The sequence below is a fragment of the Staurois parvus genome, unplaced genomic scaffold, assembly GCF_062004578.1.
Source record: "Staurois parvus isolate SC_StPar_1 unplaced genomic scaffold, SC_StPar_1.0 ptg000186l, whole genome shotgun sequence".
In the NCBI taxonomy this organism is placed as follows: domain Eukaryota; kingdom Metazoa; phylum Chordata; class Amphibia; order Anura; family Ranidae; genus Staurois; species Staurois parvus.
In genome coordinates, this window is record NW_028317982.1 from 10,364,399 (window position 1) to 10,436,487 (window position 72,089).

The window sequence follows — 72,089 nt, forward strand, 5'->3', positions numbered from 1 at the left end:
TGGGAAATTGAGTTAGAGGGGCTGATTTCATGTATACAGAGGGGGAGGTGCTGTTGAACTTCAGTGCAAGCAAGATATTGCCAGACAGAAACTGTTTCCTAATAATTACATCTTTTTTCCCAAAGAATGCTTCTAAAAGCAAACAGATGGCACAGGTACACAGTGTTCATATTGCATATTTTAGTTAGCCTTTAGGTAATAAAAATAAATAAAGGAATCAAATACCAGAGAAAAAGTATATGAAGAAGTGAAAGATGAGAATTTATACAAAAATTAAAAATGCAATTCTTTTAAATCAACGGAAATACAATGTATAAGCAGATGTAATATTGCTGAAAGATTTTAAATAAGCTTTGGAACATGATGAAATGTGATCAAATATTGAACAACCACTTACAGGATAAGTCCAAGCTTAAGTTTTAAGGCCCTTAATCCCTATAAAATATTCTTGTTTCAAGTGTTCAGAAAAAAGAGGAACTGCACACCATCTGCAAGAATCAAAATTTCTAATGAAAAATGTAGTTTTAGATACAGGTTCCCATACCAGTTGGAGTTTTAGAAAGGTAAAAAAATAAATAATACAAGTTCATTTTTTTCCCTGTAAATGTCAAATATGTTGTCATTTATGTATCCCTTAAAACGATTCAAAATGCAAAAACTAAGCCACCCCAGTTTATCTAAAATTTGTTCTAATTTTAACCATATTTGGGCAGACCACACCCACCTTTATCATTCTTCCTCCTATAGCTCAGGAATCAGACTATAGATGGCCAGTTGTACCCACACAGGTATAAATATATCATTTCTGGAGTTCATCGGAGTTTACAGTATGTAGTGCTTACATCTGTAGAAGCTGCTGGAAATGTGCCCAGGTTCTTCCCCAATGGATTGCCCCTCAGCCAGGCACACAAACACAGTCACTCTGTTCTTCAATAGCTAAGTTAGGGGTGTTGTTTTTGCTGTTTTTATTTTTGGAGAACTTGGATAGGAATGAGGGAATTGAGTGGGATACTCCAAAAACAGAAACTATGTACAAATTGAGGACAATGACCTCTTTTCTGTAAGGCTGAAGCAGAAGTCCTTGCCTATAGCAAACTGTGGACTTGGCTTGTAGCAGAACAGTAAAAACACACAGCCTTCTTTCTTTAGAAAAACAAGAGCAGAGTCCTTTCACTAAATAGACTAAGCTCTTTAGGACACCAGCCATTGCCCCCTTTTGCAAACACACAGCTGGCTCTTTAACACAAGAGGGGTTGGGTGGCAGCAGCCCAAATGTCTCTAAGATCTCTCAGCAGTCTGCACTCACAAAATTTCCAGGGACAGCTAGTTGCCTCCTTCCAACTTGCAAGCAACACTTTCCTCCAGTGATACCAGACCAGATATTCAGAAGCCAGCCCCTCAGTCAGCTCTCAGTAGCTTCAGCATCCAGGCTATCAGGTCAACACCCACCTGAGGCCCCTCAAACAGCAAGTACATGGCAGTGGTGCCTTGGAGGGTAGCCAACCTCCAGGCTGGACTGATCTTATGCAGCAAAAGACCCAATGCTTAGTGTGCTCAGAGAGCATATATACAGTCTCCCAGCATCCTTCAGTGTCCTGTGCCTTTGGATTGGCCAAGACTTTATAACCATTCATGCTGCCATCTGCATAACAGCGCACCTATAAACCAGAAAGTTCTACTGATTTCTGGAAAGCACAAGGAGCTATCAGACTGGCAGCAGCTGTGAACACTGAACAGACCCAACTAATCAATTGCAAATACGCAAGCTAAATTTACCTAACAAAAAAAATAAACCCAGCTCCACTGAACACAGTGAGCCAGCACTAAATATAACTAATCCTAGCACCTATCTAGGACGGTGCTACAAGTATGTAACCTTCTTACACGAAGTGAGGGATTTTGTATAACTAACTAGAATATTCTTGCCTAAAAAATGGGTATAGATATCTGCACATTTTTCCAAAATATCCATGTACCACCTACTGTGGTAATGGATCCTCCATCTATGGTATAGCTCCAACTTGTGCATAAGGATCTAAACCAAAACTGAATAAAATATTGTATAACAGGCTAGTCAATAATAGGAAAAAGAATCTGAGAGTCTTTAATTTAATAAAATGCACTGGAGTCAGTAGAAAAGGTGACAAAAAAGGCAATTTTAGTCAATTTAAGCGCAATTGACTTTAACCCTTTTGCTGCTATCAATGTAAAGCCTGTAGTAGAACAGAACTACTTGAAACTGACCAGCTCAATAAATCTTGCATTGCATTCCCTTCTACATTAAGCTTATGGTTGCACAGGACACCATGAACATAGAGCAGAAAGGACCCCTAGACTGATTAATGAATAGCTGTGTCCAGCAGCTGCTATGGTGAGTGGGGGATCGGTAGATGCATCTCATATTACGTGATCCTTCACTTTTTTGAATGAACACTGGAGTGTTCATTACTGAGCACTCTGGATTTGATTTATAACTGGAGAGATAGTAAAAATGAATGGCATGTGTACAATCTCTTCAATTTGTAAATAAACATGAATGTGCTCTGAGTGTTAGTGAGTACGGAGCTGAAGAGGAGAGTGAGAACCCAGTTTTCTCAATCTATTTCTCTATCTCTAGCTCAAAAGTAACCTATAAGGCGACTGTTCAGATATGTCCCCACTGGTAAAAAGGAAATAAAAACAAAAAGAAAAACCCCCTTCCTTAACAAACATTCTCAAGTTACACACACCTAACACCAGATCTTTTTTCAGCGGGAACATGTGGAAACTCCAATACTGAATGTATGTAATAGCAAGGGGTGCTGAGGTGTGCTGGAGGGTCTTTTGCTGCTGGCTGTGGTAGATCTTATTTACTGCTTTTCTTGTTATTATTATCATTGTTATCAAATTCCATACACAGCTTGGACCAGTGTGTATATACCGTGGACATCCAGCTTGGACCAGTGTGTATATATCGTGGACATCCAGCTTGGACCAGTGTGTATATACCATGGACAACCAGTTTGGACCAGTGTGTGTATACCGTGGACATCCAGCTTGGACCAGTGTGTATATACCGTGGACATCCAGCTTGGACCAGTGTGTATATACCATGGACAACCAGTTTGGACCAGTGTGTGTATACCGTGGACATCCAGCTTGAACCAGTGTGTATATACTATGGACATCCAGCTTGAACCAGTGTGTATATACTGTGGACATCCAGCCTGGACCAGTGTGTATATACGGTGGATATCCAGCTTGGACCAGTGTGTATATACTGTGGACATTCAGCTTGGACCAGTGTGTATATACCATGGACATCCAGCTTGGACCAGTGTGTATATACCATGGACACCCAGCTTCGACCAGTGTGTATATACTGTGGACATCCAGCTTGGACCAGTGTGTATATACCATGGACATCCAGCTTGGACCAGTGTGTATATACCGTGGACATCCAGCTTGGACCAGTGTGTATATACCGTGGACATCCAGCTTGGACCAATGTGTATATGCTGTGGACATCCAGCTTGGACCAGTGTGTATATACCGTGGACATCCAGCCTGGACCAGTGTGTATATACCGTGGACATCCAGCCTGGACCAGTGTGTATATACCGTGGACATCCAGCTTGGACCAGTGTGTATATACCGTGGACATCCAGCTTGGACCAGTGTGTATGTACCATGTACATCCAGCTTGGGCTAGTGTATATATACCGAACCTGTGGGATATATTTAAAGCTGGAGTTCAGTGTAGTAACCTTAACCCAACACTAACTCTGGCATTGACCTAGATAAAACTTTGATCTAGCTACTTTTTCTTTAATTTTAATTAATTTATTTTTTTACAAACTTTTGTTTATATAATTATTTCTCCCTGCAATGAGAGTGAGATACAATTAATCTCTCCCTCTATTCAGAAAGAAAGTAAACACAGGGGCAGGCTACACAGTGACTGATCACTGTGATAGCCAATCAGAGGCTATCACAGTTAACCCGGAACCAGGAGTCCTGAGACCTGATCTTTGGTACAGGACTCGGGCTCTCAGTGAGACCCTGGTCTCTGTGCTGGGAGCATACTGTGCGGTACACTCTAAGCACAAAGACAGTTACGCATAAATAAAGGCCCACATCTGTGAGGCCACATATATGCTTACTGTCAACAGAAAGGGGTTAAATAAAACTTGTTCTGACGTAATACAGTGTGTAGGCTGACCATACTGATCTCTCTTTCTGAAAGTGCTAGTTGCCTTGCAACAGAAATACACTGCCATAGCGGACTTTGTTTTAAGAATGCCAGATTCTTGTCTGTCTTTGGCAGCAGTACATTCTGAATTCTTGTCTGGAACAAAAAGGTGCATAAGGATGTCAGAATGAAGTCAGAACTCCTTATCTGCTGACTTGTTCCAGGTCATTACATTAGAAGTTATTGAAGACCTCAGTTCAGCATGACAGCCATTCCACTAGCATTTTCAGAAGGAAAATTCAGCATGGCAGTCAGACACCTAGGATTTAGATATTAGCAAAGGCAGCCTCCATATTCTCTCACAGCAGGTTTCCTTTAAATACTCTTTGGACCCAAAAGAAGACAATACTGCCCCAAGCATTTAACAATCCTATTACCTCAACTCACTAGACTAATCCCATTTAGGGATTGGTCAGGTCATTACTACAGATGAGCAAATTTCTGAAAAGTTTGATTAGTTGTGCTTAACTAAATCTCCTATGTTCAGAATTCCTAAAGCAGAAGTTCCATTAAGGTTAATAGAAATCCAAACCAGGCTCCAAGTGATGCAAATTTGTGATAAATGGTTTGGGAAGCTCCTGGAAGCCCTGCTTTTCAAAATGATGGAATAAAATACAGCCTGATCAATGTCTCACAAACATTTTACCAGGAATACTAAGATAGAAGGGAGGGACCTGGTAGCACTTGCAGTCAAGCTAAGGTTGCTCTGGCAATAGCAAGTATAAGGCTGAATCAGCCTTTAAATCCAATATAACACTGAAAATCGTATTTGTCTATCCAAAGCCATGAAATTCAAAATAAACTATAGTTGTTATATATTCATAACTCGGACTGTTCATTTTTCTCTAGACAAATCAGTGTCTGGCAGATATTATTGCATGTTGAGTTTAAAACACAGCATTCTGAATGATCTGGGCCGTATTGACCAAATAAAATCCATAAATATACTAAGTAGGTAGGCCTTGTTATAAGATTCCTTCAATAATTTTACTTTAAACTGCAAGTGATTTACAGCACATTCACAGATATATCTAAAACTTTCAAAAGAATCTCAGTAACCTTTAAGGTCTTTTTAATAATCTTGGCTTGACGGACCCTTTCTTTTAGTGTTCCATTTTTGTGTATATCAGCCTTTCAGCTGAATCATTTCTTATTGTAGTGTCAGCAATATTAATATATGAAAGAATGCCTTTTATTGAACTTTGGGTTTGTCGTTTATCATCTGCCGAGATGCCAAAAAGAGTCATCTTTCTTTATTAAGTACATAATTACCCTGTTCATCTGCTGTCCTTTATTTTAACTACAGTTATGTTCGCTCTGAAGTGGAGACATTTGGCAAGTATCTGCACCTTGGGATAATATATTGCATGAGTGTAATTTTCAAAGCGATCCATTGAAGAGTAAAATTCCCACTCGTTCACCAGAAGTTGGCAAGGAAATTTTAAGCTGACAGATAACTGTTTATATGAAATCTTAATTTTATATCCCTTCTTGTGCTCATCTGCCATTTGTGAAATAAAATTATATACTGTATAATATTTCCATTTCATGACAATCCTAAGTCAGAGCCCTGTTTGGGGAGAAAAAGTCGTCAGAGATGGAGATGAGGACTTTGCTTTTATTTTTGTCAAAAATTTGAAATTTGATTTGGTGACAGTGCTGTTTTTTTTAGATTATGAACTTACCACACTATTTACATGCATGGAGAGTGTATATAAAACCTTAACAATGAACTTCTCCTATTTATTCCATTTCAGTCTATTTAATAAAACATTGAAAACATTTTCCAGATAAGTGCAAATGAAAAAAATCTGCTATACATATCAGAAATTCCATACTTCCTGTGTCAAAGTGGAGGTAAACTCTTTCTAGAAAATTTCCTCCATATAAAAGTACAGTATACATACATTACATCCATAATAGTAAAGGCCTCCAAAGCTTTCACCTTTATGAGCTACAGTATCTCTGTTATCAAAGCAGGCGACATATACCTGTGCATGCTCAGTGTGTCCTTCAATTTAGTCATCCTTCATTTGCCGAAATCTTGCCTTGGTAGGATGATGTCATCGCTCTGGCATTGGTGTTAACTTTCGCAATATGATGTGACCTTCCAGCAATTCCATATAACTAACAACTGTGCATGCACAGAATGTTTGCTGAGGTGCATTGTCAGCAGAAGAGGGGATGGAGAAAGTAGGTGATGAGACACATAAAAAATGGCAGCTAGGGGGAGCTAGCTAATTATTTTTTTTTTAGAAAAAGGCTGAGTAGCAATCTGGGTGATAGTCAGAGAGTCAAATTTGGGTCATGGCTGAGAGGTTCTGCAGACCAGCTGATGCCTCCCCTGATCTAGAGACTTGGAGAAGTCTCTACAACAAGGAGGTTTGGTATGGGGTCAGGACAGCCTTTAAGAGTGTCTGAGCCTGCTCAGCAGTAAGAGAGTTCGTCTGGAAGATGGAGAGAGTGGAAGAGCTGTAGAAGCCTGGGAAGGGGCCCAAAGGGAAGGGGCCTACCTACAGGCTGGGACCTGGACAGAAGGATTGCTCAGCCTCATCTGTCCCCGCAGGGAGGACTACTTGTGGAGTCAGGAAAGGAAGCAGCCCAGCAGAAGGCCTGAAGGCAGCCACCTACTTAAAACCAGCTCACAGGAAAGATACAGGAGTGAGTAATCATATACCCCTTGGGCCAGCTAAGGGGAAAAAGCATTCTGGTGGGAAACCTGATTAGCTCATTACCTGGGACTGTTTATATTAGAGGGGCAGACACTGGATCCCCTTGACCATGGATTCCTCCAGACAGCTGGGTAAAGAAGAGGATTTATCTGGGGTCTGGTGTGGTACACCAGCAGAGGCTGGAAAACTCTTCCATAAGAGTTTTGCTGTGTAAAGACTTGTACATAATTGCCAGGAAGTTGTCCTCAGTTTACTGTTCCTTGGGCATCCCATGCATCCCTTAACCCCATCTAAGTTCAATACCTCTAATAAAACTTTAAAAAACAAGCTAAAGGACTGTTTACTTTCTCTGGAATGCAGGTCTGTAGAAAATGTGTGTTGCCTGGCTGTGTAGGACTATAGGGGGACCCAAAACTTCAAAAACTTTTGAGGGGGTAGTGCTACAAATGGTTCAGTCAGAGCAAGGGTAGTGTGGTATTCATTACAATATGCAGTAAACATACAAGTGTTTATGTATTTTCCTGCTGTTAGACATTTGAAGAAATTTACCAATGAAATTTTGAGTTATTTATCTGATGAATGGAAGAGTTTACTTACACTTTTGGTGTCCTCCTAGATTTTGTCTTGTGCTACACAATGATTGGCCCTTTTTTGTGGAGATCTGAGTGTAGGAGTTGTAGAAAATGAGAATGGGCAAGGCTGCTTTGTGCTGAGTGCATATCTTTCGGGTCTAAAAGGTATTCTGTATTTGCAAGGTCTTTAAAGGGAAAAATAGGCCGATGTGCATGCACTGCAGATTTGTACTGCATAGGTTATGAGATCTTCTTGAAAAGGCATCTAGCTAGGTGGTAAACAGGCATACAGTCAATGGTAGGAACACAGGGAATCTCTATGGCAGACCACACCCAATGTGGCAGGCAGTGGTGAGCAGGGGCAGACTGACCATTTGGAAACTCAGACACTGCCCGAGGGCCGGGGGTCAGTAGGGGGCCCCATGATATGCCCCTGGTACCTTTTTCATAGGCTTTTTTGAGTTTGGGCAAGGACACAGGGGTCCCATGATCTCCTATTGCCCGGGGGTCCCATGAGTTGTCAGTCCGCCCCTGGTGGTGAGGTATTACCTGTGGCAGGAGCAGGGTCAGACTGATGTAGCAAGACTAGAGAAGCGAACGATCCCTGAATATCATTCTTTCATGGGCCTTGCTGATTGATTCTGAATCTCTCTGATACCCCGTAGTATTTCTGGCAATATATCGGCTCTCTGTTATTTCAAGGTTGTGATTGAGGTCCTTTGTCTCGATGTCCTGTACTGCTTGGAGCAAGCTACGCTTGGCACTCTGATACGCCTGCAACTGTCCCCAGCTCGCTTCTCTGCCAGGGTTGCGCGTATCTCTCATGTCCTGGGAGTCTTGAGTAAAGGTGACTTACCTACCCTCCTATTCCTCCACACCTCCTAACCATCCGACCCTTCCCCAACCCCCATCCCCCCCCCTTTTTTTCTTTTTCTTCTTCTCCTCTCTTCCCTTCTTTTTCATGCTTATTCTTAAATTCTTAATCCCCATTTCCCTGCTTTCTTACTCAGAGTTTAGCTTTCATTCTCCCCTTTCTATTTTGGTACACTTCTCTACTCATATGAGCCCTACTCCCTATCTGCAATCCAGCTGCGCATATGTTTTACTTTTACATATCTCCTTTCCCGAACCCTTTACCCACGTGCTGGCAACCTGTAGTGGGTTACCTCAGTTTCACCAAAAGTACAAGGCCATATCCTACAAGCCCTTGCACCCCCCCTTCACACCTACTGTATACATTTACAATGCATACCTTTTACTCACTGGCCCTGCTCTTTGCTGCTGCTCCGTAACTGAGGTTATATATCATCGACCCTGCCAGTGCTGTGATGCCAATATGCTGAATAAGGGCTTGAGACCAGATATGCTTTAATGTTCCTGCGTTTGCATGTTCTCATTTTTCCCCTGTTTTCTTTTCCCTGGGATGACTTACGTCTGATTCTTTGTCTATGTATTGCTATGTATCTTTTTGTTCGCTGTATGTGCATTACCTCCTATTGTATTTCCAACTGATACCTTGTATTACCTGTACTTATTGTATGCTCTGAGTTTATTAATAAACTTTATGTAAATAAAAAAAAAAGACTAGAGAAGCATAGTCAGAATCTGAGCCAGGGCCTTACACTGAGGATCAAGCAGGAGGTAAGGTGGAAGCCGAGGTCATGCACAGAAATCAGGAGGAGCAAGCAGAGGAGTGGTCAAAAGGGCTAGCCAGAGTTGTACATAATTGGTCATCTGGGAATCTTTTGTCACTACTTCCTTCCTTAAATAAGGCATTTGGTATCAGTTTCGGAAGTGGGCATGCATGGGTGTGTGCCAATGCATGCATTTCTGCACAAACGGCCACAGCCATCCAGGATACTGGTGGACGTGTCAGACCTTTGTCTTTGCACATGCCCATCTTTGCTTCTGAACAAATAGCCATTTCACACAGATACTTACATGTGGACTTAATACACCTGCTTTCTAAAGCCTGTATTATCCAGCCTCCTCTTCTTCTTCATAATATACTGCATCACCAGTGAAATTCAAGTTTTCATTGGTGGCTGTGAGAAATATTTTACTAACAGGATTTCTGTAAATCAGAATAACCAACAGTTAGTGCATATGTTAGGGAATTACTTGTAAGCATTACAAACAGATACGTAAAGGGGGTTCCCAGATTACTAAACTGTCGACCAAAGGAATGGGGTTGATTGGTGTACTACAGAAGAGCCTGGATGAAAAACAAAAATGTATGTGTCCCCTTGCCCCAACCTTATAACTATTCCTAACCAGGGGCGGACTGACCATTTGGAAACTCGGGCACTGCCTGAGGGCCCAGGGTCAGTAGGGGGCCCCATGAGATGCCCCTGGTACCTTTTTTATAGGCTTTTTTGAGTTTGGGCAAGGACAAAGGGGCCCCGTGATCCCCTATTGCCTGGGGGCCCCATGAGTTGTCAGTCCGCCCCTGTTCCTAACATTAAAGCTGTGCACGCATTAAGTGAATTGTGGCCTGTTCCTAATGAAATTCGAGCTGTTGGTGGCCTTGTCAGCAACTAGTGTTGTATGTTCAATCTGAAAAATGAAGGACCTGGGTAAAAAATTGTCAAACGAACAGCAGCTGCATCCAATCAGAAACAACCAAAGTTTTGGGTATTTTGAAGGCCCAGGTCCTGGCTGCCAGAATACAATAGCCAGCAGGGGAGATTCCTCTATCTAAGCTATTTAGCATGAATGGAGTCTATACGATCAACTCCAATTTGGTCCTTAAAATCAACCTTTGACATTTAACATATCTTCCAACACTTACATAACTCAACCCCAGAAATCTGGATACAGCTGGGAAGGGTTAAGGCCACTGTCAGTTTTTTCTTTTTTTGGCACTGCTGTCTTGTAGATACCAAATATATAGGGGGATATATTTCCTTGACTCTTGTCACTGGAACAAATGTCTACACTGGATGATACCCCTTTATTTCTATTCCGATGACTCAAAAATTGGATTTCCCTCACTTTTCAGTCTCAGTGGCAATGATCACCAGTACAAACAGAGAGAGTGAAAGGGCAAAGTCAGCAATTAAAAACTGATCCCTCACCATTCAGGCTAGGATAACTTTTAAAACAAATCCTGTAACCTTTTGCCCTAAACTTAGATGTGGCTGTAAGTAAACCCTTAATCTTTTACCTAAGCTGACTTAACCCCTAAAAGTCTACACTTACCACATTGGTGCCAATATATAAAAGAACTGTTGTCAACACCTTACAGTTCCAAGATTCTGCTACCAAGAACTACAATTCTAGGAAAAACGTTACAGGGATAGAGCTATAAGCTCAATTGGTGATAACAAGAATAAAACTAAAGAAAAAACAAAATGTTTGCTCTTAGCAGCCAGTCACATTCCTTTTTGAAAGGAGAAGTCTGATTGGCTGTGAAAGATTATAGTTGCAGTTTTTCCTTCAGTTTTTATAAATATCTATATAAGTCACTGTGTAGGAAGAGGCATTTTTCTGTTTCTCATATTTTTGTCCATTCCAGTTATAGCTGGCTTTTCATGTTGGTTCCCATTGCACTTTCCCATGTTCTCAGCTTCTTTGTTTGCTTTTTATTTCTTATTTTTCTTGGATTTCTGACACTGGTATCTGTAAAATCTTTATTTCCAGCTTTAGCACCAAACACTTATATTTCTGTTCGTGTTTTGGACATATAATTTACTGAAACCTTGGCATAATTGAGTACTTTACTGTTCCACTGTTTTTTAGGAAACCACTGGCAACATTATCTATACTTAGACATAACTTACAAGTGTGCCTATTTGCTAAACACTGAAAATGTCATTGGTTTGCTATATGAAATGACCACTTTAGGACATTGTCAGCTCCAGGCCCCATGTCAGAGTCTAGGAGCTGTCCTTCCTCTTATGTTGACATGTATACATTTTATTCTCCTTTCTTTTAGAAATCTTCTGTAAGCGTCCAGTCACACTAGATAAGCACATGTTGCTGTAGAACACCATAACAATTAGCATGATACAATCTACCATGTTGTGCCATTCATTTGGAATTAATTCAAAATGCATGGCATCCCTCAACCTCCTGCACCTTAAAGTGTAATTCCACTTTTGCAGCCAAATTGGGATAACACCTACAGTGGGGATCGAAAGTTTGGGCACCCCAGCTAAAAATTTGTATTAATGTGCATAAAGAAGCCAAGGAAAGATGGAAAAATCTCCAAAAGGCATCAAATTACAGATTAGACATTCTTATAATATGTCAACAAAAGTTAGATTTTATTTCCATCATTTACACTTTCAAAATAACAGAAAACAAAAAAATGGCGTCTGCAAAAGCTTGGGCACCCTGCAGAGTTAATATCTTGTATTGCCCCCTTTGGCAAGTATCACAGCTTGTAAACGCTTTTTGTAGCCAGCCAAGAGTCTTTCAATTCTTGTTTGAGGTATCTTTGCCCATTCTTCCTTACAAAAGTCTTCCAGTTCTTTGAGATTTCTGGGCTGTCTGTCATGCACTGCTCTTTTAAGGTCTATCCATAGATTTTCAATTATGTTGAGGTCAGGAGATTGTGAAGGCCATGGCAAAACCTTCAGTTTACGCCTCTTGATGTAATCCCCCGTGGATTTTGAGGTGTGTTTAGGATCATTATCCATTTGTAGAAGCCATCCTCTCTTTAACTTCAGCTTTTTCACAGATACAGTTACCATCCAAAATTTGCTGAAATTTTATTGAATCCATTTTTCCTTCTACTCGTGAGATGTTCCCTGTGCCACTGGCTTCAACACAACCCCAAAGCATGATTGATCCAACCTCATGCTTAACAGTTGGACAGAGGTTCTTTTCATTAAATTCTGTGCCCCTTCTTCTTCAAACGTACCTTTGCTCATTCCGGCCAAAAGGTTCAATTTTAACCTCATCGGTCCACAGAACTTGTTTCCAAAATGCATCAGGCTTGTCTATATGTTCATTTGCAAAGTTCAAACAATGATTTTTGTGCTGAGGACGTAAAAGAGGTTTTCTTCTGATGACTCTTCCTGGAAGACCATATTTGTACAAGTATCTCTTTATAGTGGAATAGTGTACCACAACTCCAGTGTCTGCCAGATCTTTCTGGAGGGATCGTGCAGTCAAACGTGGGTTTTGAATTGTTTTTCTCACAATCCTGCGAGCTGTTCTGTCTGATATTTTTCTTGGTCTTCCAGATCTTGCTTTAACTTCCACTGTTCCTGATGACTGCCATTTCTTAATTACATTCTGAACAGAGGATATTGACATCTGAAAACGCTTTGCTATCTTCTTATAGCCTTCTCCAGCTTTGTTAGCGTCAACTATTTTCAGTTTCAGTTTTCTAGACAACTGCTTAGAAGAACCCATGGTGCTGATTGTTGAGGCAAGGTCAGATGAGTCTGGGCATTTAAAACCTTTGAGATTGAAATCACCTGGTCTTCCCAGACGATGATTGCGAACAATCCATGACACTGGCAGGTCTCAGCTTGGCAAAGGGGGCAGTGCATGCTATAAATTCTGCAGGGTGCCCAAACTTTTGCAGACGCCATTTTTTTGTTTTCTGTTATTTTGAAAGTGTAAATGATGGAAATAAAATCTAACTTTTGTTGACATATTATAAGAATGTCTAATCTGTAATTTGATGCCTTTTGGAGATTTTTCCATCTTTCCTTGGCTTCTTTATGCACATTAATACAAATTTTTGGTTGGGGTGCCCAAACTTTCAATCCCCACTGTACTTATATTGGGATAACACTACAACTATGTTTGTTACATGTCCCTATTCACATAGAATAACTTTAAAAATTGCAGCTTATCTTTTTTGATGCTATATTGTGAGCCCTCCAGCAAGAAAAAATCCAAGGTAATTTTCTTTGTCTATGAGGGAGCTAGGAAGCTGTGTTTGCCATAACTTGCCCTGTCTATACTGTGCAGGCAGGCCTTCATTATAAATTGTAACTAGATTTTAACACTGGCTGTCTTAACAAAGGGTTAATGGTGTAGAGGCTGGGCTTATTGCATCGTATGTTAATGAGGACAGACCTGGAGTGGGCACACTTTAACATTGTACAAAAAACTTTCCAGTCAGCCATGACACCTCCTCCCTAAACATGCTATGTGAATGGAAACACATAACAAACATATAGTGGATTTTTCTAAAATTTGAATGCAAAGCTAGAAATAGGCTTTAAACCTCTACTCTAACTCTAGCAAAGCATGAAAAATTCCATATTCCAGTATGAATTAAAAAAAAGCTCTACCTGCAATATTCATCTCCACTTTGATGTCGTCTTCATATGGCCAACATTATTCGACCCACTTCCTATGAGTCCAGAACATCAATGGCCTATCCCCTCCCCTGAACTCACAGGAGAGTGTTGCAGAGAACAACTGGAAGAAAAAGAAGGTGAAGTGGACCTTAAAAAAAGGTAGACATACATATTTTTTAAAAGGTGCAGGGATACTCTGGGGAAGAGTGACACAAAATAGGGGTGTTATGTGTCTTTTTAAATTAATAGGCCCTACAATACACATTGATGTATCACAAAATGTACAACAAACGTTAATACATCATACAGGTGTAAACTAACACCATTTATAGGCTAACCTGAGTATATGGGTTAACATGCACTATTGTGGTGGTTGCATTATTTTTTCAGGCTTTTTTCCTTTATTTTCACCTGGTGATCCGGCAAGAAACCCACTTCCTGTCATAGGGTGTCTCCAATATGGATGGAAGAGCAACAGAGAAACCTTTGGACAGCAGCATTGTCAATCTGGGGATAGGATAGTGTTAGTTACACTAGCAGATTCAGATGGACTTCACTAACAAATTAAAAGAGAAGTATGGGATGGATTTAAAAAAAAAAAATCATACTTACCTCGGTGAATGCAGCAACAACTCAGCGATCACAAGACCACTGATCACGGAGTTCTCACCGCTGTTCTGAGCAGAGAGCGGTGACTGTCAGTCATCATTGTCAGCTTGGCCCCCCCAGCGCTCACTGGAGCATTGGGGTGTGGAGGGGAAGGGAGTGGCTGGCTCAGGCTCTCAGCAGATCGCTGAGTGGCTGAGTCAGGTGCTGCTGCTGCAGACTTTGGGGTGGATCCCGACTTTAAAGTCGACATCTTTCTCCAGACTGGACCAGCTGAGTGACGTCAGCTGACAGCAGACTTCAGTCCACTATCAGCTGAAAGGAAGTCACAGGACTGCAGAACTTACTGCTGTCCTGCGATCCACAGAAGTACAGCCATAAGAGCTTTGGCTGTACTTCTCCTTTAAAGCTGGATTTTAGCTAACACTCTAAGCAGTTACAGCAACAGTTTTTTCTTCTTTTGGAATAAAGGTTGTACATAAATGAATAAAAGCTGACCACTGTAAGCACCCCTGTCAGTGGTAAATGGTTTGTCTCAACCCTTTAACTGCTACGTTGTCTGTGCATCTTGGTCTGTTAAAGTAAACTGAAAAATTCCAGAATTACTGGCTGGATCAGCAGTTTGAAATAAAGGGAAAAGGGCTAAAAAAAAACTAATGCAGCCACCACATTAGTGGATAGGTAAGCTGCATTATATTACATTTTTTGGTTTAATGTAATTTGAAACTTGTGTGCAATGGTTCTGTGGGCTATAAAGATTTTTTTGTTGTTGTTGTTTTGGAATGGTCACTAAAACTTAAGAAAAATAGATTTTTTCTTTAGCCACTGGTAATTTTTAGCATCAGATCCTAATCTGTATGTTTGAATGGTGCACAGTACCACTTCTCAGGTCCTGTATTTTAGCTGTAGTTCTCAGTATCTGATCTTCTACCTGTAGGAATGCCAAACAAATGGCCTTGCAGTGATGAATTTATTTGGAGGATCCAAGCACACTGGGCTTAAAAAAAGCCAGTTTCCTTAGCAGAAAAAAATGCTCATATAGAGCTTTTTTGTACATCCATTAAGGCACATTTAGGAGCTTTTAACTCTTTTTTCTGCCAGTAAACTCCTCTCAGTCCAGAAGGATTTGTTCTGCCTCTAAACTGTGAGCTTAAAATATGCGTCTAAACATCCTAATGTGAATGGACTCATAGGAAAACACTGAACTGCTTCTACAGGCGAAATGAAAAACTCCTGTAGAAGCAATGTTTTTTAAGCCCAGTGTGCATGGACCCTAACAGTTCAGGTTTGCAAATGTATCTATTCTGCTTCATAACCACAATCTGTTAACCAACAAATCTTTGCAAAATCATTTGAAAAAAAATTATACGCTTGGCACCCACTAGGTAGAGGACACTTGTTTGCAGACACCTCCCATATTAAATTTAAATACAAAGTATGGTAGATTGATTGGTTGCTGTGGGTTAAACCTTTGCAGAAAGTAATTCTTTTTTACGCTACATTCCTAAAAAAAAACCTGTATGTTTTCTCACTGGGCAAGCATCTGTTTTGTTGCCAATGCCATGGACTACATCTCAACTATTCTTATCCATCAGTCTATTCAAGTTTATAAAAATATGCATCACTCAAGTTAGAAGATTAATAACAACATTAAGCAGCCACCATGGAATGTTTTATATCTGTCTTTCATGTTATCTTTGTTTTTGGGGAGACTCAGCCAACATTACATAAACTCCTGTCACTTTAACAAGTGAATACACGTTCCTGATATTCATGATGATATCAGGAAGCTCATGGTACCAACATAAGCAACTAAGGTCAGATCACACCAGCACCAATACTGGACACTCAGTACAGTACATATGAAGATAAAACATAGTTGTTAACTGCCCCTTATTTGCATGGACAATTTTGAGAACTGGAGACTTGTTCCTGTCTTTAAATAGTGTTCCTAATTGTGCACCTGGTTTTCAGGATGACCTGCTAACTATTGTACATTAAATATATTTCCAGGAATAATCTCAGCACAAACAAATTACCATTATGTGTTTTTTAAAAACAATTTTCTCAAGGGGGACTAAGGGGAAATCACTGACGTATAGAGTGCCAGCACCTCAAGGTTTACCCTAGAATGATGGGTCATTCTGACAGGAAAAACTTAGAAACTTCTGGGTAGATTTAAAGCTAGCTGATAAGAACACCCCCACACATTCCAACTGGCCCATCAGTACAATGAGAAACTCACTGGCCAGAAGTTTCCTATAGTATTAAACTGGCATCAGAAGTGTTTGTCTGCTCTTCCCAGTATGTCAAGCCAAAAACTTGTTTTTAGTTTTTGATAAAGTTCAATTTATAGCTAAGACAGACAAAATGAACATCTGGTTGGGGTTCTAGCTTTCTCTTCTCTGCTAAAGAAATACATTTTTATTTCTGTCTGTAATGCTGTTGGAGAGTTCCCTTAACCTATACCTGTCTGGTATAACATTGTTAGCAGGATAGAATGTAAAGGTATGTAACAAGGAGTTACTGCTATCTTGGATTTGTCCCACCCACCTGCCCTGGAAGGCCTACCCCTGGCCTATAATGAGGGAGGAGCTTCTATGTACCGAGAGGAGAGAAAGGGTTATTTCCTCCCATGGGGTACTGAAGCAGGCACAGCACCCCTCCTTATCACCTGAAACTGGAACATTGTATAAGTGCTGACCACATGTTTGGAACTTTAACCTCATAAGGCTGAATTGATTGCCACCAGAGCTTGGAGAACTTTGCTGCCATAACAATGGAACTGTAAATTGCTAGCTTTGATAGATTAGCATGTGTAACTAAGTTATGGCACAATAAAGAGCTAAAAGAGACAGAAAAATTGTCTCTTATTAATGTGTGTTGAAGGCATGTTAAATAGAAGTAATTGCTATATGTCTGCAAGAATCTGACCAATAGCAGTAAGTCCTGCAATATGCTGGAGTCAGTGGCTTCTTGTGTGGAACATATGCTCAGCCAATACCTGGGGAATCCACTAAAAGCAGCCAGTTTGGGATAGGAGTGGTAGTAGTCAGCTATGGCAGGCCAAGAAAGATTCCTCTGGTGTACAGGTCGCGTTCCCCGGCCACTGCATCACAGTACCCAAGATATGACGGCTTGGGAAATGAACCAGAAAAGATCCTGTGACCCTAGGTCCCCACTTCAAGGAACTGGTTTAACATCTTCGATGCTAGGGTGCCTTCTAACAGGTAAATTTCTTTAATGTAGCCCTGTATGGCAGCAAAAACTTGACAGAGAATCTAACTCTTTACTACGCTATCCAAATCTAAAAAAAAAAAAAACGTTCTGGCTGGACATACACTTTAATAAGCAACTTTGGTCTCTCTGTCTTTTAGGATCCTTAGGTACCCTGCTGTCAGAATATCCACATAAACTGACATCTTTGCTCATCAGAAACAATGCCCCTGTAGCCATTGCATCATTAACTGCATGGACTGCTTCTAGTGTTCATTCACAGCTTGTAATTTGGCAGTTTCTTGCTGTGTAATGACTCTTTTCTTTTTTTTTTTTTTTTCTACAAACTAAGCATTACTTTCAATCTTCAATCCTTAAATGTAGATTAAGAATTATGTCAATCATTATTGTTAAAATATACCTGAAACAGCCCAATATAGCAGCCCTCACTCTATCCCTTAAAATACAAAACATCACCAGTCCCCAATTTGTAACATAATAAACCTTACATGAGCAGGTAACATAAATCATTTAATACTCTCTTGTTTGTAAACACAAATAATGAAAGATGTAATGCATGAAAAGTTCTAAAAATTTTGATTATACAGAGAACAACCCTTGAGAATTAATCCAATTACACAATTGCACTGTATATGCAAATCCACACCACCACCCACTCCCTCAGTCTATACAGTACATACCATTTTTCCAATGGTTCTGAGGCAGACCCAGTGACTTCATGAGTCTTTCCTTTTCTTCTACAGTAAGATCATAAGTGTGTGTAGCCTATTGCATTAGGATGTGCACCCCAAAGCTCAAACACGCATAAGTTTCTTCCTGATCTCCCTGCAGGCACATGATCTCCCTGCCTGCAGATTCAGTGTGAAAAATAAGTGCTTCCACGCTTCTCTTATAAGCAGAGCTTCTCAGTGGGAGATATTTCCCATCTCCTCAATGGCACACAGAGCAATAAAAGCAATACACACAGGGTGATTAGGGTGTGCCTAGGCACATCTGGCACACCTTATGCAAATGCCTATGAGTATGATATTTACTACTGCGCTAAATAGTGCTTACGTAATAAACCGTTATCACTTTTCAGTGCAGTAATTTTATCATTCCTGACTGCTTGGAGATCCTGCCAGTAAAAGAACTTCATGTAGCAGACTGACAACTCTAAGCTGCTGCTTCACAATTAGCATCAGTGCTTCAGCTTGTTGTGTGCTTTCCTTTAATTGGACATTAGACCTCCGCTCTGATAAAAATCATAAGTAGCCCAATGTTCAGCTTAGTGCAAAAGGCAGGCTGAGAATGCTGCTGCTAATTGAGATTTTGTGACTTAGTTTTATAATTGAAATAACTGAAGTTCCTTATCCACTCAAAGTACAAATGACCAGTTTAAGCAGAGGCACCTGGACACTATAACTACAATTTTGAAATACTTCCAAGCTTCTCCAAATCATTTAAGATTATCAGCTGCAACACACATCTTCCTAGTTGTTTCCAAATTGTACACTGGAGCTCTTACTTTGGTTGTGCCCCCATCTTGAAGTTTATGAACACTGGTGGAAAGGCATCAATTCTTTGTAAAGTGAAGATGCTTTCTCTTAATAAGACACATTTTGTGATGTCTTCTAGAAGCATGTCAGTTCCATTTTTTTTTCAGTGATGTTCTTTCTTGCTCTTCTCATTGCAACAGCCACTTTGTAAACTCCACTAGTAAGATGTCAAATTCTTTCCTTTGTGGCTAATGTCCTGATTTGACTTGCTGCTTTCACTTGGTATGAACAACTTTGTAAAGTCTCCTGGAAGGGTGCTAGTTCCATTCTTTCTAAACTCAACATTCTGCTCTTTTAGCCTAAGCCACATTGTGATCTTTGCTGCTATAGGTGTCAAAACGTGTCAATACGCACTTGACTACAAACTTGAATTGTTGCTTCCATTATATGGTCCACTTTGTAAAGTCTTCTGGAAAGTTGCTTGTCCCTTTATTGTGCACTAGTCTTGCTGCTCCATCTTGGTTTGACCTATGTTTTAAACTCCACTGAAAAGGTGTTAAATCTTTTCCTTTGTAAACTGTGTGTGGGCCAAGAAGTTGATACCAAATGTGGAAGAACAGACCCAAAGAAAGTTGCAGGATTATTTTTTGGTTAAGTTGTGTGTAGGCAAACAACAAGTGGAGTACAGCGTATCACAAGTTAGCCTGCAGTTTCTTGTTTGTGTATTCTTACCTCCTTGCTGCAGTGCTTTTCCTGATTCCCTTCACATATGTGGTTTGTCTGTGCTCACCTATGGGCATCACCTGTTCTTTTCTGGGTTTTATTTCCTTCCCTTCCATCACTTCCTGGCCCGCCTCCTAGTTTGCTTGTCTATTTAAGACATGCTCAGTCTAGCCCACTTTGCCTGAGCAACGTTTTAGTTCTCTGAGCTCCTGTTTGTTGATACTCCTGTATCCTCTATCTGAATACCTGTGTGCCGACCTCGGTCTCGTTCACCGACTGTGCATGATTTCCGCCCGTCCTGACCTCGGCTTGTCTATTGGATTTCCTGTTGTCTCCTACCATTGTACTCTGCTTATGCGAGTGGTCTCTGCATCCTCAACTCGGCGTACTTGGGGGCCGCTACCTGGTTTTAGCTTGCTGCAAGCCCATCCCCACCATCAGGGGCTCTGGTGAAGAAGCAGGCTGGGGCTTAGACTCCGCGCCCTGGGGAACCCCAAGTTGGTGATCTACAAGGGCTCACTACCAAAGGTGCTTGACAGTTTGCTCAGGCCATGAGCTCCTCGGAGACACCGCAGCCTCTTCTGGAACAACTTCAGTGTTTGGCACAGAGAGTCGATGTCCAGCAGGCCTATCAAGAACGAATTATGCAGTGTCTGTAGGAACTTTCCTCCTGGTTGGATCAGCTGCAGGTTGTGTCCATTTCCTCTCCCTCTGTTTCAGCTCCTGTTCCGGTATCTGCTTCTCCAACCCCCTGCTGTTCCTCCAGTGGAACACGGTCATTCGAAACTCCAGCTGCCTCCACTGCCTCACTTCTCTGGTGATCCCAAAACTTGTTGGAGCTTCATCAATCAGTGCTCAATTCACTTTGAACTAGCAACCCACCATTTTCCTTTCCGGTGAAGCACTGGCTTGCGCCTCGCCACTGTGGGAGCGTCAAGTTCCTACTATTTCCAGTCTCCCAGCCTACCAGCAGCTTCCTGTAAAATCTTTAATGTGCCCGGCAGGACTTCATCTGCTGCGGGAGCTCTTCTTCGTCTTTGTCAAGGTAGCATGACTGTTGGTCAATATGCAGTTCAGTTTCGCACCGTAGCTTCAAAACTGGCTTGGAATAATGAGGCCCTTTCTGAAACCTTTTGGCATGGTCTAGCAGACCGCATTAAGGACGAACTAGCTGGAAGAACCATACCCACCACCCTGGATGACTTGATTGCTCTTCGCATCCAAATCGATTTCTGCTTCCAGGAGCGAGATCTGGAAAGGGTTTGTCCACGTCTCCCCCCAGTGAGTTCATTAGGTCCTGTTTCCAGAAATCCTCTGATCAACCTACCTCTGCAACCGTACTGGCATCTGAAGAGCCTATGCAGTTAGGCCAAACACGCCTCACTCCACAAGTGTGATTGCGTTGCCTAAGACTTGGCCTATGCCTTTACTGTGTGGCTGAAGATCATATAATTAAGTCCTGTTCTGTCCGTCCGGGAAACTCTTGGGTCTAGATCACTCTGATGGAGGTGATCAAGACCAGAACCTGAATTCCGCCACCTTCCCTCGATTTATCATACCTGTCTCCATGCATTGGGCCCTAAACTCGTATCAGGTTTCTGCTTATGTGGACTCTGGGGCAGCCGGGAACTTCATTGAGTAATCATTGGCCGCTAGTTAGGCATCTCTCTTGTCCCCTTGATGATACCCCTATCAGTATCTGCAGTTGATGGCTCTACCTTGCCCTTAGGACTCTACGGTTTCTGAATTTACTCAATAACTATGCATGTTGGTGTTTTTCATCGTGAGGAAATCTCCTTCCTGATCCTTCCTAAGTCTTCAAGTCCCATCATTCTTGGACTTTCATGGTTGCAGAAACACTCACCCTATCTAGGCTGGAACTCTGGCCAAGTATTGTCATGGGGGTCACAATGCCATCGGACTTGTCTCCCCAAAGTGCTCCCACCTCTCTCTGAATCCATGGCTGAGGTCACCACATCTCCGATGCTTCCTCCACATTATCAGGCCTTCCAAGACGTCTTTTGTAAGAAAGCTGCTGACTGTTTGTCTCCTCACCGTCCCTATGATTGTGCCATTGACCTCCAACCTGGGACTTCTCCACTTCGAGGTAAAGTCTACCCTCTTTCCATTACTGAGACTCAAGCCATGTCTGATTACATCCAGGAAAATCTGCAGAAAGGATTTATTCGTAAGTCCAATTCTCCTGTTGGGGCTGGCTTCTTCTTTGTGGAAACAAAAGATGGTACGCTCTGGCCCTGCATTGTTTATAGAGGTCTTAATGCTATCACCATTAAGAATCGGTACCCTTTACCTTTGCTTTCCAAACTCTTTGACAGGCTCTGGGATGCTCGAATTTTCACAAAGCTAGACCTCCGGGGAACATACAATCTGGTTAGGATCCGTGAGGGTGATGAGTGGAAAACAGATTTCAATACCAGAGATGGGCATTATGAATATCTAGTAATGCCCTTTGGCTTGTGTAATGCCCCAACCATCTTTCAGAACCTTGTTAATGACATTTTTTCTGATCTCCTATATGTTTGTGTCATTGTCTATCTGGACAACATACTAATTTTTTCTCCAGATTTAAACTCTCATCATCAGCACGTATGAACTGTCTTTCTACGTCTTCGGGACCACCACCTGTATGCAAAGTTGGAGAAGTGCCTCTTTGAGCAAACCCGGGTTCCTTTTCTAGGCCAAATAGTCATGGATAAAGGGCTGCTTATGCTTATACCAGAGACAGGCATAATGAATATCTTGTAATGCTCTTTGGCTTGTGTAATGCCCCAGCCCTCTTTCAGAACCTTGTTAATGACATTTTTTCTGATCTCCTATATGTTTGTGTCATTTTCTATCTGGACAACATACTAATTTTTTCTCCAGATTTAAACACTCGTCAGCACGTATGCACTGTCCTTCTCCGTCTTTTAGGACCACTGCCTGTATGTAAAGTTGGAGAAGTGCCTCTTCGAGCAAGGTTCCTTTTCTAGGCTACATAGTCACAGATAAAGAGCTGCTTATGGATCCTGCCAAACTTCAAGCCATCTCCAACTGGCCTCAGCCCTCTGGTTTGAAAGCCACGCAGCACTTCTTTGGATTCACCAACTTCTACCGCCTGTTCATTCCTGACTATTCCTCGTTGGTGGCCCAATCACTTCTTTGACCCGAAAGGGTTTCAACGCCAGAACCTGGCCTCCTGAGGCAGTCGAGGCCTTCCACAAACTAAAATCCACCTTGCTCTCTGCATCTATTCTCATACGTCCTGACATTTTCCAGCCTTTCTTTTTGGAGGTAGATGCTTCATCTTTGGGAGTGTGGCCATCCTTCTCCAAATTCACAATGGTAAGCTCCGTCCTTGTGCCTTCTTCTCTAAGAAGTTTTCAGATGCCGAAAGGAATTACACCATCAGGGATTGGGAACTGCTGGCTATAAAGCTGGCACTGCAAGTATGGCGACATCTGCTGGACGGATCTCCACATTGTATCCTGATTTATACTGATCATAAGAACTTCCAGCATCTGCAATCAGCCAGGCGTTTGAATCCCAGAAAAGCACGATGGGCTCTCTTCTTTGCCAGATTTAACTTTGACATTACCTTCCAACCCGGTTCCAAAAATTCCCGTGCAGATGCCTTGTACAGATCATTTGATGTTGCTGACTCTGAGTGTCATGTTGAACCAGAACCTATCATTGCTGCCAATTGTATCCTGGCCACCACTCATCTTCAGCCTAAATGCATCCCACCTGGAAAGACCTTTGTGGTACCTGCCCTTCTCTCCAAGCTACTCAAATGGACACACGACTCTAAACTCTCTGAACATCCCGGTGTGCAACGCACCTGTGCCTTCCTGCAGCATCATTACTGATGACTCTCACTGCAGAAGGATGTTGAAGAATATGTTCAGGCTTGCTCCATTTGTGTGCATTCTAAGTCCTCCACCTCTGCTCCAGCAGGTCTTTGTTTACCTCTACCTGTCCCAGATGAACCCTGGAGTTGCACTTCCATGGACTTTATTTCTGAACTACCCCCTACAGTAGGTTCCACTGTTATCTGGGTGGTTGTGGACAGATTTTATAAAATGTGCCACCTAACTCCACTTCCAGGACTACCTTCTGCCATTACGTTGGCTTTCAACTTCATTAAGGAAATCTTCCGTCTTCATGGTATGCCCTCACATATTGTCTCTGATAGAGGTGTTCAATTTACAGCTCGCTTCTGGAGGGCTCTGGCCACATCCTTTGGAATCAAATTGGACTTCTCCTCAGCTTTTCATCCGCAGTATAATGGCCAAACTGAAAGGGTCAACCAGAATTTTGAACGGTATATTCGTGCCTTCATTTTGGCTCATCAGAATAATTGGGTAGACTTTCTACCCTGGGCAGAGTTTGCCCTTAATACCCATGCCAGTGCCAGCACTGATGAGTCTCCCTTTTTCACTGTATATGGTCATCATCCTTCTGTGCCATTTCCCATCCCAATCTCTTCTGTGGCGCTCGCGGCTGCAGAGACACAATAATCATTCACGTCTATTTGGGTAGAGGTTTCCAAGAATTTACTTCTGGCAGCTTGCAAGTACAAAGTAGCTACAGATCGTCATCGCCGTGTGAGTCCCACATTTCTCCCTGGTGGAAAGGTTTGGCTCTCTGCCAAGAATATCCATCTACGAGTACCCTCTTAGAATTTTGCTCCTCGTTTCATTGGTCCGTAATCATGTTGCTTTTAAACTTCGCCTCCCTTCACATCTGAGAATCCCTAATGGTTTCCATGTTTCTCTTCTGAGACCGTACATCATCAGTAGGTTTTCCCATCCTTATCGTCATCCTTCCCCAATAGTGACCACGGATCAATATGAAGTCAAGCAAATCTTGGATTCCAAATTTATCAGAGGGAAGCTTTTGTATCTAATTGACTGGAAGGAATATGGTCCTGAGAAGAGGTGTTGGATTCCTTCTACTGATGTTTCTACATCCCGTCTGGTGGAACGTTTTCATCAGAAGTTTCCTCTTAAGCCTGGCCCTAAACAAGTGGGGAGACCTTGCAAGAGGGGGGGGGGTATCGTCGCAAGTTAGCCTGCAGTTTCTTATTTGTGCATTCTTACCTCCTTGCTGCAGTGCTTTTCCTGATTCCCTTCACATATGTGGTTTGTCTGTGCTCACCTATGGACGTCGCCTGCTATTCTCTGGGTTTTATTTCCTTCCCTTCAATCACTTCCGGGCCCACCTCTTAGTTTGCTCGTCTATATAAGACATGCTCAGTCTAGCCCACTTTGCCTGGGCAAGTTCTTAATTCTCTGAGCTCCTGTTTGTTGCTACTCCTGTATACTGTATCTGACTACCTGTGTACTGACCCTGGCTTCGTTCACCGACTGCATGATTTCCGCCTGTCCTGACCTTGGCTTGTCTATTGGATTTCCTGTTGTCCCCTGCCATTGTACTCTACTCACGCGAACTGTCTCCGCATCCTCAGCTGGCCAAACCTGGGGGCCGCGACCTGGGTCTAGCTTGCTGCAAGCCCATCCCCACCATCAGGGGCTCTGGTAAATAAGCAGGCTGGGGCTTAGAACCCAGAGTTGGCGATCTACAAGGGCTCACTACCACAGGCGCTTGACACAGCGCCAAAGTATTTAACATGTTATATTGCTGTTGGCGCTGCTCAAAGTACAGTAGAGGTAAAAGCATATGCCTGTGTCCCAGAGCATGGGGTGCAGGCTTGTTCTGAAACCAATCCAGATGACTAGTATATGTGAAGAGGAAAAGATCACAGCTACTCCTGACCAGCCCAGGTGAATAAATGATAAAGGGAGGACTCAGCCTACAGGTCTCCACCAAACCACACACCCAAGGGTGTGAGGTTTGGTGAAGACCTGTAGGATGAGGCTGCTCCTTATTGTTTATTCACCTGTGCTGGTCAGGAGTAGTGGTAATCCTTTCCTCTTAACATAACAAGAACATGTTTGCGGGAGTTCCAGCAATGTTAGAAGGGAAATTGTCAAGGCTCCAGCAGTCAGTAGATTGTCACTTTGGCGGGCTAACGTAACCAGAGCAGCATATGAGTAGAGGGTTGACTGTAGGCAAATAGAAGATTGATATGGTTTCTAAGTCACAGCACAGGAGTCCTGGGATTACCAGTGCTGGCAACGGTGTCCCTATTCTGTCTCTTTTCATCAGGAACCTCTCCCTAGGCTACATAAGCTGTCCCTAACTAGCATGGATCTTGTTGCTACTCTATCCACTTCACAACTGTGCAACAACTGCAGCATTGCATTGCTATTATTAGCATTGCCCTCACTAAAGATGGTTGCTGGGGTCAATCAGTGTTGCAGCATCCAATTAGACCACTGCTCTTCTAGTGACATCTACAAAGGCTGCAGAGGAACAATGTTCATTTCATCCTCCATTCCCTCTGTTCAGCGGTCAGCAACACAGCGCCACTTACAGAAGGGAGGGTAAACTGCTCCTGCCTACATGGAGACCTGATCTATTGAGTGATGTTGTAAACTTTGCTGGAAAAGTCCGCCTTTTCTTTATGCTCTGGAGATCTGAATTGACTTGCTGATCAAAGCTTACTTGTATGTTCTTTTCTTGTGCACCAAAGTTTTGCTATTGTGTCTTGTTAGGATCCACTGCGAGCCAATAAAAGAACAAGTAAATAGGATCTTTGGGGATATTCTGTACAAAAAAATGTGAACACAATACTGGGGACCAGTATTGCCATGGTTGCAAGGAAGATTTGCACACAATCATGGCTGATTGCAGGTTGAAGTGAAACACACACAGCACACACTGTCTACAAAGGCAAAGTCTCACTCATCGGACTACAGATACATGTACAGGGAACATGATAAAAGATGACCCTAAGATGCATATGGAAGATAATGGGGTAAATTTACTAAAACTGGAGCACTCAGAATCTGGTGAAGCTGTGCATGGTATCTAATCAGCTTCTAATTTCAGCTTGTTCAATTAAGCTTTGGCAATAAAACCTGGCAGCTGTTTGGTTTCTGTGTAGCGTTGCACCAGATTTTGCACTATCCAGTTTTAGTAAATAACTCCTAATGTCTGTGGAGAGAGTTTAAAGAGAGCAGCTGGATGTGCAGACACAATTCAACTCTGTTCAGGATGAGCAGAGTGATGAAAAAAATCTTACAAGGTTATGTTCTAACATAAAAGAAGAAGAGAAAAGTTTCAGGACCCAGGGCATGAATTAGATTTTTGTAGGCATTGCAATCAGTCTCCTTGGATATGTCCTGACATTATATATAAATCTGAGCTTCTATCCCAGGGTATGCAGAAATTATTCATCTCTTGTTCCAAAAGTGGATTCCATTTCAGTGCAAATCTTTGGGCCCTGAATTGCTGTAAAATGGAGCCTTTTATATGAAAATATTCAATTTATCTCAAGTAGCTGCCTTGCAACATTAATAACTCATTCAGAACGTATCTAGCATCCAGGTTGAAAAGTGTAGATTTTACAGAGTAGCTCATTGAATCCTCCCTATCTCCCTGCTACTAATGAATTCATATTGTGTTGTGAATATGCCGCACTATAAAGTAAACAAAGTACTTCAGCGGGAATGAAATTACCGATGTTATGAGTATTTTACATATCTCATTTTATTATTCAGGCCTTGCACTATTCATTACCTAAAACATGATAAAAGGCAACTCGCAATGTGCAACTCAGATGGCATTTTCATTCAAATGAAAACTACGGTTTAGTCATTTTAAAGGGATAATCAGAAATATCAAATTTATTTTCAAAGCGTCATACAAACATAGAGAGCCTGAAGGTATTACTCAGAAAAAACCTACTAGTACTTTCCCAATTTGCATAATCTATTAAAGGATCAGAATTTCTGCTGAAAAATTACTGACATCTCTTGCAATTGATACCAGCCCCTCATCAAATATAAAGGTCTTGTATTTATTTTTAGGGGGAACCCCATGAGTTTTTTTTTTGTGTCCTCCCTGATTATTATCTATACCAGACCCTCATCTTCAGCTAGATGCTGTAGTTTACCAGCAATTTAAACAGCATTTTTCCCTTGTACATGTCAGTATTGCTGTAGTGGGTTGTACAATTTGTACAGATATGCCACTTTACAGGCAGGTTAAGGACATCCCGGGCTTGTTATTTAAAGGTATAAAACAGACCTAAAGTAAATAAACCCCAAGTCCAATAAAAGTCCAAAACCAAGAAGAATATACAAAATAAGTCCACAGTCTTGGTAAATAGATACACACTGATTCAGATGATCAATGATGAATCCCAAATACTCTTCATATACCTCAAAAAGAAAAAAAACCTAGACATAGTGTATTATCTTAGGTCTCAAAAAAGGTGCCACACGTGCAACATGCAAACGCTACAGTGCCACAGCAATCGTGAGGGATTCAAATAAACACAGTTTACACCACTGCAAACAATATAGTAAAAGTGCATAATTACCCTAGAATAAATTAAACCAACATATAATCCATAGTTAGGAATGGAGTTTCCTCAAAATTACATCATCTTCTCCAGACACTTCCCATAGACCTCACAAACAGACCAGGGATCAGCGTATAAATCAAATAACATACAAATTTTATTATAGCAACTTACATTAAAAACCGATAAAATCAGCTTCCAGGTCATGAAGCTGTATATACAGCCGTGATACTCAACGATGGCTCCAAAACGATGGTCATTCATCTCTAGAGGGGTGCCAGGTGGTAACTGGAAGTCCCAGGGATATGGACAACCATGTGTTCCAGAATTCAAAAATGGCTGCCACAGCACGTCCGGGAACGTCAATGCGTCACTACGTCACGTGCCCCGGACGCGTTTCGTCACATCCGGACTTTGTCAACAGGGATCCCTGTTGACAAAGTCCGGATGTGACTAAATGCACTAGGGGATCCCTGTTGACAAAGTCCGGATGTGACGAAACGCGTCCGGGGCACGTGCTGCTAAAAGCAGCAATCACTATAGACAGGGTTTCCCTGGGCTATACGAGCCGGGACCCAATACCAACGAAACAGTACTTGATATGCTGCCTCCAGCGTGGCTGTATTAAATGAACATTTAGCTATAAATGACCAGGCCTTATTCCAGTCCTCCAGATCCACGACTGCCCCCAAGTCACGCTCCCACTGGGCAACATATGATAAAGAAGTACTCTTTGAGCGTCCATTCAAGGATGCATAAAGTAGGGAAACAAGACCCGGATGTTGTTGGCAAAGCTGCTCAAAGGCAGATTTCTGATATGGAAAGGCGGAAGTGCCACGCAATGAGGTCAACCGGTGCCACAATTGAAGGTAACTGAAGAATTCCGCCTGAAGGACATCCTGTTATTCCCAAAGGGAGTTCCAGGTGGGGAAGGACCGAGAAGTCAAAAAGTGTCGCACCTGCGAGAAACCATTGGACACCCACCAAGAGAACATCCCTGGTTGATCTAAGCCCGGCGGGACAAGAGGGTTATTAGTTATTGGGAGCAAAGGTAGAAAGGGCGACATCAAGCCACTGGATTAGCAAACCGAGTCCCACAATTGTAGGCAATGGAGCAAAATCAGACTTAGCGTCATTGGGCGTAGGGCAGGGGGGAGCCATAAGAGTGTCGATGTCACAATGGGAGGACAGTTAGGTAGTTCCAAAATGACCCAGAGAGGAATATCAGAGGAAGCATGTAACATAGACAGGGGGGCAATCTGGCTCGCCTGGTAATATTTAGCTACATTAGGCACCCTGAGACCTCCCTGGAGCTTATGGTCAAAAAGCATATTTCTGGAGACTCTGGGGCATCTATTGGCCCAGATGAAGCGCATAATCCTTGCCTGAAAATGAGAAGGAACCAGCACTGGGAAGGTGTGAAAATGATACAACAATTTAGGCAGGGTAGTCATTTTCACCGAGTTAATCTGTCCTATCCAGGACAGGTGTGGGAATTGCCAAAAGTGCATAAAAGAAGACACAGAGCGAAGCAATAGATAATTTTCAGCAAAGAGCCATAGGTAGGGGTCAGGCGAATGCCCAGGTATTGCAGTGAAGAGGAAGCCCACTTGCAAGGGAAGTGGGACTGTAGGCGCGAAACCAAATCTGAGGCCAAAGTAATATTGAGGCCGACAGTCTTATCCAGGTTAATACAGAGACCCGAAATCAAGGAGAAACGCGTAAGACCCTGTTGCAAATTTGGGAGCGTCTTCAAGGGATTGGTGAGAGTCAGGAGGGCATCATCCACAAAGAGGTTCAACTTAAAACACCTGTCCTGAGTATGGAACCCCCGATATATTACAGTCAGCCTGGAGCACTAAAGCCAGTAGCTTGAGCGCCAGGACAAAGAGCGCTACTGCAGAAGATGTGTAAGGTGGACCACCTTACGAACGTTATCACCCGCCTGTCTCCGAAAGCTACTTGGTCCCTGTGGACCAGATTATGCAAATATTTATTGATGCGAAGACTGAGAATCTTGCCCAGTATCTTCAGATCTTCATTAAGAAGAGAAATGGGCCGAAAAGCTTGAGGTTCCTGCACATCATCTGTTGTCTTAGAAATCATTGAGATGTGAGCTCTCAGCGCATCCGGAGAGGGCAAAGAACCCTGTCTTAATTCATTGAAGTAACCAGCCAAAAAGGGCACCAGCAAGGTCACAAATTTCTTATAATAGAGGACTGAAAAGCCGTCAGGGCCAGGGGCTGCTGTGGATCGTAAAGATTTGATAGCTTGAAGTACTTCCGATGCGGTTACACCAGTATTGAGGGCTACCTGCGCCGCTTCGGACAATCCAGGAAGTCGTAGATCTTGGAAGAATGCTTCTGCCCAAGCTACAGGGAAGGGATCCGGCTTGACATATAGGTGTGAAAGGAAGTCCGCGAAACGTGAATTTATCTGCTGGGGATTGGAAGTGCAGCCCCCTGCAGGGAGTCATAACAGTACCAGTCTGTGGGGCTTCCCCACAGAGTTGAGCTTCCTAGCCAGCATTGGACCCGGCTTATTAGCACAAGTATAACGTTTATGCTTGGTCCAACGCAGGCCCGTTCAGCCTCTGAAGAAGTAAGTAGATCCGATTCTGCAGCCAGAGCATCCTGCGTTCGTTTATGTGCCGTGGATGGGTGCGACTTCCAACGAGCATCCACAGATGCTAGTAAAGAATGAAGGTCCGAAAGACGATGCTCTCACTCCTGCTTCCAGGCCATAGCTAGCTGTATGATATGGCCTCGCACCGTGGCGTTATGCGCCTCCCACAGGGGCACTGCTGAAGAAACAGATCCCGAGTTCTCTGTGAAATATGTTTGAATGAAGGATTCTATTTGTTGGCAGGTAACCTGAATGGTCAATAAAGATTTGTTAATGCGCCTGTGAAAAGGGTGCCATGCTGACCTCGAAAGGGCAAGGAGTAGAATCAGGGGATCGTGATCTGATTAATATTTGCCTGACTAAGATAAGTTGTTGGACATGCGGAAATATGTGGTCAATTCTGCAGAAACTGTTACTGGGATTTGAGTAGAACGTGAAGTCGCGCTCAGCTGGGTGAAGTTCCCTCCAAACGTCTGCCAGCCCTGCAGTCTGCAAAAGAGAGTGCATACGTTCCCCCAAGTTGTGAGAAGGGGCCGCCCCCCGGGTATAGCGCCTATCTAGAGCAGAATCCAATGTAACATTTGAATCCCCCAAAAGAAGGAAAAGACCCTTGGAGTGTCGAGAAATCATGGCGCAAAGATGGGAGAAAAATTTATGCCGAAAGCAATTGGAGGCATAATAAGAGACAAAAGTGACCTCCTGGTCCCAGAGGGTGCCCTGTAGGAGCAAGTACCTACCCATGGGGTCCGCTATTTTATGAACACAAAGGAAGAGGAGATTACATTTCAAAGCTATCAAAACACCCTGTTGTTTCTAAGGAGCCGAGGCCATGTAGAAAGTGGGATAATGAGGCAAAAGATACCGTGGGGCTGAGGACTGGGAAAACCTGATTTCCTGCAAGCATACCACATCAATTTGTTGTGATTTGAGGTGATGAAAAACTTTAGACCTCTTCTAAGGCTGTCCATTAGACTGTCACCTACCCTCCTCACCTTCAGGCGCACCCTGAAAACCCTCCTCTTCAGGGAAGCCTACCCCAACCTCACCTAACACCTGACCTCACCCAACAACTAACCTCCTCCACTCCTCCCACCACTCCATCCCCCACAGCCTCCTGTACCACCTTCCCCTCCCTCCTAGATTGTAAGCTCGAAAGAACAGGGCCCTCGAACCCCTCGTGTATTGTATTGTTACTGTCTTGTCTCATGTTCTGTCCCCCTTGCTACTGTACAGCGCTGAGCATACCCTTTGGCGCTATATAAATACTGTATAATAATATAATAATAAGGCAAATTAAAGCCTTGGATATTTTGTGAATGGACTTTCAAAAGGGGTGAAGCCATGGTGGAATCCGCGTGAGCCGCTCAGCAGAAAAGGCATAAGTCGGCCAGCACTTTCCATTCCCAAAGACAATTGGACCCTGGCTTCCTGAAACCCTGCATAAGTCAAAAGTGGAAAGACCAAAAAAAGAGAACAAGAACGGTGAATGCGGTCAAATTTGAGCCAGTCAATGGGAATAGTGGGAGTCAGCTCCTGGAACAGGTCAGTAGTGATTGGAGTGAGATCCGTAACAGTTTCCGGGATATCCCTGAAGCGTAAGTTGCCGTGGCGGGAACGATTCTCGAAATCCTCAAGCCAGAGCAGTGCGTCTGCCAATTCTTTCTTCAGGTCGCACAGATCCTGTTCATGGCTTTCAATGAGCGTGGCCGTCCATTGTATCCTCAAGATCATTCATCCGAGTGCCCAGCTTCCAAATTTCTTGTGAGAGACGTTCTGCCAGATTGGAAGTAGCGGAGAACAATTCCGTCTGCAGCATGGACTTGAAGCACCCCAGGAGTTCAGCATCCCTCAGAAACAGGGCGGGGGACCACAGGGGTGCCTCTGATGTGAAGTCCGCTTCGTCAGAGGGATCTGGTTTGCCCGCGGGTGGTGGCAGCGGGGGATCCAAAATTGAGGCTGGTGCTTCAGATGCAGCCTCTGCCGGGTAGGCTGCAAGTTCCGGCGTGGCTTGCCAAGCGCTGGAGGCACGGGCAGCTCCTGTTTTTTTGCTCATCAGTGCGGTGAGTGACAGCGATCCGGAGGGGGGGGTTGTTTGGTTTGTGGCTGACCCCCCCTGAGAGTTGTCGGATCGACCAATGTGTCCAGCGGACGAGGAGCGCGCCTAATGAGCGGCCATCATAGACCCTGCTCACGAGCGCCCCCAAACTGAGCTTTAAAACAATTTTTGTGCTTCGCTATGTGTTCCCCATGACAGTACCCTACCCCCCATAACATTTGTTTGACAATCCCTTGTCTATAAGCCTAGAAAATGACCAATACTGGTGTTCAAACATTCAGATTCAATTGATTTGGCATTTGGATTTAGCCCCGAACTTCAGAAAAGTTCACTGAATCTGCCTCAAACTGAACTCAGGTACATTCATCCACACTTATTAGAGATTCCTTCTTGTTCTCAGAGAGAAAGTTAGGTTCTGTTCCCTAATATTACATTGGTGGCACCACAACACACCGGGTGCCTGAAGATAGGACCTGATTTCTAACCAAGCAGTTTTAATAATGTATCTGCATTAGTTTAAAGTAAATGTAGCACTACCCCCTTAGTGGTTGCTGTTGAGATTTGGGTCCCCCTATAGTCCTGCACAGCCAGGCCTTCAGCATTTTCCACACAAGCTTGCTTTAGAGTCAGAAACCAGTCCTTGAGCTTTTAGTTTGTTGTTTATTGAGGGGGGGTTTAGAACTGGGATAGGGTAAGGGGGTATAGGATTCCCAAATCCATATCTGAGGACAAACTTTCTAGAACTAGCCACAAGCTTCTCTTCTGCAACACAGTCTCTGTTGGAAAGCTAGCCAGCGTCTCCTTGATGTACCACCCCAGACCCTAGATAACATTCTCCTCTTCACCCAGCAATCTGGAGGTATTCCTGAGCAGGAGATCTGGCTTCTGTCCCTTTAAATGGTGAACAGTCACTAGTAGGGGGCTAATCTAGTTTTCCACCAGAGTGCTTCTTCCCCTAGCCTCCCAGTGGGTGTGGGTATACTCAATGAAATCCTCTCCTGTACCACTTGTGGGTTGGCTGCTGCTACCAAGTCTCAGCTAGGCTGTATCCTTCCCTGCCATACAGGTGGTCCATGCACAGGGGGCCAGTGAGTTTTGAGTTTTCCTCCTTTCCAGCTCCAGGTTTGCAGACAGGTCCCACCCCACTAGGCCTCCTGGCAGCCTCTATCCTCACAACCTCACATCTTCCTCTCCACACTCCTCTCCTTCTTCCACCTGACTCCCCTACTGAGCAGGCTCCAACACTTTTAAGGGTGTCCAGCCCTTTACCATACCTTCTGTTGGGGGTGCAGCCAGCCACTCCTCAGATCCACCCTCTGCCTCCAAGGTCCTCCTCCGAAGGCCTCAGAACAGGGGGAAATTCCAGAGGGGCTGACATGCAGAGCTTCTCAGCCTTGACCACAATGTGACCCCTCTGGCTAGTTCACCTGAGCTGCTAACCAGCTCCTGTCTAACCATTAGGATCTAGTGCCTCCTAGCTAAACTAGGAGGGTGTTACATAAATATAACCTGAGAAAACTATGGGGGATTTTTCCTCCTGAAAATGATAGTGACCTGGTTCATGAATTTACAATCCTCCTATGGCTGGACTATGATGAGTCTAGTTGCAGTAAAGGCATTCGATTCTGTGGAATAGGGCTACTTGTTTAAACAATTTTGGGTTTGGTCCTCAAATTATTCAATGGCCACAACATCTCTTTGCATCTCCCATAGCCAAAATTTGTATCAGTGAGTGGGCATCTAAGGTTTTTCCATTCACCCGGGACGCTAGACAGGGATGTCCACTGTCTTTCCTTCTGTACACCAAATAATTTAAACAGTTAGATTCCCTTTTGTCTGGGTCTCCAGCAGACAAAAATTTAAATGGGCCACTCTGAAACATACTACGGATTTGGGGAGCCTGGCCTACCAAACTTCAATTCATATTACCTGGCATTGCAGACTTCTCATACTTTCCACTGCCGCACTGCTGACCCCTTGTCTATGCACCTTATTGCCGCTGGCAGTATTACCCTTCTCCTAAGCACTCTTTTCATTATTAATTGAAGGTTTAAAGGTTACACAGACCTAGAGTCTTCTAATCTGATGTTAACTCACCAGCTATGAGACATAGCTATGTCCAAACTAGGCATTCAGGGGATTAATAGTCACACTCCACTTAGGCAGAATCAGTCTTTCACTGAACTTTCACTGAGCTTTGTATAGTGCCACATCCTGAGCTCTGGTGTAGACATGGTTTCACTCCACTAGCTCAGATCTTAACTTGTGGGTAATTCAAATCCTTTTTGGATCTAAAATAGAAATTTAATATAAAGTATTCTATATTTGTCAATATATACAGCCTAAACATACGGTTACCAGGCAATTCGGGCCTGTATTACCTGTGCATGCAGATAATAATTTGGCTGCTGTTATGGTTAGAGCTTCTCCCATATAAATTATTTCATAATTCTATGCAGCCTCCCAGAACCCCACAACATGAGCCCAGGCACTTTGCAAGATTCTGTGAGAGGATGATTCTGTGAGATTCTGTGGGGAGACCAGGGAAGAGGATCTAATTAGCCACTATTTATTCTCTGTAAAACGTACTGATAAGCTCACCCATCTATCTATTCCTTATTGTACCTATTTGATGCCAATTTGGTTATTTAGATATAAACTGTATTATAACCCACTATGCCCTAAATTTCATGGGTTTCCTGGCTCCTTTTTCCACCTGCTCTGGTTCTGCCTACAGATACAGACCTACTGGAATCAAATAATAACCTTCTTGTATGATGTCATGGGTTCCCTGGAACAACTAGAATCTCGGCTATGCCTGCTGGGTTCTTATGAGTCTGGGAAATTAAGCATTTATCTTCACACCTTTTTGCATGAGGCATTGTTTACAGCCAAGAAACTGATAAATAAGTTGTGGATGCATGCTGGGCTGCCTACTTTACACCAATGGAAAGCAAAGATGTATAAAACACCCGCTTATAACAAACTGACCTATGAACACAGAAGATGCCTGCAAACATTAACCACTTCCCGTCCGGCCGCTGTTTATAAACGGCAGGACGGGACACCTACAGGAGCGGGTTGCCGTCTCTAAACGGCACCTTGTATCTGAGGCTCGTGCGCGGCTCCTAGAGCGCGCACCCGCGAGCCCGATGATCGCCGAGTCCGACGGACACGGTGGATTACATGACATGGTATGGGACCAATGAAATCGGTCCCATACCATGTGATCAGCTGTGTCCAATAAGGACACAGCTTAAGTGTAAACAAAAGCCGCATGGTGCGGCTTCCGCCTCCATCTCCTCTCACGGAGTTGTCTGTGAGAGGAGAAACAGTGAAGAAGAGGGTTGTAGCTAACTGCCCTCCACCTCAGTGAGACCTGATCGCCCCTAAAGTGTCCCTGATCGCCCCTAAAGTGGCCCTGATTGCCCCACGTGTCCCTGATCACCCCAATAAGTGTCCCTGATTGCCCCAACAAGTGGCCCTGATTGCCCCAAGTGTCCCTGATCGCCCCCACAAGTGTCCCTGATTGCCCCAAGTGGCCCTGATTGCCCCAAGTGGCCCGGATTGCCCCAAGTGGCCCTGATTGCCCCAAGTGGCCCTGATCGCCCACAAGTGGTCCTGATCGCCAACAAGTGGCCCTGATTGCCCCCACGTAGTGTCCCTGATTGCCCCCACGTAGTGTCCCTGATTGCCCCCACAAGTGTCTCTGATTGCCTCAAGTGGCCCTGAATGCCCCAAGTGGCCCTGATCGCCCACAAGTGGCCCTGATTGCCCACAAGTGGCCCTGATCGCCCAACAAGTGGCCCAGCAGTGTCCCTGATTGTCAGTGTCCCTGATCACCACATAGTGGCCCAGCAGTGTTCCTGATCGCCACAGTGTCCCTGATCGTCACAGTATCCCTGATCGCCGCAGTGGCCAAGCAGTGTCTCTGATCGTCACACAAGTGGCCCAGCAGTATCGCCGCAGTGGCCAAGCAGTGTCCCTGATTGCCACACAAGTGGCCCAGAAGTGTCCCTGATTGCCGCAGTGGCCCAGCAGTGTCCCTGATCACCGCAGTGTCCCTGATTGCTGCACAAGTGGTCCAGCAGTGTCCCTGATCGCCGCAGTGGCCCAGCAGTGGCCCTGATCACCGCAGTGTCCCTGATTGCCGCACAAGTGGTCCAGCAGTGTTCCTGATTGCCACAGTGTCCCTGATTGCCGCACAAGTGGTCCAGCAGTGTCCCTGATTGCCGCAGTGTCCCTGATTGCCGCAGTGGCCCAGCAGTGTCCCTGATCGCCACACAAGTGGCCCAGCAGTGTCCCTGATCGCCGCACAAGTAACCCAGCATTGTCCCCGATTGCCGCACAAGTGGTCCAGCAGTGTCCCTGATCACCACAGTGGCCCAGCAGTGTCCCTGATCACCGCAGTGTCCCTGATTGCCGCACAAGTGGTCCAGCAGTGTCCCTGATCGCCGCAGTGGCCCTGATTGCCGCAGTGGCCCAGCAGTGGCCCTGACCACCACACAAGTGGCCTAGCAGTGTCCCTGATCACCGCATTGGCCCAGCAGTGTTCCTGATCACCACACAAGTGGCCCAGCAGTGTCCCTGATCACCGCATTGGCCCAGCAGTGTTCCTGATCACCACACAATTGGCCCAGCAGTGTCCCTGATCCCCACATTGGCCCAGCAGTGTTCCTGATCACCACACAAGTGGCCCAGCAGTGTCCCTGATCGCCGGATAAGTGGTCCAGCAGTGCCCCTGATCACCGAAGTGTCCCTGATCACCGCAGTAGTCCAGCAGTGTTTCTGATTGCCACACAAGTGGCCCAGCAGTGTCCTGATCATCGCAGTGGCCCAGCAGTGTCCCTGATCGCCGCAGAAGTGGTCCAGCAGTGTCCCTGATCGCCGCAGTGTCCCAGCAGTGTCCCTGATCACCGCAGTGTCCCCGATTGCTGCACAAGTGGTCCAGCAGTGTCCCTGATCACCGCAGTGTCCCTGATTGCCGCAGTGACCCAGATCACCACACAAGTGGCCCAGCAGTGTCCCTGATCACCACACAAGTGGCCAGCAGTGTCCCTGATCGCCGGACAAGTGGTCCAGCAGTGCCCCTGATCACCGCAGTGTCCCTGATCACCGCAGTTGCCCAGCAGTGTTTCTGATCGCCACACAAGTGGCCCAGCAGTGTCCTGATCATCGCAGTGGCCCAGCAGTGTCCATGGTCGCCGCACAAGTGGTCCAGCAGTGTCCCTGATCGCCACAGTGTCCCTGATTGCCGCAGTGTCCCTGATCGCCACACAAGTGGCCCAGCAGTGTCCCTGATCACCGCAGTGGCCCAGCAGTGTCCCTGATCACCATACAGTGGCCCAATCAGTGTCCCTGATCACCTTACAGTGTGCCTGTTCATAAAGTGTCCCTGATCTCTGCCACACCAGTGGATCCTGTTCACTGCCATCGTCTGTGAGGAGAGAGATCCAGTACAGCTAACTGTGAGTAATTTTCAGCCTTTGCACAGAGTTTACACACACTCACAAAACATTGCCAGCCACCTCACTGTATCTCTGATTTTTGCCCAACAGTGACTAGTGTGAACCAACTGCAGCCAGATATCTGTCCCTCACTGCAACACCATCCTGATCACTGCCATACCAGTGGGTCCTGATCAGTGTCAAAAATATGGCCAAAAGATCATATACAAGCGAGGAGGCATTTCAAATTCTGAGTATGACAGATGAGAGTGACGGGGAACTTAAAACATACCTTGGGGTGTTTGCTTTCCAAAATGGGGTCTTTTTATGGATAATTCCATTGTCCTGATGCTCCAGGACCTCCAAAACAGCAATAGGTAGTTAAGAAATTAGATGTGCGATCTTTGCCCTTAGAACGCTAACAGGTGCTTATTGGATGTGGAACCCCTCTATGTGGCCAGACTGTGAAAAAGTCTCATACATTTGGTATCACCATATTCAGGAAGAGTTAGAGAATGTGTTTTGGGGTGTAATTTTAAGTATGCCTATGCAGTGTAATAGAAATATCTCATAGATTGACAACTTTGTGTAGAAAAAAATACATTTTCATTTTCTTTTCGCATTTTCCAAAAACTTGTGGCAAAAAATGAAGTCTTCAGAAGACTCTGCATGCCTCTTAAAACATACCTTGGGGTGTTTGTTTTCCAAAATGGGGTCATTTTGTGGATAATTCCATTGCCCTGATGCTCCAGGACCTCCAAAACGGCAATAGGTAGTCAAGAAATTAGATGTGTAATTTTTGCCCTTAGAACGCTAACAGGTGCTTATTGGATGTGGAACCCCTCTATGTGGACAGACTGTGAAAAAGTCTCACACATTTGGTATCGCCATATTCAGCAGGAGTTAAAGAATGCGTTTTGAGGTATCATTTTAAGTATGCCTATGCTGTGTAATAGAAATATCTCATAGATTGACAACTTTGCGTAAAAAAAAATACATTTTCATTTTCTTTTCACATTTTCCAAAAACATTTGGCAAAAAATGAAGTCTTCAGAGGACTCCCCATGCCTCTTAAAACATACCTTGAGGTGTTTTCTTTCGAAAATGGGGTCATTTTGTGGGTAATTCAATTGTCCTGGTGCTCCAGGACCTCCAAAACTGTGATAGACAGTCAAGAAATTAGATGTGTAATTTTTGCCCCTAGAACGCCTAAGGGTGCTTATTGGATGTGGGGCCCTTCTATGTGGTTAGGCTGTGAAAAAGTTTTACACATGTGGTATCGCCATACTCAGGATGAGTAGCAGAATGTGTTTTGGGGTGTAATTGCAAGTATGCCTATGCCGTGTGAGAGAAAGAACTTGTTAAATGACAACTTTGTGGGAAAAAAAAAAAATTTTTTTTACTTTCATCATTTCCTTAAAAAATTGGCAAAAAATGACAACTTCAAAAAACTCCCCATGCCTCTCATTAAATACCTCAGACTGTCTACTTTCCAAAAAGGGGTCGTTTGGGGGGTATTTGTACTGTCCTGGCATTTTAGGGCCCCAAGAAATTATATAGGTAGTCCGTGCATCAGGATTGATACATTTTCAAATATATCAAATATATATACCGTGGTCTGTGGACTCTATAACTTTCACAAAGACTAAATAATACACACTGATTTGGGTTATGTCTACCAACAAAATGTAGCACAATGGATTTTGGCCTAAATTTATGAAGAAAGTATATTTATTTGCAAAATTTAGTATCAAATACTAAGAAAAACATGTTTTTTTTCAAAATTTTCAGTCTTTTTTCATTTTTCTAGCAAAAAATAAAAACCCCAGTGATGATTAAATACCACCAAATTAAAGCTCTATTTGTTTGAAAAAAATGATAATAATTTCATTTAGATACAGTGTTGTATGCCTGAGTAATTGTCATTCACAATGTGAGAGCGCCGAAAGCTGAAAATTGGCCTGGACAGGAAGGGGGTAAAAGTGTCCGGACAGGAAGTGGTTAAGAAGATTTGGGGTATCTGACAATCAGAATCTTCTACTTGCTGCCCATTAGATGCATATCTAATGGGCAGAGGCTCTTAAGGTTTTATGTCTGATGTACTCTGGCTGCAGTGCCATATACCCATATCTGATTTGTTATGTCTAAAGCAGGGTATACACAGGGTATTCATTCAACAAAACTGACAGATAAGCTGGAAGGATAAAGTATGGCGCCCAGTCTCTGTGTTGAAGTATTTAAAAAAACGTACAAATCTATTCCAAAGATAATATAATTGGTGAAATAAAATCTAAAAAATACAAATGAATTAAAAGAAAAACTTCAATGCATCTCATACATAACCACCATGTAGGTGCACTATTATTTACCATACCACAAAAAAGGTAAGTGAATAGGTGTAGCTGCCCCTTTAAGAGTTTCTCTGGTACGCCTACAAATGAATATATAACAGCAACTAAGGCACTTACACTATGTATATCCTAATATCCTAAATATATCCAAAACTATCCCTCAGTCAGTTTTACAAATAGGTCAAGTGTACATATTAAAAAATCAAATCAAATCACATATTGGTCTCAACATGTAATAGATACATTGTGCTATGTCACAGTCCAACACCAATGTGGATTGTATTTTTGTGCCACCAATTCTTCCAAAAGTGCTTCACCTCATGTGCCACCGCAATGCACTCACTACAGATCCATGACCTTAAGACCTTAATTAAAAGAAAAGGTCATATAGCACTTGATATCCCAGAAGCTCTTTAACTGCTGATGCTCACTTTTCTCCAATCATTAGTTTTTCTTACTGCCTGATCACTTTCCATCAATGTAAATCATGGACCATAAAGAAAGAATTTCTCATGGTGTAGTATTCATTAAAACTCTCCAATAAAAATGACAATAAAAATATTGCACTTACAGATAAAGGTGCCCAATATCTCTGCACCAATACACTGAGCGAGTATGCACAGCCGTTCCACTTCCTGGAACTCTGCATGCGTTCCAAATCCAAAAGACCTGCGTAACAAGATCATGGAACTATATAAAGATGGAAAAGGATATAAAAGGATATCTGTAGCCATGAATATTCCAGTCAGTACTGTTCAAGCACTTATTAGGACATGGTAAATTCTGGGATTTCTTGATACCAAACCATGGTTAGGTAGACCAAGAAAGATTGCAGCCACAACTGCCAGAAGAATTGTTTGGGATACAAAGAAAAACCCCAAAATAACCTCAGGAGAAATACAGACTGCTCTAGAAAAACATGGTGTGGTTGCTTTAAAGGAGGACAATATGATGATACTTGAACAAAAATGAGCTGTATGGTCGAGTTGCCAGAAAGAAGCTTTTGCCACAAAAAAGACTGGTTACAATATGCCCGACAACATCTTGACATGCCTCATTGGGATTTTTTTTGTGGTATTGGCTCAGTAAAGGCTTCTTTCTGGTAACTCAACCATGCATTTTTGTTTAAGTATCGTCGTCATGTCCTGCAAATCTTATATTAAGTTTGCCTTTACTACCTGGTTTGGTGCCTGTTTTCTTTGATATAGCACAACTATTGGGTACTAAGTATTACTTTCAGTGATTTCCTGAGATATTTTATGTTTGTACCCTCAACCTGGTGTGTCAAAGGCACTGAGGGCCTTGAGAAGGTCGAGGAGCAGAACAGAGAACCCATCCTACTCAGCAGATCCTACAGGGGTAGCGCTATATGTTGAGGCTTGCCAGGGGATGAGTGGACAGAAGAACACATCCAACAAGCACTAGTAGTACTAGTCCCTGGACAATGAATGTTCATTCTTGCTATGAAGACAAAGCAAAGAACACCTGCACTTACGTACTGACTGAGTGGCAGAGAGGGTTACCCTTCAGCTGGCTGATGAAATCAAAGTTCCACTAATCCATTCAAAAATGCTGAACTCAAATCCAAAAAGTTCCATGCTAGAACAATGGCTGCCTCAGCACCTACAGGATCACCAGACGTTTCTCCTGCCTGTATTTTCACTTACACCACTTTTCCAATGTAGAAAAAGAGTATGTTTGACTTGTCAATTATCAGGATGAAATGGGAGGGACATATTTTGATCATAGGACTGGAATTTTCCAATGTAGAAAAAGAGTATGTTTGACTTGTCAATTATCAGGATGAAATGGGAGGGACATATTTTGATCATAGGACTGGAATTTTCCAATGTAGAAAAAGAGTATGTTTGTCAATTTATCAAACATGGACGCTCTGAAATAATATACAATAAAGGTAATCAATTTCAGATAAAACAATTTATAACTTGTGCCACAGATTTTGTAATATATGTATTTTCTTGTCCATGCAATCTATTGTATGTAAGCAGTACCATATGCCCATTATGGAAACGTATTAGGAACATCGTAGGCTTATTAAAGACGTATGTGATAAACACAGTGTTCCCTGGCATTTTCTTCAAGCCCATGGCAAAAAACCTCGCTGGTCTTGAAGTTATGGCTTTCGAGCATATTGAGAATAGGTCTTTGACAGATAACGAAAGGTTTTCCCTTTTATGTAAGAGAGAGACGTTTTGGATATTTAAATTGGGTTCCCTGTCCCCAAATGGTCTCAATGAAATCTTTAGATCCATATCATTGTCTGAATTACATATATTATTTATGTTGTTTGGATAAATATACCCCTTTTTTATTATTTTTTAAAATATTTTTTATTAATTTTTAATTTATTTATTTATTTATTTCAGGTACTTATATAGCGCCGTCAATTTGCGCAATGCTTTACATATATATATATATTGTACATTCACATCAGTCCCTAACCCTCAAGGGGTGTACAATCTAAGGTCTCTAACTCACATTCATACATACACATACTAGGGCCAATTTAGACAGGATCCAAATCACCTACCAGCATGTCTTTGGAGTGTGGCAGGAAACCGGAGTACCCGGAGGAAACCATTTATTTTTAAATTTTTTTCTTTAGGATGTGGCATTCCAATTGCTATAATATTTCACTATAATCTAATGCCTAATAGCAAGTCTTGGTATTAATTTTTCATGCATTATCATTTATATTATTTCTTTATTTTATTGTATTATTTAAATATAATATATATATATATATATATATATATATATATATATATGAGAGAGAGACAGGGTTGTATGTTGTTATATACACGACTATATCCAAAATAACCTATTTTTCAATGTATTTTAGTGGGTTCTACAAATATAATGGTGGAATATCACGCCTATGCTCAGCCCCTTGTTGGGATCAGCCCATTTGTTTAGGTCCCCTTATATAAGATCGCTGGCTGCCACTGGTATTCATGACTTGACAAAGCACATGCGAGCGAAACGTGTTGTCGTGGCAACCAGCTCAGCTTGTAGTTCAGCCTGGTACGGTGGCCGACTTCCATTTCCTCCCGCGACCTGTGACATCAGTTCCGGTGCGCAGCGGTCCCAGATCTGGTCAGCTTGTTTTCAGTGATCACCTTGCTTTGCCATCCATTCCAGTGCGGGGACTCAGGTGAGTGGACATTCCATCACGGCCACACATTAGGTTCACCACTGTTATTGGAGGATTACATGCTTTTTTTAATGCTTCTTTAATGGAATAACTTTATACCCCTTCTGAAGTACCTTGTGGGGTCACTATTAATTATATTTCTAAGTCTCCTCAGTGCTGTTCTTTTTGGATTCTAACCAGTGGTTTATTGCCTTGTCTGGGTTCTGATTCAGCCTGAAGTATTGCCCCGGCGTCAAAAACAAGGATGCACTCTCCAGAAGGTCTTATGGTTTAAACATCCTCACAGACAGCTGAAAGCAACTAACTCCAGAAGAGGTAAAAACCCTGTGTCAAGGGGCGGAGGAGCTGAAGTCGTCGGAGTCAGCACAGCTGGCTTTCCCAAATATTACTGTGACCTTTCACAAATAAGAGATGAAGGGCTGCCCAGGTTGTCAAAGAAGGATCTACAGAAATACCAACAAAAAAATCCTCTCTGCAATCTAACTCTGAAAGCTCTAAAAAGTCAAAACCCAGACTTGCTACAAGCACAGGGAGTGAAATTGGTTCACGGCACAGAGAGTGAAATTGGTTGCAGTTGAGAGACAGGGTGGTCTATCGAAGAGGCCACTTGGACAAACCTGACGACAAATGACAGCTGTTCTTAACAGAAAAACACAGAGAGGCCATATTAACAGCTTTACATGATAAGCATAGTCACCTAGGCCCAGAGAGGACTTTCAAGCTAAATAGAGACTCCTTCTACTGGAAGCAGTACCTAGTACACCCAGGTGCTCCCAACCAAAGATCAGGAAGCCTCAAGTGTAGCCAAAGTTCTTGTGTAAAAGGTCTTTGTCCACTATGGCTTACCTCAGCATGTCCATTCTGATCAGGGAAGAGACTTTGAGAGTAATTTTATCAAAACAATATTAGATCTACTGGATATTCAGAAATCCAGAACAACCCCTTAGAATTATCACCCTCAAGGGAATTGGAATGATTCAACTCCACCCTTCTAGATATGCTTGGGACTCTCAGCCAAAAAGAAACAGCATTAGAGTAGGCACATTGCAGCTGTAGTACATGCTTATAATAGCACTGAAAATAACACTACGAGCTATTAATCATACCTTCTGATGTTCAGAAGGGAAGCTCGAATACCTTTGATCTGGCCTTTGGCACTTTCTTAGATCAGACGTCAATAACATCTCAACGAGGATATGTAGATTGTTGAAGAAAGAATTTGAAAACATCGTATGAAAAAGCTTTGGGGGCCTCCAATGCCCGAGGTCAATGAACTAAGAGAACTTTGACCTTAAGGTAAGAATACAAGACTTGTAGCCTGGGTGTCGGGTATTGCTGAAAAATCTGGTTGTCCCAGGGAAACACAAATTAATTGACAGCTGGAAGTCTCAACCTTTTATAGTCCGGCTGCTGGCTTATCAGATCCACCCAGAAGGGAAGACAGGCCTAGTAAAGATAAAGCACTGGAATCTTCTCTTGCCCATAGTTGAAGCAGTTTGAATGTCCACACAAACTGATGCTAGCCTGGGTGTGGCCCTTTCCACCTGAAGACCCTACTACATCTGCTCTAACCCAAGTAACAGATGGTTCCCACATCTGAAACACCAGAGCTAACGCCTCAAAATTAGTTATTAGAGGTCACAGAGGAACTCATTATGTTACCAAATACAGAAGATGTAGACACTGATCAAGACACATAGAGGTAACAACAGAAATAGTTGACGCCTAACTTACTGTATTTCAGGAACCACGATGATACCTTGGGAGAAAGGTCAGAAGAAAAAATCTACACAACGCAACAAACTAATGATAAGCCAACCCTCCTTACCACAAATTTGTTAGGGGGTGACCTGTACTCACCCCCTGACACACCCAGGTGGGTCAATCCTCTATCAAAATATCCCAGACAACAATTGGTGGAAGGATCCTTTGTTGATCTCAGAAGTCAATATGAATTATTTAGGTCCATGTACATGCCAATTGATGTTCATCTAAAGTTACTTGCTTCAGTTAAGTTGATGTTCGGGAAAAAATGTGCTTGAAGGACTTTGTAACATCTTTGGGGACCAAAGAGTTTTATTTGGGTGAGTATGTAGCCAGGTGCCAGGCTACAGCAATATTAAGATAGAGACATTGCCTTTATTCTTCTCTCCCTCTACTGAGATACTAATTCTCTGCTACACCATTCTCCTCAGGCCAGCAGCGGGAGAGCTAAAGCCTAGCAAGCACATAGATTTCTATCCAGAGCCCTGTGAATCCTGGGAATTGTAGTTTGAAAAGGCAGCCATTTAATGGATAAATAGACTCCTTACACTAGAGATTCCAACAGTGCACCGTCATTAAGGGTCCCAATGATAACTGGCAGAAGAACATCTCAAAGGGCTTCCCCTCCCATAATAATTATTCTTCAAGCCCCCTTTGTTCCCTTCCTCTTCTGCTACAATCCCTCCTTTCCTTTTTCACAGTGCATACCCAGTCGATCTAGGAATAGTTTTGCTGTAGTTAATGCATTCTGGCAGTATAGTTCCAGCACTCAGTGAATTAAACCTTACTTTTGCTCACTGCTGCACTTGAGGTAGCCTTGCTACTGTTTATACATATCTGGATTCCAAATGTCATCCTATGCCTAGTCCTTACTGTTAATCACTTTGTATGCTAAATTGTGTTATTATCATTGCTAATCCATTTTATGCTTGCATATGTACCAACCATATTGGTTGGTAAATATAATATACCTGGTTTGGTGCTGGTTTTCTTTGATATAGCACTACTATTGGGTACTAAGTATAACTTTCAGTTAATTCCTGTGATATTTCATGATTTTATGCTTAGCATGGTGTGTCAGAGGGGCTGAGGTGAAGGCTGAAGCAAAAAACAGAGGACCCGTCCTAATCAGTGGCTTCTACAAGGGTAGTGCTACACATTTGACAGGGTGACAACACAGCTTGAGTTGTAAAGTGCATGAACAAAAACCCACATGTCAGGATAACCAGGTACCATTTTAATGAAAGCTGCAGATTTAAAAAAATTAAAGACAATTTTGGAAATTACATTAACATTTTAAAACACATGTGATTGAGTTTAGTTATATTTTAAGTGGGATCAGATCAAAAGAGGACAGAGCATATTTACTTCAGCTTTCAGAGCTACCAGCAAATTTTACAACCACCGATCATTATATTGTGCAATTCCCAAGCCTGCTGTGCATGTGTCTCTGCCACTCTGCAGAGTAATTGGCGGTAATTAGTCTCATTATAACATTTAATAGTCAGAAGCTGATGTACAAGATAATACCTCCATTACAACATTGGAACTGGGTGTGCTGATTCCAATTTCTAGAGCTTGTTGTGATAAAAATAATAAAAAAAATGTTAATTACCTACAGAATACTTCCTTTACAGGAATACTTTCTCTAACTCTAAAATGTAAGCTTCCTTGTGTTAAGAAAAGCAATTACTAAAGGCATATAAAGGCATATATAAAGGCATATAATAATGTAGAAGTCCCCAGTACTTTGAAAATTTAAGATATCCTTTTCAGCATTTGCCGTGTTACTGCTAATATAAAAACATTGCATGATATTATCAGTTATTTCATCACAATGTGGGTTTCAGTGTTCTTGAGATGGCGAGCAACTGTCCTGGAGGAGGAACAGTAGGCAAAGACAACTGAGGTTGCCTTGGAGGAGACTCTAGAAAGACTACTATGGCCTGCCAGATGCAACAACCAATGTTCTGTAATGTTGTTCCTGTTGTTCAAATGTGTGACTGATCTGCTGATGAAGATGCTGGGGTAAATAAGTTGTCAGTGAAGTTCCACATACTGTCTGTGAGTTTTTTAATTTACCACTTTAAAATTACAAGTGGCTACATTTGGAAGATGGAAGTTAGACGAGAATAACATAGTCAGAATGCCACAAAAAATAGGCAGGTTGATACACTAAAACAGGACAGTGTTCGCTCAGATCCGGAGCCAGCATAAGTTAATGCACCATTGTGAACGTCTGAGAGTATTATGCGATTATGCTGAAGGAGATATGCTTAGGTTATTATTTCTGGGCTTGGCCAAGAATGTCTTCTGCCACTCCAGTAAGCCCCTCTCATTTTCACTTTTTGTAGCTTCATTAAATAGCTTGATCACACAGGATCAATACCTCCTCTGTGCTGATGGCATCTGTAAGGGCAGAAGTCCTAGAGCTGAGCCCTTCATGAAATGTTTGGGGACTACACAACTGAATTATTTGTAGCAGTCCCCCTGACTCCCTCAAAGACAGATATAGTATCTCCAAAGGGCAGGGAGAGAGCTAAAATTTACCCCAGAGCTTAGTCCATGGCTATAATGAGGACATATAACAGAAATTGGGAGCCAGTCACTTTAAGTCTTTTCGAAGCTTTAATGTTGAACTTACAAGGAAGCGGAAGGAGAGGGTTAGGGGTTTCAGAAGCCACACAGATCACTTACAAAGTCCTTGGATCCAGAACAAAGTCCAGCTTCACAGTGTCAGAACCTTTAAGCCAACCTGGCAACATTGCAAGCACATTTTCAGAGTCTAGTGCGTCCTCCAAGCGAGTCACCAAGCCCTTCTGAGAGACCAGCCTTCATCCTGGCTTTCTCCAGCAAGGGGTTTCCCCTAGATTTTCTCACCTTGGCTCTGCTTCCTCTAACTCGGGCAGGACCGCCTCAGGACCACTTCAAAGCAGGTAGGCCCAGGCAGGCTTCTGGGCCTAACACAGAGCTCTTTCCAGCAGCACCGCCTCAGGCCTCAGCCTGAGGCAAGAGGGTGAGCACATGGCCCACCTCAAATATATATATCCTCTCCCAGAATGCACCAGTGGCCATGAATCTCCTACAGGGCTGTCTGGAAGAATTATAAATATTCATAACTCAGTCAAATTGCGCAATTTCATACTATGACCTGTGGCATCAGTGACACCTACTGGCAACAGTGTAAAATGCACAACCCTACTGAGATTAGGGGAAAGCAAACTAAAGAAACTGTACAGCCAGTCTGAGCCAACTACAGCCCACCCAAAAACTAAATTTGCATATTAGCCCCAGTTTAGGACCAAGGGGCTACATATTCAACTTATGACAGCTAGTAGCCATGTGTTTTCATGGTATTTTTCATATTATTTACTTACAATAGCAAACAGCCATTTTTTTTAGAATAGAATGATAGCAGAACAAAGACCAAATGGTCCATCAAGTCTGCCCCATTTTTTACTTTATTAATTTATTTGTATTTATTTATTGTACTTTTTTGATTGTATTTCTGTCTTTTGTATGTTTGTCAAAATCATGTTTGAATGCACCTACTGTAGACTGACTCAATACCTCTGCTGGAAGACTGTTCCAAGAATCAATTATTCTCTCAGTAAAACAATGCATTCTAAGATTAGTTTTGAACTTTCCTACTGTTAGTTTGAGGTCATGTCCCTGTGTTCCTGATCTTACCTTCATATTTCAAATACTGCCCTTCTGATCCTTATTCATACTCTTACTATATTTAAAAGTTTTAATCATGTCTAGCCTTTCCATTATTTCCTCCAGACCGTACATATTAAGGTCATGAAGTCTCTCCTGATATGTTTCATCCCCCAGACCTTTCACCGTTTTTGTTACCTGTCTTTGGACTTGTTCTATTTTTTCAATATATTTTTGTTAGAGAGCAACACAACTAGACACAGTATTCTAAATTATTTCTATTTAGGGTAACCAGCATCTCCTTCCTACAGCTGGTGACCCCTCGAGTGAATTCTACTTGCTTTTTCCACTGTCTGGCCACACTGTTTGTTCATTTTGCAATCATCTGAAATAAGTATCCCCAGGTTGTTTTTCTTTAGAAGAGTTGACCAACACTGAACCCCCAATACTGTACTCTATCATTTTGTGGGACTTTGTCAAATACTTTGCTAAAATCAAGATAGAATGTCCACAACACCACCCTGATCCAAAAACATTTGGGATATAGTCAAAAAATGTAATCAGATTAGTTCAATAAAATCTGCCCTTTGTAAATCCATGCTGCTTTGGATCCAGCAAATTGTGTGTTTTAAGTGATCATCAATCCTTCTTCTTAAAACTGAATCCATTAATTTGACTACAACAGATGTTAAACTCACTGGTCTATAGTTGTCGGCTTCTTCCTTGGTACCCTTCTTATGGATTGCTACAATATTAGCTGTTCTATAGTCATCAAGAACCTCTCTTGTTATAAGATATTAATTAAAAAGATCAGTTAATGGTCCAACAACTTTACCTCAGAGTTCTCTGAAAACTCTGGGATTAATACAATTAGGACCCATTGCTTTATTAAGCTTTAAGCATGCCTTTACCTTTGCTACCTCTGTCTCTAAAAATCCTGAAAATAAACCTTCATCACTAGGAACAATATGATTCCCCAACCTATTTTTGTTAGTCTCATTTAATTCTGAGGAGACCAAACAGAACTAAATGTTTAAATTGTTTACTATATTCAGGTCTCCTTTACATTTTTTGTGATCCCATGGTATTTTTCTCCCTGTCTCTGGTGTACCTGAAAAAGTTTTTGTCTCCTTTGTTAACAGAATTAGCCAATTCCTCCTTTTTCTGTGCTTTGGCAGCACTGATCATGTGCTTGACCTTCTTTTGTCTATCCATCAACTGCACTTTTTATTTCCTTGTATCTCCTATATGCTTCTTTTTTCTCCTTTACTATCCTACTTACCTCTGTTGTGGACATATTGTTTTTTCTTTTGTCTATTTTTATTAATTTGCCAGGCAGATAATCTAGTCACCTCCAGGATGATAAACTTTAAAAGTGCCTACCGTTTACAGAGTCCTGTTGCTTTTCTCCAACCTTTAAATCAATTTTTTAGAAGTTTGCCAATGTCAGCAAAATTTGTCATTTGGACATCCAAAACTTTTGTTTTTTATATGATTTTTCAGTTCTTGTTTTAATATCAAACCAAAGCCAGCACTGGGTTTGCATATGATCTCCTTGCTTGGGTTGGGCTTTTTACCAACTGTTTCAGAGAAACCCCATTCAGTACCTCCATTATATCTCTGTTCCTGCATGTAAATGCAGTTTGTAAATTCCAGTTGATGTCAGCGATGTTGAAATCATTGTCATTTAAGCTATCTTATCAATCAACAGGTTAATATAATCTTCAGAATATTCCTGGGGGGGTCTGTACACTACAATAAATTTAAGTGGAGATTCCTTTCTGTTTGAAGGCAGACTGAGGGAGTTTCAAGTAGTTCATTTGTTTTTTGAATTAACATAAGCCTTATGATATTATGATATGAGTATGTACCCTGGTATACCTTCCTAGTCACTTTAATTCCTGATCCATGTCTCCTTCATGATTGTCTAAGCTGTCCCTAGACATAAGAGCTGTCAATTCACAAAGCCTGTTGCCTAAACTATGAGCATTAGTACTCATGATGTGACAAAAGCTATCTACTGCTGGATTTTTAGTACCAGAATCTTTGACTGCATTGACTACCTTATCAGCCAAGTACTTAGTAACACAAACTCTCAGATTTGTTTTTACCTGTTGCAGCACTAGGGTCATTGGTTTGAATCCCAACCATGGTGCTACCTGCCTGGAGTTTGCATGTTCTCACTGTGCCTGTGTGGGTTTCCTCTGGTTTCTCCTAAAGACATGCTGGTAGGTAATTGGCTCCTGTCTAAATTGGCCATAGTATGTTTATGAATGTGAGTTAGGGACCTTAGATTGTAAGCTCCTTGAGGGCAGGGACTGATGTGAATCTACAATTTATATGTAAAGTGCTGCATAAAGTGACAGCGCTATATAAGTACCTGTAAGTAATAATAATGTCCAAAAAACTCCTAAATTCCATACTAAGTAGTTCAATTCCCTTGTGTAAGGGATGCAGACCATCTCCTTTGCACAGCTCAATATCAGACCACCTGCTAGGATAATGACTAACTGAAACCTTCAACATTACACCACTCTTAAAGTAGAACTATAGGCAAAATATTTTTTCAAATTTTAAAAAATTTTGGGTTTTGTTTATTTTCGCTTTCAATGATAATGGTAAATAGGGCAAATAGAGAGGGTGACTCTCCCTAATGGGGGCACAGACAGCAATACAAATCTGACAGGTGTTCTAGTCTATCTCTACTCTGTCCAAAACTAAAAAAAAATGTTTTGCTTTTAGTTATACTTTAAAGTGGACCTTTTCCCCTATTACTAAATTTCACATCGCCGTCACAAGTGTTTGGTTTGCTTACCGTTTTTTAGTTCTACTTCCTGATTCCCCTGAAGGTATTGGTGTCATAGCTCTGGCCAAACAGATTCCCCTGGGAAGGTAACATTACAAGTACCTTCCAGGAGATCCTGTACTAAGATGTAAAATCTTGTGAGATCTTGCAGTATTCTGAGACTGTTCATGTGCAACATGAATAGCATGATGTCATGCATTTCATCTTGGGTATGCACTGTACAGCACTAGAATTATTTGCTGTTAAATAAAAAACTTTCTCGTAAGAGCTTGGGGGAAGGTTTGAAATGGTGGCATGGGAGCAGGGACACCAGCTGCACAGAGGCAGCCTGAAAAATAATCCACAATACAGAAAGATAGCATGGATATAGGTAAGTGTGCTTGTTTGTATGTAATGTATTATTGCCATTTTTTTCCTGGTTGGGGAGGGGGGTGGTCATCTTTAACCAAACACTGGACTCTGGAATGTGAAAGACATTCATTTTTTGTGAATTATGAACAGGTATGACCAACCTAACTGGTGTAGATCCAGGCCTAAACTCTGAAAATCCTTCTGTACAGAAAGCACATTACATACGTAGGTACAATCAATGTTAGAGTTCATTCACACAAGTGAGCATGCTAAAATACTTCAATTATTCAGTTTAACAAAAAAGTTTACATTGATCCTGACAGAAATCCAGAGAATTCCTTACTTCCTTTAGTAAGCTGATAATGATGTTTCTACTACACTGAAATCCCAAGCAGTATTGTCAGCCCTGCCTGATTTTTCTTTTCTGGACTATGTAATACCCTCCCTCTCTTCTTTTCTATAACACAAGGGAGGGTGTTCTATAGTCCAGCAGGGGCAGTGTTGTTAGCTCATTAAGAACTGTCTGGATATCTGACAGATCAACATGTGGGCAGGGCCAGGAGCTGAGGTACCCTAATCAAGGAAAGCATTCACACAGAGACCAACAAGAGGTATCAGTTCTTGTATTGAAAAAGGTAGCATGGTAAAAGGTTACAGGAATACTTGCAGAAATACTGTTGGTATCATTGGTATTATCACTTACAGTAGTATGATCGTACAGTGGCAGTAACAGTGGCAGTAACAGTGGCAGTAGCAGTGGCAGTAACAGTGGCAGTAGCAGTTGCAGTAACAGTTACAGTAACATGAATATGATTATCACTCCACTCCGACACAGTACAGTTCCACTTAGTGTGATAGTCCAAGGATTAATGGCATTTGTCAGCATAAGGCAAGCAGGGTATTACTATCCTGTACCAGCATGCAACTTAGCATCAACAGAGATAAGCAGCAAGCTCACATTAAAGCCTAGTACACACTATGAGAAAATCGGATGACTTATCGTCCAATTTTCCACAAAAGTGCATATCATGATGTAGTTGGAATGGTATTGACTTAGAAGAAAATTTGCGGTCGACAAAGGCAAACGTAGGTGCATACTAGTGTAGTAGAAGAGGAAGGGTAGTATCGTTCTTTGCTTTTGATCATGTGCGTTTTTTCCATTAGATTATTTCTGTACGATTACTGCACACATTAAACAAAAATCGGACGTTGTGTTCTCGTACAATAAAAATTTTCCAGCTTGCACCCTCGGGTTTTTGTTATTCAAAAATTCAGAATCAGCTGCCAAAAGCACTATACCAACGGTCAGATAATTGGCAGATTGTTCCTCGTAAGGAAATGTTCGGACGATTTTCCTATAGTGTGTACAGGCCTTAATGGATTCTACAGGCAAGGTCTAGTTTACCCAGAACGGCATCTGCCTGAGGAGTGACTGACTGGTGGGATGGCCAGGCAGCTGTCAGCTATTAGAGGTTATCAAAAGGCTGCAGCAGCAATTCCAGTGACCAGTAAGTGAGCGAATATGCAGCAGTATCCCTATGTTATCCCTCCTCATGCAGGAACCTTTCCCTAACACTATGTATCTCTCCCTAGCAAACTGATCATTTGCAAATGCACGCCAAACCCCGGCAGGGTCTTCTATTTAAAAAGACTGCCCACCTAAGATGGCTGCCGAAAGTCGGCAGGGATTACGGTCCAATCGGACAGATGCTTTCCCCGTAAAGCCTAAGGAGGCTGCAGAGGAAAAATATCCCTAGAGTCTCTGCTCTAGCCACACAGTGGCAAGGTGCCACCTGCTGGATGGAGTAAACATATACCTGCCCGCTAACGTATCTTTCTATACTTTCAGCATTTTTAGAGAGACATGGGGAATTATGCATGTATTGGAGAGATACACAGAATGTTTTGGGTTTTTTTTTCCCCAGATATACACTTTAATTCAAAATGCAATTAAGGTGTACTGGCCCTTTAACCCCTTTTATTGATTTCTCGTCCTATCCAAATAATTGATGTATCATAACTCTAAATATGGAGCTATAAACGGATCACTAAGATATGACTGATAGAATTCTCATTACAGGATGTATACTTAGCATGCTCAAGATGAGTCAGAGTAGATAATCACATTGCTGATTGTCTTTGTTATGAGCTCTGGCTAATCAAATCGATTGGAGACACGAAAGATGACTTTGCAAATTGGATATGGTAGGGTTGAGCCAGCATGATGTCCTCAGAATTTAATATTTTGTGTATTTATTTTCACAGTTTGATGTGAAAAAAGGTGTAAGTAAAAATTTTTTACTACTTCGTTTATGTAAAGTGGATGTTGTTCAGTTTATGTGCCATGTTGTATTCCTTTTACATTCAAACAATATTTTTTTTTACTTCTCTCATTTACTAAAATTACTGATGCCCTAACACTATAATGCTAGGTCGGGCTGCTCTGCTTTATTGACGTGTGGAAAGCTCTGAGATTCAGTGACATAAAAAGACCGTCCATCTCATATCCATGTAACAGGACCACAGAACCCACTTGTATATTTTTGCAAGTGCTTTTAGTGTTTTTTTGGCTTGCATAGTGGCTCAGTAATTAGCACTGTGGACTTGCACATCTGTCTGCATTGTGTGCGGTTTTCTGCCACAGTTCAAAACACACTGGTGGATACATAGCACTCTACCTATAGATCATAGAATTAATTTGAGAGATTGTGAAAGGGAGAGACAATTGATTATAAATTCAACTGGTGCTGGTTCAGAATTGAGAAATATATTTGCATTATATGATAGAATAACATATATTCAACTCAAACCAAGACAGTTATTTATGTGTGTTTTTTTATTTTACTTGCAGTAGAGCTTGGCAGATAATGTCACTGCCTGAATAAAAATCATCCATGATCATCAAAATGAATGAACCTTTGACTGATCACGGTTTGTAAAATATTCAAACCTTATGGATTAAGCTACTTAGAAACAGTAATGTTTAAGTGGTACAACTATATGTGTTTAATCTTTACACTGTTACCATTCAAGTTACCCCACAACCTCCATGTAGGCATGTGGCACAGGATGGTGGCTGCTGCCACATCCAAGGAGTGAAGCTTTTTCTCTATTGGGTTGGCAGTGCGAGAAGTGAAGCGGACATCATATGATTGTGCAGTTGCCTTTCTGTTTGGAAGTAGTACACAACATGGTCACATAAGTGCCATTTATTACTGGTGCTACAGACAGCATTGTACTTGACTGATATATCCTCTGCTATGGGGTCCAGGAGCCATCTTGGGAATGCCTGTGTCTAATGTTGAGTTCTTTTGAGATTTTAGCAGCCATCTTGGATAAAGAAAGTGTGAAGGATGAAAGCACCACAAGTCTAGAAATGGTCCAGTAAAAATTTATTAATCTTGATAACATGCCAGTAGGTACATCCAATGGGTTTCAGGAGCTCACAATCCTCTTCTTCAGGGCTAAAAAGAGAATAACATAAAACAATAGCAAAGTTAAATTAAAAAGTAGCCAAGTACAAAGTCTAGTATGCCAATCAACAGTGTAAGAACAATAACAGGTGTGAAAAAAAGGCCATGCAGCCACAGCACACTACACACACATACCTATATACGATAGATAGATAGATAGATAGATAGATAGATAGATAGATAGATAGATAGATAGATAGATAGATCAATCTTATGAGAAACAGTGTAAAAAGAAACATTTTAATTGTCATTATGTAAGTGTTTCAGCTTGCCCCACCTCTAACGTTTCACTTGTTACAATGGGGGGATTTACTAAACCTGGAGCAGATACAATCTGGAGCAGCTGTGCATAGCAACCAATTAACTTCTATCTTCAGCTTGTTCAGTTACTACTGAACTCAGCTGACCAGGAACAATGGTTAAGCACAACATTATCATTTATTTATTTATTACAGGTACTTAAATAGCGCTGACAATATACACAGCGCTTTACATACATACTGTATATTGAACATTCAGATCAATCCCTAACCCTCAAGGGACGTACAATCTAAGGTCCCTAACTCAAATTCATACATACAAATGCTAGGGACAATTTAGACCGGAGCCAATTAACCTACCAGCATGTCTTTGAAGTGTAGGAGGAAACCAGTGTACCTAGAGGAAACCCATGCAAGCAGAAGGAGAACATGCAAACTCCAGGAAGGTGGTGCTGTGGTTGGGATTCAAACCAGCGACCCTAATACTTTTGAAGTTTTTGGCCATAATTTACAATTTGTGACTCACAGGAGACACTGCAATCTCCATTCTTACCTGTACTATAATAACCCTTATACAGCATCTTGATGAAGTCAAAGAGCATACGGGCAAGCTGATAGGACATTCTTATCATCTTGAAGTTTACCATGTTATCCAGTTTATTCAGCCAACCCTAGGACTAAGTCTCTACACTAGATGTAGTGGCAGGTTATTCAGAAATGACAGACTGTCAGACTTTACTGTAGATCAATATGAGAGGCTGCATTCCTAATGTAGCATTACCCCCTTAGGAGTTGCTGAAAATTTGGGATCCCCTATAGTCCTGCACAACCAGGCAACACACATTTTCACATCCACTTGCATTCAGGAGTCAGTGACCAGTCCTTGAGCTTTGTTTTGAAGTTTTATTAGTGGTTTTAGAACTTGGATGGGGTAAGAGGTGTACAGGATGCCCAAGGGAACGACAACTGAGGACAAACTTCCTGATAACTATATTACAAGTCTTATGCATGAAAATCCTCTAATGGAGAGCTAGCCAGCATCTCATTTCAGGCATCACTCCTGGAGGTGAGCCCCTTCCAGCCTGGGTTCCCTCCCAGGATCCTGCACCTCCACCTCACTTTTCCTCCTCTCTCTTCCACCTCCTTCTCCTCCTGCTGAGCAAGCTCTCTTACCCTTAAGGGTTGTCCTGACCCCTTGCCAAGCCTCCTGTTGGGTATTGGCCAGGATCCCTCAATAGTACAAGCCAGCCACTCCTCAGATCCACCCACTGCCTCTAGACCTTCCTCTAAAGCTCTAGAGGAGGGGGAAATTCCAGAGGGGCTGGCCTGCAGAGCATCTCATCCCTGACCGACGTTTGACCTCCTGACTATCACACCCAGGTTTCTACTCAGCCCTCCTCTCTGACAAACATGATTCTATCTCCCCCTAGCTAACTAGGAAGACGCTACACTAGGTTCTGCAGTCCTGACGTCACCTTGTAGTTGCTGGGATTGACATGTTGGGATCATCCCTAATAGATCGGTGGACATAGTCTCCAAGAGACTGTGAAATGTTCCACACTGTGAAGAATCAGTGCCATCCATAGAGGTGCCTAAATCTCCTCTCACTTGCCAAGTGCCAAAAGTCCCTGGTGCACAGCAAGTACTAGCACAGGTTATTAATTTAGCTGTTTCAGTATAAATTTCACTTGAGTGAAGTTGCTCTCTTCCTGATAGGGTATACCATAGAACCTGTTTCTACTAATCTTAAAGCTGTAATAGTTGCCTACAGCAAATAAAGAGAAGCTGTCATCACAACTGTGAACATGTTTCATCTCTGCCTTGTCATAACAATGGGAGTTGCTGATCAAACGTAACTAAGGCTGAAAGTGACAAACCAGACATCAACATTGTATTACATATATGGTAACCTTTCTTTGGGCTAGTAGCTGGATAAGTGTTATTTTAATACATTTACTTTCAGCACAGAAGAAACTGTGTACTTTAACAGATGAAATGTCAGCTTCATTCTATAGCATGACAGTTTCTCTGTGGTGTTTCTCTGTAAGCCATTGCAATATGCTTGTTCCAGGGACAGAAATATTTTGTTTTTTATTGGAAAACACAGGATTAGTTCCTAGAAGTAGTGACTGTCTCAGGAAGACCTACATTGCATTAGGTGTCATATAATGCGCAATTTGGCAAACCATTAAATTCGACAAGCCTGGATTCAAAGTGAACTTGAAGCATTCACAAATATTGACCCAGGTACCTGGGATGATACCCTCATCACTTCCTATTCTGATTCCTAAAGCTCACTACCGACTAGGCAAAACACAGTCAAGAGCCAATGCTGAAGCTTAGGGGGCAGGAGGAGAAATGACCAGACCCTCAATCTAAAGGTCAATACAGTATTTGTATACTAGAGCACGCCTGGAATCTGTAAGGCATGAGCAGGGGCACTGAATAAAAAATAGACCTGATCTTAATGCCCATGGAGTTGACTAATACTTGATAATAGTGGCCTTCAGAACTTTTTGTTACTTAAAGCTTCCTTTAGGTTCACTCTTAGTTGGCTTTTCTCTTTATCTCAGATATCTAGAATCTCATATATTTTATATTCCTAGGGTTGCTGCTAAGACCTTAATCTCTTTAGTGGGGTCAACAGTGATTTTGCAAATGGAAGCTTCGAGCTTGGAATCTCTCCAGCAAGTAGCCCTTTAGGAATTAGGGATCCAACATAGCCTGCATTAAAAGGTGAAAAGAGTGATACATTAGAAGATATATTAAGCTTCATGTTCTGTCCAGCATTAAAGCAATCTGCATATTGAGTGCAGATTGTGAAGAAAAGTCCCCTCTCAGAACCTATTGCTTACTAGAAAAATAATTTTTTTCCCATCAAAACCCAGGGACATGGAAGAGGGTGATTTTTACGAAAATAGTCCATGTAGTAGGAATATTGTAGAGTCACATACTAAAGTGACTCCATCAAGACACATTAACACATTAAGGATCCTTCACCTATTTGATCAATACAGCAGAATTTAATAGGTAACTAAACACAGCATGTACCTTTTCCACAGTTCACCAAAACATAAAGCCAAACTATGCTGTAATGTATGTAAACAATTTAAGGTACTGAAGCAATTATTTGAAAGTAATTTTGACATGCCATATGATATAAAGAGTGTACCTGTTGTTAGACTTTTCTCTGCCAGACATTTAATCTATCCTTTTCATCCAAGGTTCCATGGCGCTCTAGGGTACTTTCTGGGTTCTTCAGGAGTGTCTTCGCAAAATAGCTAAAAATTAGGCATTTTTGTAGGAATGTGGCAAGGCAATGCCTTTCAAGAGGCAACACAAATTTCTTGTGTTGCTATGTGTCAGCCTTTTTCAACCAGGGTGCTGGGGCAACCTAGGGTGCATCCTGAGTTCTTTGAGGGTACCTTGGCAAAATGCCTGAACAAAAAGGGCCCAAAATTGTCCAAAATGTGTCAACAAGCCTACATTTTTGTTAAACAAAGGTGAAGTTTTGATTATACAACATTAGAACCTTGGGCACCATGCAGACCAGCTGCTGGAGTTCTAACAATGGATTACATCATAGGTTGATAAAGTAGACAAATTTTAAAGGGTGCCACAACTGAGAAAAGTTTGAAAAACACTGTTCTAATCAACAATTAATATATGGAGCAGGTAGCTAAATAATGTCCACAGTTGCCTCACTGGGGGTCCCACTCCAATTATTACCTTAATGATGGCAAACCGCCACGCAGGACACCAGTCCAACATATCTGATTAGGACCATCCCAGAAGGAAAATGTCTCACTGCAGAGTCTTCCTCTGGTCATATGCAAGAAGAGGACACAGTGCATAAAATACCATTTTTGCTTTAATTTGAAAATCTGTTAGAGGTTAAACCTAGGACATTTAGAGAGCCTGGTGGCAAAGTTCTCTGCAAGAAGCATAGTCAACTTTGCTGGCACAAACCCTAAGGAAGTCAAAGAGCTAGAGTTCTGTTACTATTTGTAACAGCGATTGCTTTCCATAACTTAATTTTCTGACTGATGGTTCCTTCCCCAAGCAGCACTGCCTTATTACACAACACCTGCCTGGCCTTTGCCTTCAACAAGAAATGGAAGACCAGGAAGGACCTTACTAGGAGGGATAAAAACTATTTTTTATTATTATTATTATTATATTATTATACAGGATTTATATAGCGCCAACAGTTTGCTCAGCGCTTTACAATATAACGGGAGACAATACAGCAACAATACAGTTCAATACAAGAGGGATAGGAGGGCCCTGCTCCTTGGAGCTTAAAATCTAGGAGACTATTTGCAGGAACATTCTGTTCCTGAGCTGGGGATAGGGGTATGTGCCATTAGCCGGGATACTATGGACCCAGTAATGGGCGGGAGAGATTTTTGCAAAGACACTATTTTGCTATCACAGATGAGCCGCAAGTAGAAGTGCTGGCACATTGTGCTGTTAAGTCAGGGAACTTTCCCAAGAACACTGTGGTGCTGAGGCCAGAATTGAAAGCAATTTTATTTTCAATGGTAGTTGGGAGGGAAGAGTGATTTTTCCAAGGATACTACCCAGGAGCGGACTGACAACTCATGGGGCCCCCGGGCAGTAGGGGATCATGGGACCCCTGTGTCCTTGCCCAAACTCAAAAAAGCCTATGAAAAAGGTACCAGGTGCATCTCATGGGGCTCCCTACTGACCCCTGGCCCTCGGGCAGTGCCCGACTTTCCAAATGGTCAGTCCACCCCTGATACTACCTTGTTGTATCAGGGATTGAGGAGGGGCATGGAGATTTTTTATACACATTGTGCTTGTTGGGACAGGAATGGAGAAGCAGGTCATTAGTGAGTGAAAAAAAAGAAAATTGGTGTATAGATGATTTTGTACACATACAAACACACACACCATTTTATCATCAACTTTCAGGAAACAGGGACATCTTTTTGTTATTATTAGATATTATTATCATCCCATTCTGTTTTCTCTTTTATATTATTCATGCAGATTTTAGTTTGCAGTAGTCAGACAAAAATATTTCTGATTTGCCGATTTACTGTGTGATTTACTATGAACATTTTGTTCACTATCCTTCCTTGTGTCTTATTGAATAATCTTGTGTTTTCTATTGTAAATGCTTGACGTTAATAATATAATATGCCGGAAAAAATTCCTTTTGCATAGAGAAATAATTGGTGTGAAGGATGTATGTGCTTCTTTCAGGGTTGTCTTGACTAAACATGATAAATCCTTCCTTATGTTCCATAGCTAAGAGAAGCCCCTAATGGGCATAGAGAGGAAGCATCATCCTGCAGATTGCACTGATGGATTTTTTTAGTTCAGACTGTCAATCACAGTCACTGCGCTGAAGGAGAAATTAGATTTAAGGTGCTGCATGACATCGATTTAACACCAAACTGGGTTTTTGGCAGCTAGCATTAACATTTAGAGCTTTAGATTGAGCAAAACAAAAACAAACTGCTACAATGTGGATGTAAAGGGACAGTTTGCCTTCCAGGGAAATATTAGTTTTCTGTTTTGCTTATTTTTCCTTAAACCTTTATCCCTAAACATTTTTTAAAGCAGATCTAAATCCTAATTGGATGAAATTCAGTATGCTAAAGCACTGTGTATCATAGACAATTGCCATGTTTCTTTTTTTTCCTAAAAGTACTATTTTACATTTTTTTGTGTGGTGCCCTCTTAGCTTAGGCACTAGACGTGAGGCAAATTTCGTTCTTGGCTCTGTTGTTAGAAGTGGAGACAGGATTGTGTTTTTCTTACTCTGAGTACTGCAGCTGCAGGCTGGCTTCTCTCCCCCTATCTTTCCAGAACATTCTGGAAACATAGTGAGTAGGAGAGGGCAGAGTCTGGGCTGGCCATGGATAGAATATAACAAACTAGAAAGTTGATACGAGCACTTGGACTAATATGTGAGTAGCTGGCATAAAGGTACAACCTCAAAACCTTCTCACTGGTAACATATAAAAATGCAGCGCTAAATATATAGAATAATGACTAGTGCAACAAATCATGTCATTTTGGAATACAAGTAGATGGAAATACAGTCCAATGACATAACAGAAATAAGTGCATAAAGTGATCAATAATCAATGTTGATGCATCCCACGTTGTGATAGTGGACATCCAAATACAGGTGAAGTATCAGTGGTTCCTGTGCTCAAAGGTGTGTATATAATATGCACTAACCAGATAGCGCTCAGTGTGTTTGAGTAATCAGACCACTCCTGGTACTCTGGAACTGGGAAGAACAAGACCTGAAGATCATCTGGCAAAACTAACAGCTCGGCAGGTGATCAGCATCTCATCTTTACCAACTGCTGTACCTCTTCCATCCAGCAGGGGGCCCTGTGTGGTCTGATATGGAAAAGGTTCCATGCAGTACCTATGGTGGCCGTGTGTTCAGGAAGGAGACCGAGAACCTATTCAGCCAGGTGGCACAAGATCTAAAATGGCCAAAAACAGGAAGGGATGGCCATGGATACAGTCTCAGCCAATCCCTGGTCAGGAAGAAAATGGACAGCAGGGGACTAAGAGTGGTATATAAGGGTGAGAGTGGAGGACAGCAAGGTCTTTCACTGGCTGGAGACTGACCCAGCCTGGAAGTACTGTTAAACCTTCCAAGGCTTAGTAAAGGCCTCAAGAAGTCCTGGATGATCCTCGCTCACCGAGGAGCCATAGAAAAGTCACAGGAACACCCAATGCAACACCCAGAGGGGATCTCCCTGGGAAACGTCAAGCCAGAGTTAAACTGAAGCTGAGAGGAGGCCTTCAGATTGCCTGGACCACAGTGAGTAGGCCTTAGAGCATGGGTGTCAAACTGGTGGCCCTCCAGCTGTTGCCAAACTACAAGTTCCATGAGGCATTGCAAGCTTGACAGTTACAAGCATGACTCCCAAAGGCAGAGGTATGATGGGACTTGTAGTTTTGCAACAACTGGAGGGCAGCCAGTTTGACACCCATGCCTTAGAGAATTCTCAGGAGGAAGATTGTTGCACAATACCTCCTTTCTTACTACAGGGACCGTTCCAGACTTGCTGCCAGGGTTGTGCCTTAGAGGAAGTCCCTGTGCTACCTTTCGTATAAAGAAGTCTATGCTGCTTCATTTTATTGCTAGTTAGTGCTGTTAGCTAGATAGTGTCCTCAGTCAAGTTATTTAGTTCTGGCATCCCAAAATTTTACCCAATCCCTATCCCAGTTCTATAAAACAACAAAAAAGACCCTATCTGCCTGGTTACTGTCTGAGGACTGAGTGAGAGTTCGTGCACCTGGCTGAAAATACCCTGAGCCTGGCTGCTTGCTTCATAAAGGGATCAGAACCTGGGATCAATATAGTGGGACTAATCCAGTCTGTGCGCTATGTTTTCTTAGTGCATCTCATACTGTAATAGCTGATCCTTTCCAATCTCTTTCAACCATTTCTTGTCTACATGCTCATGCTCCTGCTGCACATCATTGCTCTGGAAAAGCTTCCAAATAGTACAATGGTGGACTATAACTGCAATGTGTGTTACATGAGGTACATGTAACAGAAAGACAAAATAGGGGCACAATTGGGAGACAGTTGTCACTCCATAAAAGGAAGTGTCCACATGAGAACCTTCATGTCAGGGACACCAGTTATTGTTTCGATGAAAGCTGCAAATTGATAAAAAAAACATTGAAAACAGCTTTAGAATTTACATTAATATGTTAAAATGTTGATTGGTTTCAGACCTTCTTTAATTTACTGCAATGTGCTCTTTTTATTTAGGGCTTGTCTTTACGCACAGGATTTATTTAAATAAGAAAATCCAACAACAATTCTAAAAATACACACTGCTCAAAAAAATTAAAGGAACACTTTTTAATCAGAGTATAGCATAAAGTCAATTAAACTCCTGGGATATTGATCTGGTCAGTTAAGTAGCAGAGGGGGGTGTTAATCAGTTTCAGCTGCTTTGGTGTTAATGAAATTAACAACAGGTGCACTAGATGGGCAACAATGAGACGATCCCCAAAATAGGAATAATTTTAAAGGTGGAGGCCACTGACATTTTTCTCCTACTCAGCTTTTCTGACTGTTTTTCACTAGTTTTGCGTTTGGCTAGGGTCAGTGTCACTACTGGTAGCATGAGCAATGGTTTTACAGGTGGAGGTCATGAGAGTGGCCTGGAGGCCCGATGTCCTCTAGTGGGCCCTGTGCTCACTGCTCGGCACCATAGAGCTTGATTGGCATTTAGCAGTAAACACTAGAATTGGCAGGTCCACCACTGGCACCCGGTGCTTTTCACAGATGAGAGCAGGTTCACTTTGAGCACATGTGACAGACGTGAAAGGGTCTGGAGAAGCCGTGGAGAATGTTATGCCTGTAACATCATTCAGCATGACCGTTTGGTGGTGGGTCAGTGATGGTCTGGGGAGGCATATCCATGGAGGGACACACAGACTTCTACAGGCTAGACAATGGCACCCTGACTGCTATTAGGTATCGGGATGAAATCCTTGGACCCATTGTCAGACCCTGCATTGGTGCAGTGGGTTCCTGGGTTCCTCCTGGTGCATGACAATGCCCGACCTCATGTGGTGAGAGTATGCAGGCAGTTCCTGGAGGATGAAGGAATTGATGCCATTGAATGGCCCCCACACTCACCTGACCTAAATCCAATAGAACACCTCTGGGATATCATGTTCGGTCCATCCGACGACACCAGGTTTCACCTCAGACTGTCCAGGAGCTCAGTGATGCCCTGGTCCAGATCTGGGAGGAAATACTCCAGCATACAATTTGTCGCCTCATTAGGAGCATGCTCAGACATTGTCAGGCATGCATACATGCACGTGGGGGCCATACAAACTACTGAGTACCATTTTGAGTTGCTGCAATGAAATTTCACCAAAATGGACAAGCTTGCTGCATCATTTTTTCACTTTGATTTTCGGGGTGTCTTTGAATTCAGTCCTCTGTAGGTTGATAACTTTCATTTCCATCAAACAATGGGGCATCCTTATGTTCTTAACACATTACCCTGTCCATCTTAGTATAGATATCCAGCATAATATTTTTTCCCATTGAGATCTGATGTGTTTTTAAAGTGTTCCTTTAATTTTTTTGAGCAGTTTATGTGTACTAGAAGAGGGGGGGGGGGTGCAGATTTCCATATTGTACATGCAGGCTCTGTTTTTGGGTTAGTAGGGCTGTACTTCTGACTTTTTCACTGATCTTATCTGTCAAGTGTATATCTATGGGTTAAGTCTGAGCTGGCTGTAGGTTAATTGAGTTTAGCGCAATAATTTTCCAGCAAGAAATACTAATCTCATTTGCCTTTATGCAGATGACTATCTAAGCAGGTTGAGTTTATGCTGCCCAAACGTTTACTGTGTTTTTCTTGGCAGCTCCAGCTTATCTTGGGTCCTGTATGGTATAAAAGTGGGACAGGGGTCTGACTCAGGGCTCACATACTTGTGTATAACACCTGTCTTGTCACTGTTACCGGGGTGCGTCTGCCAATGCTGTAGCACCCTTGGATCAAAGAACCTCTAGAGTGCTTGAAACCACTAAGAGCCACAGAATGCCCAAATACACCAGAGCTGGAATTTTGCCATAATGGGACTTAATACTGTGCAGGTATACTGGGGCAGTCACAAGCCATATTTAGGGACTAAGGATGTTAGAGAGAGACTGTTACTGGTATCACCTGTAATTTTTAGGTTGTTCTAGTAAAGCTGTTGCAACTTTGTTCACCTGTTACAGGGTGATGCGTTGCCCTGGCTCTCAGTTGTGCTCCTTAGGTGTAACCTGTGTATTTTCTATTCCTATTGTACATCATAATGGAATCAATCTCATGAATAAAGGGGTGCTGCAACCACTACTGACAGGTCATCATGTACAACATGGCTGAAATTTGTCACCAGCACACCAATAAGCTTGTTTCAAAATGCAAAAGTCTTCATTCTTGTACAATCATATCGAAAATCTTTTCTATGTGATCATAAAAGAATAAAGAGCTTTGCACTTTGAAACAAACTTGCTGGTGTGTTGGGGACATATTTCATTGTAGTTGTAACCTGTTCACATGGTCTTCAAATCTGGACTTCAAGTGGCAGTGTTTAACACACTCTATACAGACATGATCCACTACTGTTGTCACCATCAGGAAGACCACATTAAGAAATGCCATGCAGTCATTGCTGAAGTGCATGTAGACAGAAAGTGGCTGCAAAGATGTCAAATGCTGATGATACACAGTGCTTTAACAAACATTTAATATTCAGTTCCTTAAAGTGATTGTAAACCCTTACATATACCCAGTGAAGTGGCTGACCTCAGGTGATACACAGAGATGAAACAAATCCTCCTACATATGTTGTACCTGTTTATTTGCAGCCATCTGTTCTGTACATCCATTCAAAGTTCAGAATTTGCACAGGACCTCTCAGCTCTGAAAAGCAGCTGAAGTTTCACTCTGCAGCGCTCAATGAGGAGAGCTCTGACAGCTGATTGGAGAAAAGGGACACACACCACTCCACATCACACAGGAAGAGAGATGAGGCTGTCAATCAACTGGAGGTCCCTCCCCAGTCACCATTTTTCTCTTTTCAGAAGAGATTCTTGCTGATAGCGGAGGGATGAAGAAGCAGTCCGAAATGACACTTGGTGCTCTTAATTAAGACTTGTACACACTATAGAGGGATATGCTTTGTTCATATTTAATGTCTCAGGTTTACAACCACTTTAATGCATGTTATAGGATAAAGCAATCTCTCCCTGCTTCACAATAGGAGATGCTTTCTGTTTAAAACAAATGCACATAGAAAATAAAGTGGAACTTTAGGAAGGGTTAAAGCCTATGTTAGTAAATCTGTTTCCTCATAATGAAGATTTCCCTGAAGTTATTGATGAGTTTAGTAGGTTTGGAAAATGTTAGAACCTCTGTATGGTTTATATTGCAGTCCATGTGAGTGTCGGGGAAATTTTCCATCACTTCCTGTCCCTTTAAACCACATACCACTACAGGAGGTGAGGGGTCCCCAGTGGCAGATAAAAAGGTTCTCCAAATCTGGCTGTTTATGTTCAGATCAGAAAATGTTCATATGTCAGTTACCACAACCCAATTGTGTAGACAACCTCTACCTGGACTTTTTTAGTAGCAAAGGCCATTGGCCCAATGAGGTTTTACCAGTCATCTATTATTTTTACACAAATGAAGCCAGAAATGGTGTTGTCTGCCAGGCACTAACCCTTCCTCACCTTAGGTACAAGCATGCACATTCACTCACTGCAAATGTTCATATTTTTATCACAATCACTTAAAGGAAAGCTGTATTAGCAGCCAGTTAATGTGAAAGAGGGGCTTTGTGGTTGGCTAGTTTTAGTGCCAAAGCACCAGCCCTTACCCCTGCTTCAGCCCTGCTATAACGTTGTTCCTCTTGCTTAGGTTGAACCCTCCACCATATTGTGCCCTGCTCCTTGCCATAGGTCTCCACACAACATTCCTGTCCATTGACCTTTATATCCTGAAGAAGGAATGTCAACACAAGAAATATGTTCACTACACTTTACTGGTGGTGTTCAGAAAATGGCATTACAGTCACATCACAAGGACATACAGTATATTCCAGAGTCACTTGACATCACACAGTCAATCACATATAGTGGACGGTTCGCAGTAGCCACAAGTGAAAGCATGTGTAGCACTTCAGCAGCCATCTCCCTACAGTCTCTTCTCTGCCCAGAGTCATTAGTACTCACAGGACTTTGCTTTCTGTAGTCACCTCCTTGCTAGGTACATCTCTCTTGGGAAGCCTCCAGGGAAGCAGCCTTACACAGGGATCTTTAGGCTGGCCTAAAAGGCCTTTTGCAATCTGACCTAGTCATTAAGGGACATAATGACTACAACCATCTCTTCCTGCATACATGTCCATTCCACTCAACCTCCTGCCTTGTCCAGGGCCTATGTGTGCTGGCTACATCCTCACAGGTGTGGGTTGTTTAGCTCCCATGCCCAAGTGTATCCGTACTCCTCCCCACCTAGCTTATATGTGGGTGCTAACTCACCCCTGACATTACTGTGGGAGGGCTCTACCTAAAAGGGGCCTAACAACTGGTGTCACTGCCTGCTGTTCTAGATACTATTCTGGTACATAGCCACCTAGTGGCAAAGTAGCTAACTGCACCTGCCTACAAGCGCATGATCCAAATGCCTAATTGTGAATGTTAGCAGGGAACTGACTTGTATGTGTCTTCACTCCCAGCGAGACTCAAAATGGATGTAAAGGCTCAAGGTTTTTAACCTTCATTACCTAAAAAACCTTCTCTGTGCATCATGCCCCCCCCTAGCCCCCCTAATACTCACCCGTGTGTAAATGGACACATGAAGCAGCTGCTGGGCAGTGCGCATGCTTGGGTGCCCCCAAAGCAAGCTGCATGCTGTGGGGGCACCCGACAGGAGGGAAGGGCCAGGAGCGCCTGCGGGGGACTCGATAAGAGATGTATACTGGCTGCTCTGTGCAAAACTACTGCACACAACAGGTAAGTATAACATGTTTGTTATTTTTTTACAAAAAAGTAAGTCTTTAGAATCACTTCAAGTATTTCTCATAGAGAGGGCTTCCACACCATGAAGTCAGGTGGTGAGAATCTGCTATTCTATCAAGCAGACCTGGAAAGGCTTGTTGAATATGACATATATACAAGACAATGGTAACCTGTACAGAGGGAAATACTTATGCTATCCTCTTATCATACTGTCTAAGCCTCTGACCTAAGAACATGCAATCAACAAGCAAAGTAAGATGTAAACTCCTGATCTGCATACTTGTTGGTTATTCAGAAAGTATTGAAGCCAGAGAAAGCCCAACTAGCATTTTCAAAAGAAAAGGCCAGTATAAGCTGTGACGGGCGCGGCGTCAGACCCCAGCCCTTCTCACCAACTTGTGACCGAAGGACTAGCCAATCTAAAACCGCGCTGCCACTTGCACAACAATGCCACTCTCAGCTGCACCCTGCACAGAGATTTTCCAGCTCGCTGAACCACAATCGATGTGTCAGCAGCCTGAGAGTGATTGTTACGAGGTCAGGTTAATTATGCAATTAACCCTTCACACTGCCACCACCACCTTTTTTACATAGAAGAAGGAAACTCACATATCTTAGCAGTAACACTATGATATTTGAATAAGCATCTGTATACACACTGTCACCGCAGGCAGATGTATCCGGAGGTTTTAAAACACACAGTAGCATTCTTCAGAGACAGGGATTCTTAGTTTGCATTAAAGAGCTTTAGAAACAGTTTAACACTTTTCAGAAAATAGGATTTATTACTAAAAAGGTCAAAATGGTGCAATAAAAATATTCACAGAAAAGATGCAACAAATATATATATATATATATATATATATATATATATATATATATATATAAATAGAGAGAGCAATAACACAACAGAGAGATAACAGAAAGAAGTTTAAGAAGGTAGGATACCTGCAGAAGTCCTTAGTTTAAGCGGAGTTCAAGTGTCCTGAACAAAAGGGTTGCCTTTTCTCCCAAAGATGGTTCCTGATGTTAAAAGGGAGAATCTCTTCATCTCTCTCTCCAAGCATGACAGACTTTTTTCTAGAAACCCAGCAGGGTGTCTCCTTAAAGCAGAGAACCAATCGCCTCATTTGGGGAGGGGTGTTTAGGCGGGGACTCAGGCTATGACCAAGTCCCTCCCACATTTATACCATGGTCAATAACCTTCACTAGGTACATGTAGCAGCCTAGCCACTGGTAGATTAATGTGCAGAATGATATCCTGAACCTCCAGACATCAAATATGACATATCTTACCGTTCCAGATAAAGACATATTGCTTTCTACTCTCGTTTAAGTGCCACATAGGGGTGTAAGGTGTCAGGTGACTCATATTAAACTGTCCTATCTGAATATATGCTTTGTTTTATTGTACCTTGTTCCTGTCAGGATTTATGAATTTGTATGAAAAAGTGGTTTCAAGTGGGATGTATGTTTTACTACCATTCTGGAATGCTTTTCATGTCCAGTGATGGACTGATTTATAGCTTTAAGACCAGGCCAAGGCAAGAGTCTGACAGACATCATGGAACCAGCTAAGTGGGTTTACAACCATGAAGCTGTGCCTGATGCACTTATGAACTCAGCATACACACACACCGCATGCCATTCAAAAAAAGGAAGGGGGAAGACTGAACGGAGTGAGAATGACATTTGCAGAGTATGATACAAGATGGTAGATCTTTAACAAAATGTCCGCGTCCAATCGCCACATAAGCAGCCTGTGTATTTCTTACACTACAATGTTTCCTGAACAGCAAGGAATCCAACACAACTGTGACCATGTAAGCTCAGCTGTACTTATGCTACCTGCATAGCCAGCCTGTGAGATATATACAGTATATATATATATATATATATATATATATTATACAGTATATCCCTATGGATTGTCCAATATAGCACATTCACTGTCCACCCTCTAGTGGAATCTAGCATTGGGTACTGATTATATCTCTTCACTGAGGTCCTAGACGTGCATAAAGACCTTGTACAGATTCAAACATACTCCATATCACCTAGAAGTTAAAAATCTCTTTAGCAAGTTGTAATGTTAATCTAATGTATAAAACAGTAACACTTTTTGAAAAATATGAAATATAGAATAAAACTTCAGTACCTGTAGATTGTAATTTCTTGATTGCCCAAGAGATTGCCAACTACTTCAAAGACAAGATTGATGCAATATGTGAGGAGACTTCTTTTATATAGATATTTTACTCACTTAACATACCTGTCTAACAGCACAGTCAACACTTTCCTCTTTTGAACTAGCTACTACTGAAGAGGTTACCAAACTTTCTCAGATGCCCACCTAACCATTTGTGCCCTGGATCCTGTTCACAACTACTACAGTCACCCTCTTCTTCCTATGCTCCCTCACTCACATCTTCAATGTCTCCCTCTCTAGCAGCACCTTCCCCTCCCCCCTAAAGCATGCACAGAACACTCTCATGCTTAAAAAGCCCTCACTGGACCCCACCAACCTGAACAACATAAAACTCATCTCACTGCTCTCATTCACCTCTAAACGTTTAGAACATCTGGTCTACAATACTCTTAGCTCCTACCTCACTGAAAACAACCTTCTTGACCCTTTACAGTCTGGCTTTCGCTCACAGCACTCTACAGAAACTGCCCTACTAAAACTCACTAATGATTTAATAACTGCTAAAACCAATGGCCACTATTCCATACTCTTACTGCTAGACCTCTCTGTAGCCTTTGATACTGTTGACCACCCACTCCTTCTCAATAAACTCAATTTCCTTGGCCTCCAAGATTCTGCTCTATCCTGGTTTTCCTCCTACCTATCACAGTGCTCTTTCAGTGTTACCTATAAATCTGTCTCCTTCTCTCCACTTCCTTTTTATGTAGGGGTCCCCGAAGACTTCTCTTCTCTATCTACACCTCCTCTCTTGGTCAACTGATAACCTCCCACAGCTTCCAATACCATCACCATGCCGATGACACCCAAATCTATCTCTCTACTCCTCACCACACTCCATCATTCTCCTCTCACATATTAACCTACTGACAGATCAGCATGAATGTCACACCACTTTCTTAAACTAAATCTTTCTAAAACCGAGCTGGTAATATTCCCAATAGCCCCCCCCCCCCCCCCGACTCTGGACTCCTGGACTCTGACCTATTCTTTTGACCCCAAATCCAATTGCTGTCAAAAGTTAGTAGACTTCCCCTCCAGAACATCTCTAAAATTTGCACCTATTTAAATAATTAAATCACCAAGTTACTCATTCCCCCCCTTGTTATCTATCGCCTTGACTATTGCCTTGGCTATTGCAACTCCCTT